The sequence below is a fragment of the Mixophyes fleayi genome, chromosome 4 (genome assembly GCF_038048845.1).
Source record: "Mixophyes fleayi isolate aMixFle1 chromosome 4, aMixFle1.hap1, whole genome shotgun sequence".
Lineage (NCBI taxonomy): Eukaryota > Metazoa > Chordata > Amphibia > Anura > Limnodynastidae > Mixophyes > Mixophyes fleayi.
Window position 1 is genome coordinate 222,684,390 of NC_134405.1, and position 72,089 is coordinate 222,756,478.

At 40.4% G+C, this 72,089-nt stretch overlaps 1 protein-coding gene across 1 annotated transcript; it reads left to right on the forward strand.

Annotated features, from left to right (window-relative positions):
- The first annotated feature begins 41,617 nt into the window (after positions 1-41,617).
- On the forward strand, positions 41,618-58,789 carry NTS (neurotensin). The gene is made up of 4 exons (XM_075205321.1): positions 41,618-41,845; positions 44,967-45,028; positions 49,435-49,659; positions 58,494-58,789. Exons 1-4 carry the CDS (start codon positions 41,773-41,775, stop codon positions 58,641-58,643), a joined length of 510 nt encoding a protein of 169 aa, XP_075061422.1. The 5' UTR covers positions 41,618-41,772; the 3' UTR covers positions 58,644-58,789.
- Positions 58,790-72,089: the final 13,300 nt, after the last annotated feature.

The following is a 72,089-nucleotide window of genomic DNA, read 5'->3' on the forward strand; positions in this document are numbered from 1 at the left end:
AGAGCAAAAACTTTTATTCATGCACTCATCATCTCCTGCATTGATTAATTGCAATACCATCCTTATTGGTCTTTCCCAAACCAGAATTTCAATACTACAATTTATTTTGCATGCAGTGGCTAGATTTATTTTCTTTGCAAATCATTGTTCTACTGCTGCTCCATTCTGTCAGTCTCTACATGCACGTCCATCAACAAAACTACCCGAACATTCATCTCTTCACTTATTTCAAAATATCTCCCAACTCAAAAACTCAGTTCTGCACAAGATCTGTGTCTCTTATCCACACCCATTACCTGCTCCCTGTCAGGCGCCGTATCCGCACTGACACTTGGTGCAGGAAATGGACGCCTGCACCTTCCAAGCAACCACGTCCTGTTGCCTAGCAGTGGGACGCTATCTCTGCTCACCTGTCTGCAGCCAGCATGTCTTACCGCCAAAATCTCCCTAACCCTATCAGGAGGCACCTTAGGGTATATAAGGCAGCCTCTGACACATGTCTAGTGCCAGAGTATTTGGTCTTCAGCCTTGCTCCAGCATTAGTTCCTGTGTTGCTGTTATTTGGATTCTGACCCCGGCTTGTTCCTGACTTCTCCTTTGGTTCCTGATTCTGGCTTAGAGTGATATTTGGCATTGACCTGGCTTTCTGACCATTCTCTTGCTTCTAATTTGGCTATATCCGTTCCTTTGGTTTTGACCCGGCTTGCTGACTACTCTTCCATCCTGCATCCTGGTGGGCTATCACCGCTGCCTCAATTGTTACCTCGCCAGCTGACTGATACTGAGGGCCGCGACCTGCACGTTCCTTGCAGCGAAGTCCATACCTCCTTGCAGAGGTTCCTGGTGAAAACCAGGGGCGTGTTAGACTCCGTGCATCAGTACTCAGTAGCGCCAACTGCTTGCAGGTATCATCAATTACACCTAGTGATTCTGACAGTATACTCTGGCCATGTCAAATGCCGAAGGCACCGGTGATCTCTCTGCTATTGACCTCCTGCAGCTCCTGGCTCGCCATGGTTATACACCAAGAGGTTAACCAGACTCAGCTCCTGCAATGCCTTCAGGGACTGACTACGCACATGGATACCCTCCAGAGAACCCTGACTCCTCCCGGAGTATCTGTTGCTCCTGCACCCCCCGTTGTCGGCTCTCCTGCTTCAGCTGCACCTAAATCTACTGAAGGGATTTGCATCCCACCTCCCGAAAAATTTGGTGGCGATCCGAGAAAGTGCAGAGGGTTTCTCAACCAATGTGCTATACAGTTCGAGCTATCACCAGGAAATTTTTCTTCAGAACGAGCCAAGGTGGCATATATTATTTCGTTACTCACGGATCAAGCGCTTGCCTGGGCCTCTCCTCTATGGGAGCATGATGACCCCCTGTTACAAAATCCATCCTCCTTCATACAAAGCTTAAGAAAAGTGTTCGATGAGCCTGGTCGAGTTGCCTCTGTGGCCTCCCGCATTTTGAAGCTACGTCAGGGAAGCCTTCCCGTGGGTCAGTACGCGATTCAGTTCAGAACTCTCGCCTCTGAACTGAACTGGAATAATGAGGCCCTTATAGCTACCATCTGGCAGGGGCTGACAGATCAGATCAAGGACGAGTTGGTCTCCCGGGATTTACCAGCTACCCTAGATGATCTGATCTCCTTATGCATCAAGGTCGATATCCGGTATTTGGAGCGTAATCAGGAACGAGAACAATTTTGCCGGGCTAGTCCACGTTTGGTCTCCACTTTTCAGAACATACCAAGTCTACCTGAGGAGCTGTTCTCGTCTAACTGTGGAGGAGTGGGAACGAAGGTTTAAAAACCATCTATGCCTCTACTGCGCTGACCCCTCTCACATTCTATCTCAGTGTCCCAAGAGACCGGGAAAATGCCAGATCCTAGTCGGTGCCGGGAAAGCCGGTCTAGGACTGAGTACATCTTCCCCTTATTCCCCAGACAAGACGGACTTTTTGATGCCCATCATCATCCATGCTTCCCAGGGTCCGGTCTCCCTTCGGGCCTTCGTGGATTCAGGGGCAGCCGGAAACTTTATTTCTGCATCCTTAGCAGCTAACCTTCATCTCCCACTGGAATCATTATTGTAACCCTTGGTTCTGACAGCGGTGGATGGTAACAGAGTGGCCAATGGATCTATATCTCAGGCCACCCGGCCGATCTGACTGAAAGTTGGTCTCCTCCATTTTGAATGGATCTCGTTTCTAGTCCTTCCACAGACTGTTAATCCGGTAATATTATGACTACCCTGGTTAAGGGACCAATCACCCCAATTTGATTGGCATCATGCTCAGGTTACTTCCTGGGGTCCGCTCTGCGCTGATAAATGCCTCAATAACCTACCTATTAGATGTCATGCTCTCAGACCCATTCTTGGGTTGCTATCTGAATACGCTGCCTTCGTGGATGTTTTCAGTAAGACTGCCACTGAGACTCTTCCACCCCACCGTCCTTGTGATTGTTCCATTGAACTTATTCCTGGAGAAAGGATTCCTCGTGGCAGAACGTACTCTCTGTCCCTCCCTGAGACTCGAGCCATGACCGAGTATGTATCTGAAAACCTCGAATTTATTAGAAAATCTTCCTCACCTGCCGGTGCAGGACTCTTTTTTGTAAAGAAGAAGCATGGTTCTCTAAGACCATGCATCGACTACAGACTACTCAATGCCATTACCATGAAGAACAGGTACCCCATACCCCTGGTTTCCGAGTTATTAGATCGGATCAAAGGTGCCACAATATTCACCAAACTAGACCTCAGGGCCGACTATAATTTGATTAGGATTTGTGAGGGCGATGAATGGAAGACCACTTTTAACACTCGGGATGGCCACTATGAATACCTGGTGATGCCTTTTGGCCTATGCAATGCCCCAGCGGTCTTCCAGGAGTTCATTAACGACATCTTCCGAGACCTACTCTATCACTCAGTCGTTGTCTATCTGGATGACATACTTATATTCTCCAGAGACTTTGAATCCCATAGAGGTCACGTCAAGGAGGTTCTCTCTCGACTATGTTCCAACCACCTTTACTGCAAGCTGGAGAAGTATTTCTTTGAAGCCTCTCAGGTCCACTTCCTGGGATATATTGTGTCCGGTGCTGGTCTTTCCATGGATCCTGGGAAAGTGGCTGCCACTCTCAATTGGCCACAACCATTGGGCCTTAAGGCGATCCAACGCTTTATTGGCTTCACCAATTATTATCGGCACTTTATCCAAGTCTTTTCAACACTCATTTCTCCCATTACTGCTCTCACCCGCAAGGGAGCAGCAAAATCATGGTCTGCCGAAGCCCTCAGTGCCTTCCAGTCATTAAAAAGAGCGTTCTCTTCCGCCCCTATTTTGCTACAACCTGACTTGTCTCGGCCTTTCTTTGTTGAAGTTGATGCATCCTCCATTGGCATAGGAGCCATTCTTTCACAGAAAGATTCCGATGGAAAGTTTCATCCCTGTGGTTTCTGTTCCAGAAGATTTTCCTCCAGCGAATTAAACTATGGTATCGGGGATACCATAGTTATAGTTATTGGCCATCAAAACAGCACTAGAGGAGTGGAGACATTTGCTAGAGGGGGCTGAGAATCCTGTTACTGTCTACACAGACCATAAGAACTTAGCATACTTGCAAACAGCTCAGTGTCTGAACCCTGGTCAGGCCCGCTGGTCCTTGTTTTTTGCCCGTTTTAATCTCATTTTGACCTCTCGACCTGGGGTTAAGAATATCAGGGTGGATGCTCTCTCCTGGTCATTTGATGATAAAGATCTTCAACCCGCCCCCACCCCCAGAACCATCTTGGATCCTACTACCATTGTGGCCCTCACCAGAACTTCAACCAAGGTTCCTCCTCCTGGTCGCTCCTTTCTCACTTCTAGGCTTCGGCCCAAGTCTCTCAAGTGGGCCCATGATTCTCTGTATGCCGGGCATGCGGGTGTCAAGAAGACCCTCTCGTTGATTTCTAGGTATTATTGGTGGCCCTCTATCCAGGCGGATGGTAAGGCCTATGTTGCCGCTTGTGGAATCTGTACCAGACAAAAGACACCTAGGCAGTCTCCTGTAGGACACTTGGTACCACTTCCTATTCCAGAGAGACCATGGACTAGTATTTCTATGGATTTCGTCACCGATTTACCAGCTAGCCATGGATTCAATACTATCTGGGTGGTAGTGGATAGATTTTCCAAGTTGGCACATTTCATACCTCTCAAGGGACTTCCTTCGGCTTCTATCCTTGCTAACCTCTTCATCAAGGAGATTTTCCGTCTTCACGGCTGTCCCCAGGATATTATCTCGGATAGAGGAGTACAGTTCGTGTCCAAGTTCTGGAGATCATTCTGCAAAGAGTTGGGGTCAATCTAAAGTTTTCCTCAGGGTACCACCCTTAAACCAACGGCCAAACGGAGAGGGTCAACCAAGACTTGGAACAATTTCTCAGGACCTACTCTTTGGGTAATCAGGCTGAATGGAGTCGTTTCTTGTGTTGGGTAGAATTTGCTCATAATAACCAGGTGCATGTATCTACTGGTTCGTCTCCATTTTTTCTTGCCTATGGGTTTCACCCTCTCCTTCCTGAACTTTCCCAACCTGGTTCAGTGCTTCCAGCCGTGCAGAGTCTCATTCAGGACTTTTCTCAAATATGGTCTCAGGCGAAGTCCAAATTATTGGAATCCTCCCGATGCTACAAAGCTAGCGCTGATCGTCGCCGTAGACCAGTCCCCAGACTTCGAGTTGGGGACAAAGTGTGGTTATCCACAAGGAATTTAAGACTTCGAGTTCCCACCATGAAGCTCGCACCCCGTTATATTGGGCCTTTTCAAATAACTCAAGTTATAAATCCCGTGACATTCAAACTCCTTCTTCCTCCATCACTCAAGATTCACAATGTGTTTCATATTGCTCTACTTAAGCCCCTCGTTCTCAACAGATTTGTCAAAAGAACCCCACCCCTGGTCCCAGTAAAGACTGATCATGGGGAGGAATATGAGATAAATCAGATTCTGGATCTCCGGATCTCCAGGGGTCATCACCAATATCTTGTTGACTGGAGGGGTTATGGCCCCGAGAAGAGATCTTGGATCGATGTACAAGAGATACATGCCCCTCGCTTATTGGCCAAATTCAAGAAGGAGAGAGAGGCGACCTTGCAAGCTCTGAAAAAGAAGAAAGGGGAGAGTACTGTCAGGCGCCGTCTCCGCACTGACACTTGGTGCAGGAAACGGATGCCTGCACCTTCCAAGCAACCACATCCTGTTGCTTAGCAGCGGGACGCTATCTCTGCTCACCTGTCTGCAGCCAGCATGTCTTACCGCCAAAATCTCCCTAACCCTATCAGGAGGCACCTTAGGGTATATAAGGCAACCTCTGACACATGTCTAGTGCCAGAGTATTTGGTCTTCAGCCTTGTTCCAGCATTTGTTCCTGTGTTGCTGTTATTTGGATTCTGACCCCGGCTTGATCCTAACTTCTCCTTTGGTTCCTGATTCTGGCTTAGAGGGATATTTGGTATTGACTCGGCTTCCTGACCATTCTCCTGCTTCTGATTTGGCTATATCTGTTCCTCTGGTTTTGACCCGGCTTGCTGACTACTCTTCCATCCTGCATCCTGGTGGGCTATCACCGCTGCCTCAATTGTTACCTCGCCAGCTGACTGATACTGAGGGCCACGACCTGCACGTCCCTTGTGGCGAAGTCCATACCTCCTTGCGGGGGTTCCTGGTGAAAACCAGGGGCGTGTTAGACTCCGCGCCTCAGTACTCAGTAGCGCCAACTGCTGGCAGGTATCATCAATTCCACCTAGTGATTCTGACACTCCTATTCCTGGTTACAGAACTTTTTGTCAGGCTGCACCCATTTTGTGGAATTCCCTTCCACACATAACAAGATGGTCCTTTAGTCTTCCAACCTTCAATTGTTCTCTGAAAACCCACCTTTTTAGGCATGCTTATCAAACTCCTCACCCATCCTCTTGACTTCCCTTGGGTACCCTACACCCCTGTAAGCCCCTTCAGCGTTGTGCCCTGGGCGGTCGCCCCTCTCGCACTGCATAGTTATGGTCCTGCCCCTTCCCAATTCCATTCACTCCACTACGTATTTTCTATCAGCTACTTTGACTGTTCACACTGTTTATTCTGACAAATAAACCTATATTCCCGCGCCCTGATGAATGAGAGACAGCTGCTCATTGGCTGCCCATTTATAAAGAAGGCAGGTTTACAGAACATTAACTTATTTCTCAAAGCAGTAGGTAGGTTTAGATGAGTTTGTTTTCTCCCAATGGATTATGGCAGATTAAGAAAATAAATTAGTAGGTAACTATTAGTTACCGTATACTACAGAAAAAGGGGACATTCATTTTTACAATAAAAAAGAGGCAAAAAGCAATGACTTATTTATAAAGGGGGCAGAAATAATTTAATTATTTATAAAAGAGTCATAAATCAATTATTTATTTATAAAGGGGACACAAATAATTATTTTTTTATAAATGATGCAGAAATCATTATTATCTTTATGACACATGACATGTCTCTGGTACCCACTGGCCATAGGTACAAGCAGAAGGGGCCCAAATGTTTGTTCAGCCCCGATCCCACAGGAGGACAGGGATGGATGCTAAGTAGCAAAGCCCATTAATGAAAGGAAGGGATTTTCTTTTTTAATTTCCCATGGTTGTTCCCCTAAACTTCGTGTGAAAATTTATGCAATGTGCAGTGGTTTAGAACCTGGAACAAAACTCACTTCTTAATAAATTTCCCTCATGGAATCTTCCAGAGGCTACTGAAAAAAATGAAAAGTGCTCTTTCCAAGTCCCCTGGACCGTGGGGACCAGGGTAATTAACAAGATTGGGACCCCTGTAGTTGCAACTTTTCCACCTCAAAAGTACCATTCTATTACACCAAAAGAGCAAACATAATGAAATACCATAAACAAGCACTTTTAAACTAAAATCTAATCAACTGCCAAAATCCTTGTTTACCATTTTATTTAATATAAAAATCTTTTTTTCATCTTTCTTGTTTCATCCTAGTTTTAATTGGAAATAAAACAAGTATTTTCTTCTTTGTTGATCTGATGTAGCCCAGAAGGGACTTTTTACTTACTCAAAATTAGATTACTATCTTTTTGGGTAGGAAACTCTTTACCATCGAATAGGACTTCACAAAGGGATAATTATTGATTATTTACAGGTTGAGTCAATAAACAGATTGTAAGGCTCTTGAGATAGCAAGTTGCACTTGAAGCATGGATAAAGTTGATTCTGGTAGGCATCAAAATAATATCTAGTTGCTATTGACACAATGAAACATAGTGGTTAGGTAGCAGTGATAAATTTCAACACTATCCAAACACAAAAAAAGTCTTAGTGCGAATCAATCTGCACATATTTGTTTACTTGGAACATTTGGAACTATGTCAGTAATTATGCAAAACTATATTAATTTACAATATAATTTTGACATGTCTTGAAAATTGCCTATCCTATTTTGCTATGTCTCTAGATACTCATTTTATCATAAAAAGTAAACAGATTTATAAACATGTTTTACTTGCTAATCATTCTTATGCTTGGTTGTTTAATTGATGTTTCATTGTAGAATAATAACAACCTTAAGGTAATTAATTTAGCTATGCAGAGCATAAGGGTAATCTTTAAGAATTCTGCATTTGTTCAGTTCATTTGCAATTTAATAGGCTCCCAAAACAACTCATTTAAAATTGTTTGGAAGTCTTAAGCACATAATGACAACTTGTGTACCTTTTTCCCAACAGTATCAGGTCAGTTAGGTTACTGCCATATGCTTGATATTAAATATTAATACTTTTTATGTGTGTAAGCAATATTCAGAATGAAGTGAGAACCAACCTCAGTCATTGAATTGCTTACAATGTTCATAGGTCTAAAGCTGGGTACACACTACACGGTTTTTGTCCAACAATCGGCTGAATCAGCCGACATACGATCGCTCGTTCAAAAGTCTGGTCAGTGTGTACAGTGACACGATGGTCAAAAGTCTGCCCAAATGGACGATTGTCACCTCATTTGGTTGGTTGTACCGTTTAATATATTCGTTCCAATCGCGTTTCCGTTGTACAGTGTGTATAAACTTCCGACCGATCCACGACAATCCTCCGATACTTCCTCGACCTGGGGGAGTGTGTATGTAAATTTTTTTATGTCTGTCCCAGTCCCACGTGGTGCGGATTCCGCACATCACTGACTTGTGTTTTGTATAGATGTATATTCCACCTGTCTGGCTGCAGACCATCATTACACTTGTATAAAGAACGTGTGTTATTACCCTTTGCATCTATGTCGGCAATGTATTCATATTTACTCTTTATAAACTTTAACTTTTATTACCTATTAAATTTATATTAATATTTATTAACTTATAATTGTGAAGTACCTAGAATAAACCACACAGTGTTCATGCAACATTTTTATTGCAGGAAAAAGGTACAAACATTTTTACACACACAGCTGTCTGTAAGATCCGCATGAGAAGTGAGCACGCCCAAACCAATCAGAGCACAGAGTACTGCAGAGTATTATTTTTAGTATTTAGTATTTTTAAAGGTGCTACTGGTTTATGGTAGAAGAGGTCTTGATGTCGCTTGGGTTTCTATTCCCTTTGATTTCTTTATCTACTATACAAGGAAATAAAAAAAAGTTTACCATTTAACTTCTATATCTGTAATTTATATTCAACGACATAAATACTCTCATTTTCTCACCTTGCACACTGCTCGAGATCAGTTTATATTTTTGTCCCTGTGGCGAAATCGCAATAATAGCGGGCTTAACCTCCATACATTCTGGAAAACAGGTGCCATTTTGGTTATTATAACGGTACAGGTATGTGCCAAAGCATTTAGCTGTCTATACATGTTCACTGAAATACCTTCGTGTAGAACTTCTTTACTATATTTTTCTTTTTCAATTTTTTCTTGTTTGCTAACAGGTGTAACATTAGTGGTATCAGTGGTATCTAAACTGGCCTTCTCACCGTTAATTCTTCGTTCTGACATAAAAAAATTAGATTACAAGTCAGGTGTTTACATTGCTTCGTGTGACACTAGAATGAAATAAAGTCCTTGTAGCAGGTACACTACATGTGCTACTGACCTTTTTCAATGTTGTTGTCGTCCTGGTCCAGTACTTTGACCATCATCTCCACCTCTCTTAGGCTCATTGGATTTGCTCTTTGCTCTTCTTGAGTATCTTTATCCCCCACCTTAACTTTTCCAACATTTTTTGGCCCTTCCAGCACCATCTCTGTCTCCGTCTCCGTCTCCATAGCTGCAACCCGCGCTGACACCTTCTCCTCACCCGCAACCCCCACTTCCACCTTCTCACTCGCCATCTTCTGGCGCTCCTAGGTGCCAAACAGGTGTCTCTGTCATTTTATACACTCAGACATGGCCATTCCTTTCTGCTGTGGACCAATCAGTGATGATGTACGCCGAGATTGGAGCATTCCATTTCATACAAAGGGATTTTATTATTAGGGAATATTCATTGCATTGCACTTTAGCAGTTAAATGTTTTTATAAATTTTATGTATGTTACTAAACTTCTATTTTATAGAAACGAATGAAGAGACAGTGTTGCCTTCACTTTTTATGCAGCTTTGGCTGTTAACTATAGCGAAAGCTCTACCCCTTTATGCTAATGTCTTTGGTATCTCATTACATTTCCTGCAAATGTCGCTGCAGTGTGTACGAAATTAAAATCATTGCCCACGACAACATGGCTGTAAAAAGTCGCTAAAGGGACGTCTGCTCTTCCCTTTATCGTCCTAAACAAGGCTAGTGTGTATGCAGTCCATGGACCGAGCGATCGGACCATCGATCGCATGTAAAATCGCTCGGCATAAAAAGTTGGTCGAAATTTCTGTAGTGTGTACCCAGCTTAACCCAATGTGAAGCTAGTTATTATATTAAAAATTTCACTACACAAAACAGCAAAATGGCCAACTGCAATACAAAGTACCAACAAAATCTGTGAAACTTGACTCTATATTAAATGAAGGCTACCTCAATTGAAATGAGATAGATTCAGTCTTATTATTATTATTATTACTATTATTATCATCCTTTATTTATAGGATGCCACAAATGGTTTGAAGTGCTGTAGAGAGGGCAAATATTAAAACAGTACATGCTAATCTCAATACAGTTAATAATAGCCTAAATGGGCAATGGGGTGCATGGGGTATATATTCAATGCAAGCTGAAAACTGTGCCTAAGAGCATGGACACGACCAACTATTTTGGGCCTCTCCCTCTATAGATGAGAAGGAAAAGGTCTGAGTGCCTCCACAGCTTTGAAGCATGGTCAACATGGAGTGTGGCTGCATCATCATTTTAAACATTACGTATTGGGGAAGATTTAATTAGAAAAAAATATGCATGATATGTCTCCGACACGAGTGTGGAGACAACTTACGCATATTTATTTAGTTAATCATCAGCTGCTTTTCCTTGTGCCTTATAGAGTTGTGAGCAAAAATTAGCTGATATTTTTACCGTACTACCAGTCTTCTCGGGAACATCTCAGCTAATTGAATCTTCCCCATTATGTATTAAAACAGTGTTGCTCTCACTTACCTGTTATTGCAGCTTTCACAACCTGGTACTGGATTCTTGTATGCATCCTGGAATGTTGGGACCTGTTTGGAAAATGTATAGGAACATGAAATATTGAAAACTGAGCAATAAGTGAACATATTACATAACACAGATCACACAGTATATAATACATACATTATAATAAACCATTACATTAATCACGCCATCCCCAGCCACATCATGCCACCCCCAGCCAAACCAGGCCACCTCTCAGACACATCATGCCAAACACCAGCAACATCATGCCACCCCCCAGCCACATCATGTTGCCCCCCAGCCACATCATACCAAACACCAGCAACATCACGCCACCCCCCAGGCACATGACTTTACCCACACAGGCCACATCATGCCAACCCGCCATACACATCATAACTCCTCCCAGACACATCATTAACCCCCCCAGGCACATCATTAGCCCCTGAAACACATGATTGACACTCTCCCATACTTACCTAAGCTGTGCTGGTCCTGCAGAGTCAGGGCAGCTGTAAATCTTGTGAGATTACCAAATCTGGCGAGAATTAGAGCTCCTCGGACAGTGTGTGACATCACACACTGTCCAGGGACTGGGAGCTCCCTTACTCCCCATAGACCCATACTACACTCCCCCATCCCCTCCCCCTGCGGGTGCTTGGGTGTGTCACTGGCGGACAGAAAAAAAAAGGATTTTTTAAAAAAAAGACCTAAAAGAAAACCTTGTTTGCCAGTGCAGGCCCGGTCCCCAGAAATCTGTAACCCACTCCCCTTTCGGCGCCCCTGGGCACGACTAACAACTGAAAAAGGTGCAACGACGGGGAAGGGTATTATGTCTTCAACCTGTAGTCAGTAAAATATTAAATATGAAAAAGAAACTTTTCTGAAAACTTTGCCCATAGAAAATAGATTATAATTATAACCTTCTTAAATCTGGGTTGAAACAGCTAACATTATACTTAATTTTGATGATCATGTCCATTAAAAATTTTCTGGTTTGAGACAGTAGCCACAATTTTACTAAATTTGGCATGGTTCAGCCTCCTGTCATGTGCATTATTTGCTGATCTCCCAACAGTCCCAAAATTTGCATTACAGTGCCTATTTTCAAAGGTGGAAATTGACACAAATAAGAAAATGCTCATGGTTTTCCTGGAAATGTGCTTGACAAGGATGAATTTTGGTATGGTTTAACCAGATTGTGACGTTGCCCAATATGTCCCAATTTTTCTATTTGGAATGTTTAGAGCTACTGTATGCATTTGCACATATGAAAGTAACACTGTAAATCCATTTACTTCCAAGTCCATTCTGGTAAAGTCATGTTACTGTTATATAATAATATGGGACTTTAATTAGCCGAGGCCCCAGCTTGAAAATACGTAAACATACCAAATTTTGCACTTCTGCAATGGCAGCAAAAGCCAATAATTATAACTTGTGAGCATTATTGATGCAGTGATTGGGACTTTCCACAGCCAATTTGGAGAACATTTTGTCTGGTAGAGCAGAACTTTATGTTGATGAATATCAATGTGTATGTAAAGTAGAGATGCTCAAAACAGTTTCAAAGGGGTTAAAAAATTTGTGATAAATTATCAAACTTTAGAAAGTATATAATAATTTGCCCGAATTTTAAACAAGGCAAACAGTTTCAATAGTTTTCGATTCAATATCAACATGTTCAAGTTTTTTGGAGCTTAATTGGCTATATATGGCTATGTACAATATTTTTATAATTTCTTCATGTGGATAGCAAAATGTGAACTTTGAACTTGAACACAGAAATGTAAACATTTTAAATTGAACTTTAAAAATAATATAAAATGTAGTAATCTAAGCTCAAACATGTTCAAACCAGCTCGACCATGTTCAAACTCAGGCAGTTATATTTTCTTTTAACTTTTTTTTAACTGCGAACATGAACATGAACATGAACTTCACATTTGAGGTAACAATTTAACAGCCATAAAATGCAAACCATGGTGGTCAAACCAAAAAATTAATTTCCATAATTTCAATCTTGATTCGATTAAGTACATTAAACTGCTCTGGTTCAAGTGAATTTCAAACTGCCTTGAATACTTGGAACATCTTTAATGTGAAGAGAGTGGCATCAGATTATATAACAGTAAAATACTAAATACATATGTTTTAAAGTGTGCATTGAAAAAGGATTTGAATAGAATATATTTATTAAATCATTCACAGTAGCCAAGTCTTTTTTTCTGAGATGTAGGTATTTTAATGGTATTCCAGCAAATGCTTACTGTCATACACATAGGCCCTGATGCAGAGTTGATCACAATTTGAGCGTTATATACTGCCCAAAAATGTGCAAACAAAGAGAACACATTTTTATTCAGCCCATATTCTGAGTAAAAGGCATCTCAATATGCATTCATCACTACATCTGTAACACATGCACCAGGTCTACAGCAAGGAGTAGTTATACTCATACACACATAACCAGGTCGTAAGCACAATAAAACTTTTAAACATTAGGCTTCAACAGCAGATATAACGTTCCTGCTCTTGTACTAATAGACTTAATATTAAAATATTTTAAATATAACCACAAAAACCTAATTATTATTATTATCCTTTATTTGTTAGGCGCCACAAGAGTTCCGCAGCGCCGTACACAGTACAAACAGTAGACTATACAGGGTGAGACATAACTGAACAGTAAACAATAAATACCAAAACTTCAGACGCTCCAGGCAAGCTGATTCAGTACAGACGGAGCAGAAGAACAGGTATGGAGACAGGAGGGAAGAGGGCCCTGCTCAAATGAGCTTACATCCTAAGGGAGGGTGAACAAAACTCAAGCACAAAGGGAGCCAGTTGACGTGTAAGGGGCAGAATAGGGGCGGGTAGGATGGGTTAGGTGGAAGATTGGTAGGCTTTAAGGAACAGGTGGATTTTGAGTGCCCGTTTGAAGGAGCTAAGATTGGGAGAGAGACGGATGGAGTGGGGGAGGTCGTTCCAGTGAAGGGGGGCTGCAAGGGAGAAGTCCTGGATTCTGGAGTGGGATGAGTTGACCAGGGTGGAGGAGAGGCGACGGTCATTTGCCGAGCGCAGGGGGCGGGCAGGAGTGTGAATGGAGAGGAAGTTAGAGATATAGGGGGCAGTAGACTGGGAGAGGGCCTTGTACGTGGTGGTCAGGAGTTTGAACAGGATTCTGAAGGGGATGGGGAGCCAGTGAAGGGCAAGGCAGAAAGGGGAAGTGGAGAAGGAGCGGCGAGAGAGGAAGATTAGTCTAGCCGCCGCATTGAGAATAGAGCGGAGGGGGGCAAGGTGGGAGAGAAGGAGGCCAGTAAGTAGGAGGTTGCAGTAGTCGAGGCGGGAGATAATGAGTGCGTGGATGATAGTTTTACTGGCATCTTGAGAGAGGAAGGATCGGATGCGGGCAATGTTGCGAAGTTGGAAGCGACAGGCTTGGGCAAGGGATTGAATGTGGGGGCAAAAGAGAGGGAGGAGTCGAAGGTAACGCCCAGGCAGCGAAGTTGGGTGACAGAGGAGATACTGGTGTTGTTGACAGTGATAGAGAGGTCAAAGTGGGAGGGGAGCCTGGTGGGAGGAAAGCCAATGAGTTCAGTTTTAGAGATGTTAATTTTGAGAAAGCGCGAAGACATCCAGGAGGAGATGGCAGAGAGGCAGTCGGATACACGAGAGAGGAGGGTGCAGGAAAGATCGGGCGAGGAGATGTACAGTTGGATGTCGTCAGCATAGAGGTGATACTGAAGACCGAAAGAGGAGATGAGCGCACCATGGGAGGAGGTGTAGAGTGAAAAGAGTAGAGGGCCGAGAACAGAGCCCTGAGGGACTCCAACAGGGAGAGGGGAGGGGTCAGAGGAAGAGCCAGACGTGGATACAGAGAAGGAGCGGTTCGCAAGGTAGGAGGTGAACCAGGCTAGGACAGACCCAGATAGGCCAAGAGAGAGAAGAGTTTGTAGCAGGAGGGGATGGTCAACGGTGTCAAAGGCTGCAGAGAGGTCAAGGAGGATGAGTAGGGAGAAGTGACCCTTGGATTTGGCTGTTAGAAGATCATTGGTGACTTTGGCCAGGGCAGTTTCAGTGGAGTGGAGGGGATGGAAACCTGATTGGAGAGGGTCGAGAAGGGAATGGTCCGAGAGGTGTCTGGTGAGGCGGCAGTAGACGATCCTCTCAAGTAGTTTGGAGGCAAAGGGGAGAAGTGAGATAGGGCGATAGTTAGCAGGGGAGGTGGGGTCAAAATTGTTTTTTTTTAGGATGGGGGAGATAAGAGCGTGTTTGTAAGAGGAGGGGACTACGCCAGAGGAGAGTGATAGGTTGAATAGGTGAGCGAGGTAAGAGCAGGCCGTGGGAGAGAGAGAGCGAAGGAGGCGAGAAGGGATAGGATCGAGAGGACAGGTAGAGGGTGGAAAGGATAGAATAAGTGAGCGAACTTCATCCCCCGATGTGGGGCAGAAGGAGCACCAGAGTTGGTTGCTGGGGGGAGGTGTAGAGGAAACGGAGGATGGAGAGGAATGGCTGGAGGAGATGTTGAGTCTGATGGCCTCAATTTTGTAAAAGAAAAAGGTGGCGAAGTCAGAAGCAGATAGGGAGTGCGGGATGGGAGGGGGCGGAGGAGAGAGGAGGGTGTTGAAGGTGGCAAAGAGGCGGCGGGGATTGGAGGAATGAGAAGAGATGAGGGACTTAAAGAAGGATTGTTTGGCAAGGGAGAGGGCGGAGCAGAATGAGGTGAGGATAAACTTAAAGTGAAGGAAGTGCTCATGCACCTAATACATGTGCATGAGCACTGAAGAAAGTATACAGCAGTTTCAGAGGTGGATTTGCAATTAACCAATCATAAGTGGTTAGCTAGTGCTGGCAATCATCATCATCATCATCAATGTTCATTTGCACAAGCCCCTAGGATGATGCAAAAATAATATGGCTTTATAAGGCATATTTGAGTCTATGTTGACGGACTGCATTGTCTCGCTATTCCGCGAACTCACTCTTAGGAGCAGATTCAGTTAGCCGCTAGATGCAGATGTCTGGCTTCTCACCTTACCAGCTAATATGGTAAAGAAATCTCCACTTGCATTACTATGGAATGTGAGGGAAAATAAGCAGAGATTTTAGTAATAACTCAGATGCTCAATTAACTACATACTTGCCTGCATGGCTGCAAATATTAAGAGGGTGAAGATGGTAGGGGTTTCAGTATTGACTTGCTCCTAGAAAGCAATCTAAATAGCCTATCCTTACTGATGTTATCCTTTTATCTGTGTCATGTAACTTTTGATGACAAGGCTTTTGTGTTTAATTAGGATCACATTCAGTATGTCACTTACAGTACAATTAGATTAATTGCATGGTGGAGAAAAGATTCCAGAGAAAACAAACTGAAAAAAATCACATTTAAATGAAAATTATGACACAACAATGTAATTAAGCAACAGCAGTCAGCTATTTACAGTAAATGCCCTTTGCAAATATGTTTTTAAACAATTCCTAAAGTTTATTTAGTTACAGCTGCAGGAATAAATCCACAGGAAAAATAATTGCTGTCTCCCGTAATTCACTTTTCAGAAGTATTTTAAATGAAAAAATGTAAGATTTTTAGGCAACTATTAAATTATTGGAGAAACAGAAAGGAAATACTTTAGAGGCATTTATAGAATCTTATATGAGTTAGGGATTTATTGGGTAAAATAAACATTTTGGATTTGTTTTTTAGCAGTACATGTTCTATTTAGACTTTGTTCCAAACAGCTGATGAATGCTTGGTCACTGTTATTAGAAATCATTGATGAATATATTTGGAATAGGAGATTTCTGATCATTCAATTTAATGATGTTGTCAGGTACAGTATATAGAGAGTGGGAGATGCCTAAAATTAAAAGTGCATCTAGGCTTGCAAGTAGGGAAAAAACCTTAAGTAATGCATTGTGCAATAGTCCACACGTCACATAAAAAGTCCAACCTCCCACTACTATAGATTTGAATTTAACTTTTACATTTTTTTCTAAAATACTACAGACTTCATCCAAATGTGTTGCTTAATTTAATCATGAGAGTGAATGGCATTGTGACTGTCATGTTACATGTGGCATTGTTGTGTATTTTAAGTTTTTTTTACTTCAAATTGGACACAGTACACCTACAAATGTACTTCTCCGCCAAAATGTAACTGGAAGGTTTTAAGTTTGTGACTTATATTTCAATACAAGTAACCATGACACAGTCGTTATTGCAATTACATTACAAATAAGATTACAAAGAAGATAGGTTCATACACCAACTATACATGGCGCAAAATAAGATCTGGTGTATCCCTCCGTCGACACACACAGGAACAACATACAAAATGCTCCTCCAAACATAGAAAATTGCAGACATAAGAAAATGTTAACAATAATATAATGTATATGTTACCCCAATGTTTAAATCCCAGAGCGACATGCTGCTCAACCGAAATAACACTAGGAGGTCCAGGGTCAGATGTTGTCACCAGGAGAACCTCAGGCTCAGGTGACTCCGTAACAGACTCACTCAGGAACAGTCCCCGTAGCAAACCCATATAGGTATACAGTATCCATATTTGTTTTCTCAGATGTGGTGGATTTCATCTCCATTACCACTAGCAATTTTGAATTAGCATTCACTGCAAAAGAAATAGACAATGCAAGAATGGCCCAGCAAAGTATGTACACACTGTCATGGAGATGATGGCCAATTCTATAGGTGTAATGGGGCTATGGGCGGTGACTTTTGAACTCTCTGATAACCTTCACATCCTTTTGTCAATGTTTTAATTTGGAGAGTGATTGCTGGCCACCACACATAGCAAGACTCTTCATTTTCAGTGTGCCCAGATGACCCTCATGCAAATTTTCCAGATCTATGTTTTGCAGTGTTGGTGATATTACCACTCTGGACCCACTTTGACAGACTGAAAGCTGATCTCTCCTGTCCAAAAATCCATAATATCGAGCATTGCCATGTTTAGGCCAAACTTTGAGAGTTAAATCCATTACTTTAAAAGGCACAGGGTCCTTAATGGTTTCACAATTGATAATGTAATTGGTAATAGGTAGCTAGTCTAGCAAAATGTTGTGATACACTTCCATTGTTTGTCTCACATTGGGGCAAGGGGGACCATGACAGACCAACAGCATTTCCTTGCGGCTTTATTCCTTTAAATTCAATATCTTATGTGTAAGCACCAAGGAACAATGACCAACATTGAAAAGAAGCAGCAGTCATGGCTCACACTCCATTTGTAGGGTAAAAAATTGATACCAATGGTTGATGATCGGTTGACAATGTAAATTTTGTCCACACAAACATTGATGACATTCCTTTACTCTCCATACTAGAATTAAGGCCTCTCTATCAATTTGAGCATCATTTCTCTCTGCTACTGTCAAGGACCCGGAAATGAGAAATGTGATTTTGCTTAGCTGACGCCATCTTGTTGCCTTATAGCCATTTTCTCCTTGTATAGTTTAAAGACAGCTTAAATGCAACTAGTTTGTAGAATTTATTCATATTTATCTTTATTGTTAACATGAAGCTGCATCCATGACCTTGAATATGGAAGACAGGAGATGAACCAACTCCCCCTTGGGGAATTCCTGTGAGAATGTAGCAAGATCTGTATGTGTAATGAAAGCATGCACAGTGAGTGGTTAAGACCCTTTGGGGCGTAGTTTGTTGCAATACGTGAATCAAAATAATGCTATAAAGATGTGAACTTGTAAACAAATAGATCAGAGCTTATTGAACACACAGAACTTGTAGTGTTTTTTATTCTCTCCAGCTATTGAGCTCATCATCTGGTAAACTGACACTTACAGGTGAACAGACTGCTTAGATCCGACAGAAGCAAACGCTATTCTTTCTTCAATCTCTCATTTGCTGTGCCAATACTGCTACAATGCCATATGGGGAGGGATTGCATGCCAGTCTGATGGGCAGTTTTTCATCAAAATAGGTGAGTACTTTATCAGATGTAATCAGTCTTTTTGTGTCTGATAATGCTGTATCACTTCCAATATGTGTTTTTCTGTAGTAGATCATTTCATGGCTGTAGTACTGTGGAGATTTTTGGCAAGAACTTGTGCTAATAATCACTAGGACCAAGTAAGTTCTCAGTTGTGACACAGACTAGGGCCAGGATGCTTGCAGTACTACCTCAATTTTATCAGTCAACTTGTGCAAGCCCTCTCAATCGATTACATGCCCACAATTGGAAATTCTTTCTTGGACAAAAATTCCTTTAGTTGGGCTAATGCTCTTTCCAAATTTTTCAGATGGTCTTCATCATTTTTGCCTGTCACTATTATATTGTCTAGGTAACATTGTATACCTAGTATTCCTTGTAGGTCTTGATCCATTGCTCTCTGCCATAGTGCTCTGGCAGAGGCTATAACGTAAGCCTTTGTGTGTATTGATCGTCAAGTATTTCTTAGACACTTCCTCTATTTTCATATGTAAGTACGCTTACGCTAGGTCCATTTTGGAGAAATGGTTTCCCCCTGAGAGAGCCACAAAAATGTCCTCTATTTTAGGCAAAGGATAATTTACAATGTGTAGAACTGGTTTTATTGTTGTTTTGAATACTTCTCACTCTGTCCTTCTTTACCAAAGGGACTATAGGCATCGCCCATTTACTCCATTCTACAGGGGAGAGTATACAAGAGTTTTCCACTTTTCACCACCCCTGGTCAGCAGTGCCGCTGAGAGAAGGGGGGCTGGATACTAATTACCTGGCCCGGGCATGTCAGGGGGCCTGGCCAGGGCTCTCACTGCCCATGTTTTGTTTTTTGTATTTTTTAATCTTAATTTTTTTTTCTTTACAGCTTTTTTTTTTTTGCGAGGGGGAGGGGGACCTCCACTCCTTCGCTGGTGGGGAGAGCAGGGTCGTAAAAAAAATAAAAACAAATACATATACTCACGTGATCGCTGTGCTGACGTCCCTCCTCTTTCCTCTCTGCTCTGTTCACACTGAATGGAGCGGTGCAAAGAGAACCAAGAAAGCAAGAAGAGAGACGAAAGAAGAAAAGAAAAGAGAAATGATGAAAGAAGCTAATACAAAGGTAAGTAAAAGAAGGAGGCAAAGGGAGAAAAGCAGAAAGGCACAGTGTGATGAAAAATGGGGGGAGAGAGGCACACTAGGAGGAAAAAGGGGGGAGAGAGGAACAGTATGAGGAAAAAGGGGGGAGAGAGGCACAGTATGAGGAAAAAGGGTGGGAGAGAGGCACAGTATGAGGAAAAAGGGGGGAGAGAGGCTCAGTATGATGAAAAAGGGGGGAAGAGAGGTACAGTATGATGAAAAAGGAGGAAGGGAGAGGTACAGTATGATGAAAAAGGGTGGGAGAGAAAGGCACAGTATGAGGTAAAAGGGGGGGAGAGAAACACAGTATGAGGAAAAAGGGGGAGAGAGGCACAGTATGAGGAACAAGGGGGGAGAGAGGCACAGTATGAGGGAAAAAGATGGGAGAGAGGCACAGTATGAGAAAAAATGGGGGGAGAGAGGCACAGTATGAGGAAAAATGGTGGGAAAGAGGCACAGTATGAGGATAAAGGGGGGAGGCACAGTATAATGAAAAACGGGGGAAGAGAGGCACAGTATGATGAAAAAGGGGGGAAGAGAGGCACAGTAGGATGAAAAAGGGGAGAAGAGAGACAAAGTATGAGGAAAAAAGGGGTAGAGAGGCACAGTATGAGGAAAAAGGGGGGGAAAGTGGCACAGTATGAGGAAAAAGGGGGGGAAAGAGGCACAGTATGATGAAAAGGGGGGAGAGAAAGGCACAGTATGATGAAAGGGGGGGGGAGAGAAAGGCACAGTATGAGGAAAAAGGGGGGAAAAGAGGCACAGTATGATGAAAAGGGGGGAGAGAAAGGCACAGTATGATGAAAAGGGGGGAGAGAAAGGCACAGTATGAGGAAAAAAGGGGGGCAGCAGAAAGGCACCAAGTGATGAAGGAGGGGGTGTCAGCAGGGCACAGTGATGGAGAGGGGGGCAGGATGGAACAGTGATGGGAAGGGGGCAGCATGACACAGTGATGAAGGAGAGGGGGGAGCAGCATGGCACAGTGTGATGAAGGAGAGGGAGGAGCAGCATTACACAGTGTGATGACAAGGGGCCAGGTAAAGGGGGAAAAAGCAGCATGGAGGGTGCAGTGTGATCATAAGGGGACACAACGTGGTGATGAAGGGGTTACAGTAATGTGTGTGTTATGGCACAGGGGGCTTGTGGCAGTGTGTGTGTGTGTGTGATAGCACAGGGGGCTTGTGGCAATGTAGTGTGAGGAAGGTGGTAGCTAATTAATGGGTGCATTTTTGTTTGTGGGATGATGGTGGGGCAATTGAATAGTGGGGACTATTAATTTAAGATTTGGTGGTTTGGGTGCTATTGAATGTGGGTGAGTTTGGGGAGAATGTGTTGTCTTTATTAAATGTGTCTATGAATTATTTAATGGCAGTGATGGTTGCAGGAAATAGGTATATTTCTGAAATGTAAATACTATTAATTTATTGCTTGGGCTGTTTGGAGGGAGGGAAATAGGTCTATTTATTAAATGTGAATACCATTATTTTAATGTTGGGGCTGGAGGAAGGCCTAATTATTAATCATGAGTGCTATTGATTTAAGTCTGGGGCTGTCTGTAATTTTCTAAATGTACCCATTGTTTTTTCCAAATAGGGCACCCAACATTTCAGGATCCAGACAAGCCGCAACTAAAGAAACCTGCAGCCACAGGTGGTGAAAGTGACAAGAACAGGTAGGAGAGAGCAGGAGAGTCTGTGAAATTTTGTGATTCTAGTGGGCCAATCCCAATTTTTGTTGCCTGATCAATGGTGTACACAACAATTATTTTTTTTTTTCTGTAGGGTGGCCTAGCACTTCTTACCTGGTAGCCATGCCCAATGATGCATAGCCAAACCCCAATTGTATGAACATACCCACGCAGCGGCAGCGCAATTTTTTTTTACATTCTCAACTATAAGGGGGGCCCCAAGAATTTGTTGTACCGGGGCCCTGAATTCCTCTTGGTATCCCTGCTGGTCAGACAGCATATGATACCATATGGGCTTTATGAAATTTTGGAACACAATTTGGGTCCAACTCTATTCTGGACTTAATGTCCTTTAACGTGCCTATCCCTTTTTTGAAAATGGTTTGTATAGCAGCTAGAAGCTTCAAAAGTCCTTTAATAGCTTTTGTCATTTTTGGATCCATTAGATGTGATAGGCCTAAAATTAGTGACAGAGTAACGGCAAAAATACATGGCAGTTTACTAAGAGATACTGGGACTGATTCATTAAGGAAAGTAAAGCAAAAAAAAATTAGTAACTTTGAACTTTGGCAAAACCATGTTGCATTGGAGGGGGAGGAAAATTTAAAATGTGAGGACAGATTTATAATTGGGAAGAGCATGTCCTAGATCAACTTTTTAATGACAGTGTAAAATAAAGCTATTAAGTATGGAAAAAAAAGCTAGTATTTTCCTTATTTGCAAAATAATAAACTAATTTGTACCCCTTGCACTGCAACATGGTTTTGCCAAGATTCAAACTTCTTTGTAGTTAACTGACTTCTTATGCAGTCCCAGTTTGTCTTCAGTTGCAGCTAATGATTAATCAAAAGATGAATCATTGCAAAATATATGAGGCAATGGCTCTCTTGTATTCTTTATGAGGCACTTCAATCAGTATGCATTCCACCATGGAACACATAAACCGGAAGTGCCAAAATCAGAAGTACATAAACAGTTTTTCACTATAACAACCAAACACAGCCATTCTTAGGCGAGTCACTGGGACACCTGCCTTGCAGGTGTGCATTCCCCATGAGTATCTAAGACATGTACCAAGGAGGTGCAATAATGCACCTCCACTATCAAATTCATACTCTGGGTGCTCTCCAGCTTGGAACGCATTAACTGGAAGTGCAATGGCACACTTTCTGTATAACAAGCATTTTGATTCCATACTTTCCTGGAAATAACGTTTGCCTCGTTTACAGATCCAATTTAAGCACGAGGAATCGAGTATAGGCTTGTATCTTCTTGGAACCCCAAATCTTGGATCTGTCGGATTTCTTCGACTCTAACCCACTCATTTTGTCAGGATTCGTACCCAGGGCTTCTGCCTCTGTGGACTGCTGCTCTACTTACTGAGCTATTCTGGCTGCTGGACAGTTCTAGTGATCTCCTGATGTCCCAGCATGCCTTAGTTCCACCCTTTGACTTCCTATAAAAGCCTGGCCAGTTCCTGTCTCCAGTGCCTGATTATTGTACTCCTTGCCTGTGATCTAGCTCCTGTTCCTGTTGCTTTTCTTACCTGCAGACATCTTCTACTCGTGTACCGACCTCGCCTTGCCCTCGAATTTGCTTCTTCCCTAATCACTGGACCTCATTGCCTCTCTGTGTACGGCACCCGGATATGTCTGACTATTCTTATATTCTAATCTCCTATTGGCCAGCCTTCCTCCCTGCCACTGGGCTCCTATCCAGTCTCCGGACCATGACACATTTCTACCTAATAGTAATACACCATGAGAAATGAGTGGGCTCCAGCAACACTCATATATAAGTGAAAACACTTATCTATTCATCAGCAACTGACCCTTACTGAGATGAGACATAACAAAAAAACAATTCTTACCTTCCCTTCTTCCCATGCTTATGAATACAATTCTTACCTTCCTCTCTCCCCCCTGTGAGCTATGTGCTTCCATACAGACATTCAACAGCCCAGAGTAACAGTAACTACAAAGAGCCCCCTCTCACAGGGAGGAAGAAGACATGGATATCTTTCAACCTCCCTATCTTAGACTTATTGCCATCGGCAATCCCACTGCCTTACAGTGGAAGGACCTGTGGACCGGTGATAATCGTATTAACGATTACCACCTCTCCGATCCCCACTTGCCCTACAAAAAAAAGACGAAAGTGTTAAAAAACTATGTGACTATTGATAGACTTACCTTTACAGCGACTCCTAAGCGATGCACCACAATGCTGACCGCAAGTCATTTCTAATGAACAGGTGTCCGGCAATACAGTTTCTTGTCATCGCGACTTGGACCGCCCCCGCCGAGCCCACCACCCGTTGATGAATGCGGTGCCGTCCGCATATACAGAACCTACCCAGCTCACAGGCAGCCACATCAGATGACACTCAATGTGGCCACGTCATTTGAATGACGTGGCCGCATCGAGTGGGATACACCAATTGAGGATGCCACTTTGGAATTTGAACAGGATAAGGGGGATATTTGTGTAGCCGATAAGGGCGCTAATGTGGATGTTGATAAGGATGATGTTGTTTGTCTAAGTCCTGCACCATTGGAAGCAGTTCTAGCACGTGATAAGAAGAAGGCCATTGTCATGCCTGGACAAAAGACTAAAAAAGCCACTTCATATGTGTGGAATTATTTCTACCCAAATCCTGACAACAGTTATCTAGCCATTTGTAGTGTATGTAAAGCCACAGTCAGTCGAGGGAGGGACCTTAACCATCTAGGAACCTCATCCATGTTACATCATTTGACACAAGTTTATGCAAGGTGTTAGGAAAATCAGAAAGTTATGGTAAAAAAAATAACAACAAGCAGTCCATCTTAAGCTAGGACCCTTCCCTCACCTACATCTACACCCACAACACCGTCCTCCTCAATATCCGTAGGGATCGGAGTTAGTCCTGCATCCAAGTTCCTAAGGCTAGATGATTCCTGCGCTATCCTTGATTCCTTTGAAGAATTCTTGAGCATTAGTCCCACTGCTGCTGTTGTTGCTGCTGCTGGGGATGGATCTTCATCCCAGAAGCAGACCAAGAAGAAGACTACTAGTAGTTTACAACAATTGACTGTTAAACAATCCTTTGCAAGAGGAAGCAAGTATGAAAGCTGTCACCCAGTCGCAAAGCAGATCACAGACGTCATGGCGACTATACTCATATTAGATCTGCATCCAATATCCACTATTAATGCAGCTAGTTTTAGACAGTTGCTTGAGGTATTGTGTCCCCGTTACCAAATTCCATCACGACACCATAACCAGAAGGTTCGTAAAAATTTTATTATTTGGCTGCAAAATGCCATTCTACCCACTGTACACTTAACCACAGATATTTGGGCAAACTAAAGGTTATATAACTGTGACAGCCCACTGTGTATGTGATTCGCCTTCACCAGCATGAACAGGAGCAGTATGTTCCCAAGTACATCACATTTGTCAGAGGCAGGCTGCACTGTGTATCACCGGCTTCACTAAGAGTCATACACCTGACAACTAAGGGATGTCATTGCAACATGGCTTATCCCGTTTGGAATCTTCTCAGGATATGTCATTTTTGATAAATGCCACCAATATTGTCAGAGCATTACAGCTGGGTAAATTCCATCACATTCCCTGTATTGCTCACACAATAAACCTGGTAGTGCAGAGCTTTTTAAACAATGACAGGAACGTGCAGGGAATGCTGTCTGTGGCCTGTAAAATATCTGGACATTTCTGGCATTCGGGAACAGCATGTAGGAGATTGCAGCAGCTACAAGAGCAATTTAATTTGCCCTGCCACCAACTGAAGCAAGAGGTGGTGACAAAGTGGAATTCCACCCTGTATATACTTCTGTGGATGGAGAAACAACGAAAAAAAGCTATGACATTGGGAAAGGAGGGGGATGTATTTTAGTCAAGCACATTGGAGAATACTTTCCGTGTTGTGCAAGGTGCTGAAACCATTTCAAGTAGTCACCTGTGAATTGAGTTCAGCCACTGCGAGCTTGAGTCAAGTTATTCCCTTAATTAGACTTTTGGAAAAGCAGCTTGAGAAACTGAAGGGGGACATTAAACAAACCAATTCTGCTAAGTATGTCGGACTTGTAGATCAAGTACTTTATTCACGTCGCCAGGATGCCAGAGTTATCAAAATCTTGAAATCAGATCACTATATTTTGGCGACTGTGCTTGATCCTCGGTTTAAGACCTATGTCTTCTCTGTTTCTAACTGACCCAGATATGAAGAGATGCAACGAGCTCCTGGTGAGCAAGATGACAGCCTAAGTGTTACGTGACAGGACTGCGTCTCCTCCAGTTTCTCACTCAACTGCTGCTAGGAAAAAACTTTGCTTTCCCAAGAGACCCAGGGATTATGCAGATGACTCTGCACCAAATTTTTACATCAGGTCTGGTCTAAAAGAATTGACCAAAAAATGTGACACATCTGCCGTAACTCCACCTGATCCTACTATCAGCCTCCTCATGGAGGATTATTTTCATGACAGCATATAAATATACACATCAGACAGTCCCTTTACACTCTGGGTGGAAAAAAATAAATTTGGAGACCCATGTACCAACTGCCTTTGCACTGCCTAAGCTGCCCTCCCTCCAGTGTGTACTCGGAAAGAATTTTCAGCACAGCCGGAAACCTTGTCAGCGATCGGCATAGGAGGCTACTTCCTCAAAATGTGGAAAACATGATGTTCATAAAACTGAACTTCAATTTCTATGAGGAAGGCGTTTCCCACCAATTACTTCAAAATACTGAGACTTCTATAACGGTGGATTCCAGCGGTGATGAATTAATAATGTGTGAGGAGGATGTACATACTGATGATGGTGAGGATGTGGCTGAGGATGATGACAACAGGTCGCTGCAGTATTTGTCGAAAAGTGTATGAAAATAATAATGTGACCTGTCAAAATTGACTGCAAATGACTTTAAATTAGTGTTAGTGAGGTTAATAATAATCTAGGATCAAAAAAGAGCAAACATGTGATTTTTAGCATATTTTAGCAATTTAAAAAAATAAATAAATACAGATCCAAAAACCAAAACAAAACACACAAGGGTGGTTTTGCCAAAACCAAAGCCAAAACACGAAGCTAATCCAGATCCAAAACCTAAACCACTTAACAGGGGTCAGTGAGCATCTCTAATATATATATATATATATATATATATATATATATATATATATTAGAGACACCTCCACAAATATGTGTGTGGCAACCAAACTTCAAAGGTTAATCCAGATAAATTAAAGGAAACAGATAAAGAATGATGGCGCCTTCAGGTGTATAACAGAATATAGATAACAATGCAATAGAAATGCAATCAGTGAAATTAGCAATGCAATATAAATGTAATCAGTGAGAACAAAACAGTCCAGAGGGTATATTTCTAAACAGTGCCTATACAGGACACCACATATAGTTCATAAACTGTAGACTGCTGATTCCCTCAGCTTTACGCCATACATTAATAATGTTAATCTTAACACTCTAAAACTTAACTACAATAAAGACACGACAACTTTGTAGTGGCAAATAAAATAATCTTTTTATTTATTTTATCTATTTATTCTTACCTATAAAGGGTGGCGGCGAGAGCGATTCAATCAGCTAACAACTATTATCGAAAACCGAACAGTGTATGGCCCACAGGCACTAACCACTGGTCCCAGACACCACAGTCCTTTACGATCGGCCAGTGCTAAATCTGGGCTCCCCAAGATGTACGGGCACAGTGCAGGTCAAGGGGTCCTCGCACAAAGGTACGAAGAGCCAGGGTGCTTCGAAAGGAGCAGTGACGTGCGGCCAATCAGCGGTAGCACCGTATGAATTAGTCGCTGATTGAAAAAGCTCTCCTGCCACACTGGAGTCCTTTAACGGACCGCCACCCATAGACCTCACTAACTGACCTACTGTACAAAAAAGCTGCTCTACAAAAATCCAATTACCTTCCTCCGACAGGTGAACCCCATCATCTCTATACAGGTTACTCAAATCAAATCTTATTAAGGGGTGATCTACCACAATCCCTCCTTATTGCAGAATTATTTTCCATGTTGCTCTATTCAACTCTGCCACCATGTTCTTTATCTTGCGGAAAGCTATCTCCACTCGCCAGTTAATTTGTGGGATAATATTGGACCAGCAAACCATAACTGAATGCCAAAGCCTCTTAATAATTCTCAGGTCCTCTCTGATAGCGATAATTAGATCCAACGACTTACCTATGCCCACATCATTACCCCCCAAATGTATCATCAACACATCTTAAGGGCCTGCTTTAATAATTTCAGCAGACAGAAGTGGCATCAAACCTTGCCATCTCAGACCTCTGGATCCAACGAATATCAACTGGCCTTACAAAGGCATCTCTATTGTTCGCAAAATTATATCTGGCCGCCCAGAACACAAACGAATGCCCAACAATCCATATGCTTATCCTCTGAGTAGAGCAACCTGTAACACAGATAATAGGATCCGTCACCACCAGGTTGAACTCATCCACCATAAACCGATAGACTCGGCACCATCAATTGAACTTTATAGCACAACTCCTGGCAGCATGGGAAAATTATGTGACTTTTAAGTGACTTTAACAAGACTTTACAGGATAATTAAGTTAGGGGAAAAAGTGTTAACCAAAATGAAGGTAAAAACCATAACCCCGGAGGCACACCACTAATCAGGCCCCCGTATAAAAACAACGGCGAGCTGAGGAGCCCAAGGTTAACACTGGACGGGGAGTATACTATTGCGTATCAATTACCTATTTGGTGTAATATACCTTTTGTACGCATCTGACTTCCAACGCCCTAAGGCTTTAATGACGCTAACGGAAGAACCACCTTCAGCAGCAACCGTAGCCGCACCAATCCTGAAGGAGTGAGTGCCAAATAGTGACGGGTCTAAACCCTCCTGCTTCAGTGTGCTCTTTAATATGGTCGTGAACTGAAATTTCAACAAAGGGGATCCGTCAGCATGAATTAACCAGAATTATGTGGTCTAATCTCTTTGAAATTCATTGCACAGTGCCAAGGGACAGATATCACAATCCCTTTGTGCAGAAATGGAAATCCATTGACCACGACCCACTTGATCTGTTTTGGATCTAAGGATTTGACAAGAAAGCATGTTAACATCCAAAAACATATGCTTCGCTGACAAGGCGTTTCCCAAATTATGCCTAGACTGCACCACTAAATCACTCACCCTGAATGCACCAAAGAAAGCGAGCGAAAAAGCTGAGCGAAAGAGCAACGACTCATAAGCACTATCTGTAATGAACGCCAGCGCAGACATAAGTTTCCTCAAGATATTCTTGTCAACCGGCCTTTTCATATCCTCCTTTCCTGGTTGCATTGGCGACCAACCTTTAAAGGCCTTAGTGACCAAAAACCCCTTAGTAAAATCAGTCCACCCATGAAGTTTGGCCATAAATGAAATTCCTGCCAGCATAGCCACCATTAAAATTTTAGAAATGCCCTGCTGATACTTAAACCACATAAAATCAAGCATGTCCGTGCTTTGACCTGAGTCACACCAATCGCGCGACTGTAAGTACTATCCCCATTGACTCCATGCAGCACGATATGCTCTCCTGGTGGAAGGAGCCAACGACACTTCCGCCAGTCCTACAATACCTGCTCGACTACCTGCCAAACAAAAGGGTGACATGGCGTACCCGTAATGTCTGCCTGCGGAGCCAATTCCCTAAAATGTGTCCACTGTCCTCGGGATAACGTGTCCGCCACCTCATTCTCCGCACCAGGAACATGTCTTGCTCTGAATGTAATGTCATCCTCAAGGCAGCGCAGCACAAGATGCCTCAAAAATTCGATTGCAGGAATGGATGATGCGCTCTGTTTATTAATGCACTGCACTACGTCCAGATTATCGCACCAGAATACCACCTCCTGCCCTCTTAACATTCACGCCCATAGTTCCACCGCAACTACAATGGGAAACAACTCCAGTACCAGTAGGTTGCCTAGCAACCCTTTGGCACGCCATGCCTCTGGCCACTGATCCGCACACCATCTACCTTTAAAGTAAGCTCCAAAACCAACCGACTCAGAGGCGTCTGTTACTAACTCAAGGTGCTTATTAAAGACTGGTGCAGCCGGGCAAATACGAATGCCGTTAAAGTTCTCTAAGAACCTTAACCACATCCGCAAATCCTCTTTAACCTCCTTAGTTAGTGTAACCCACGCGTGTGGACGTGACATTCCCGCTGTAGCCAGCTGCATCTTTCTACAGAAAACTTTTCCCATAGGAATAATTCTGCAGGAAAAATGAAAGGAACCTAACAATGATTGGGCCTGGCGTAAGGAAACAGACCTTGAAGCCAACGTAAGTTCAATTGACCTTACCAGCTTCTTCACCTTCTCCTGGGGCAACCTACAACAACCCTCCAATGTGTCAATCTCGATTCCCAAGAATGACAAACAAGGTAAGGGACCCTCTGTCTTGTTGTGTGCAACTGGCACTCCCAAGACAGAAAATAAAGCCTTAGCCGCAAACAGTATGTCTGCGCACTCTGATGAACCAGCCGTTCCTATAAGCAAGAAATCGTCCAAGTAGTGAGCTACTCCCACATGACCTGTTCCTGCCTGTATACACCAGTGCAACCCATTGGTAGACATTTGTCTACATAGCACCTATCTGGCAGACGGAAACCCATAAATCTAAATGACTCTGGATGTAGGGGAAGCAGGCGAAAAGCAGATTCAATATCTAGTTTCGCCAACAAAGCCCTTGACCCAAAGGATCTAACTAGATCTAAGGCTTCCTCAAACGACTGGTAACTCACTAAGCTATCTTCCACGGCTATGGCATCATTAAATGATTATCCGTGAGGATGAGAAAGGTGCTGTATAAGCCTAAATTTCCCTATCGCTTTCTTAGGCACCACTCCCACTGGGGAGATGACCAAATCTGATATAGGAGTAGATGGAAAGGGGCCAGCCATGCGGCCTAAGTCTACCTCTTTCCGCACCTTCTCCTCCAAAATCTCTGGGAACACATAGGCTGAGCGCAAATTCTTTTTTGCCTTAGCCGTAACATTACCTACTATGGGAAGGGGAAAACCTCTCTTAAAACCTGCACCTAAAAATTCCGCCTGCTTCCTATCCGGAAACAAGCGAAGCCACCTGTCCAGCTGCACCGTCTGGACGGGCGAACCTTCTTTACTGAACAGGCCCTGAATCCCCCTTGCCTCTTCCTGCCCCAGGCCCGCCTTTAGTGCAATCACGGGCTGGATGGGGTCCTTTGCATTTGGCACAAACATGCTTGTACCTACATGCATTTCCCCTAGTGCACATGCCGCTGATAAAGGCAAAGCACCTGTTTTTGGTCTGCGTTGGGGGAGAACAACGTCTCCCCTGCATGCGAAACCTTTGCGCCCTAAAATCTTGCCCCTCACTTTCTTTCGGACGCATCATCTCCATCCACGTCTCCACATCCTTACAATCAAATGGAATGATGCGTTTCCCCTTAACCTTCTCCCGGAAGCTCTCATCATATCTCCGCCAAATGGAGCCTTCATCTCTTCTATAGATCCCTGTAATTAGGTGCAAATATCGCCAGACATCCACCGCCGCCTCAGGCCTAGTTTCCAAATACACCGAAGCAAAGACGCTAAAAGCCGTCACCCAATTGTGGAATGACTTATAGGCCTCTTCTCCTATTCCCCCTTTCTCCTTTGCTTTTTCCAACTCTTTCTTGCCCATTTTTGTTATAATGAAAATATCTACATACGCTCATTTCCTGATCCTCTCTCACGAACTCTTCCTAATTCCCGATGTCAGTTGATTTCACACAAGATTCAGGAATTGTAGATCAAGCAACAGTTGTCATTAGGTATATGAAAAAAGAATCAATTCAAGAACGACTCATTTCTGTTCTCCCGGTTACTGATGCATCAGGTCGAGGATTCAATGAACTATTGATGGCTAATTTTGAAGTGCTTGGGCTTGACTACCATAAAATTGCTAGTGAGTCATTTGATGGTGCAGCAAACATGAGGAGTTCATATGTTGGCTTACGAGCATAGATTGCTAAAGTAGTGCCTGATTCCATTTACATTTGGTGCTATAGCCACATCCTCAATCTATGCATTTCTGATTGTTTGGGAAGTTCTTGAAGCAAAACATTTCTTTGGTCTGTTAAATCGCATGGCATCTTTTATTGGAGACTCCCACAAATGTATAAACATATAGGCCGAACAACCTCATAAAAGAGAAGGACATGAAAAGATTTTAGCATTGCAGAAAATTGGCGAGACAAGATGGTGGGCAAAGGAGCCTTAATTGGGTATTTGGAGAGAGGCAGTGCCTCTATTGAAGTTTTATTTTCAATCTCACAGTTGGAAAATTGTGATTCAAGGGCCACTTCTGAAGTTTATATAAAAAACTGTGTGAGTTCAAGACCATTTTAACAGCAAATATATTCCTTGCCATTTTTGATGTGATTGGACCAGTTTCAAAATACTTACAAACCAGTGGTCTTGACTTCCTTCTGGCATGGAAAATGGTTAAGAATGCCATTAACCAGCTAAAGAAAATGGATTTTGATAATATTACAGAAAAGGCTACACATTTTGCATAAAAAATGAATGACCTTATAGCCAATTGTGAAATAATCTCTTTCCTTGAGATTGAAACTGAGATCCCAGTGAGAAGGGTTGGCAGAAAGAAACGAATGGCAGATGAGATCTCAGTTGATGAACGTCCAACGGATGAACTGAAACATTTTTGTGTGGAAGTGTACAGAGCAATTTGTGACCAAATTTTAGCAAGTCTTACAGAAAGATTTTCTGAAAATAAACAGTTGGTGCTGGACACCCAGAATTTGGATCCTAGATTTTTTTTAGATATTCGAAATGATAAAACAATTCTTGAAGAGGGCACTCTAAAAAGGATTTCTGAATTGGCAAAAATGAATGAAGAGTCTCTTATTAGTGAACTTATAAGTTTTGCTAACCTATTTCCTAAGCTGACAGGACACTTGGATGAAATAAGAAGACAAGAGGTAATTCCAAAAGAAGGTGGAGGGGATGAAGATGAATAGGGTATATCTGGTGCTATAGAGGATGGCAAAACAAAGTGCAAATCGTGTAAAAATTGCTTCCTCTGCTGTCACAGATTACTTCTAAAGTAAAGAATCTCTCTGTGGCTTATGAGTACCTGTTGACTCTGTCTTTCACACAAGTGGCACGTGAAAGAGCATCCAGCAAACTGAAAACCATAAAAACAAGACTGCGAGTTACAATGAGACAAGACCTGCTTGAAGCATTTATGATCATGTCTGTAGAGCGAGACCTTTTGGAACTAGTTCAATTTCAAGATGTGCTGGAAATTGTCAGTGAAAGTTCACCACTGATGAGATCTTTGTTAACTGTGTGAGCAATCTTCATTGTTTTAAGACATTTAATTTGGCAGCATTTTTGTCTCTTTTCTAGTGCTAATATGTTTGATTTCTGCATATGTTTGCATATGTTGTATGTGTATATAACATTTTTCATTATGCGCATTTTTGTAAAGGTTCTTTATGCATATATATGTTTTTTGCTACATTATTTATTTTCATTGTTTATAATTTATAATAATAAAGTACAGCTGATTAAGTAACACTAAAATAGCCTTTTTTTTATCTTATGAAATATATATTGTACCGAAAAAAAACCTTTAAGGCTGGGCCGCTACTTATGGGCCACTGCTGTGTGCTTGCACCCCGGGCTAAAGTCTGCCGGCCCTCCCCTGGTAATAGCCCTTTATCCCCAATCTACTAATGCACCACATATTCTACTTATGCGCCACATACATATGCAAAAATGTAGCATGTTTCAATCCAACCATTTTCTTTGCCCTCTATTCCCCTTTATTATTTGTTTTATTATTCTTACTACTATTCTTCATCTTTTTCTTCTTCTTCTTATAATTATTATTATGTGCAAAAAATGGCTTGAAGCGTGTACAGTAATTATTCTATATATTACAGTGAGCAGATAGCTTTACAAAGTGCAAATACACATTTTATAACATTTTATTGGAAAGTGTACATTTGTTAGCAAATTTTCTAATTCTTGAAAAGTGTGACCAACAGATTCATTTTTCACAGTATTACATATAATATTATATCTGTTGTGCTCCTGCAACCTACATATAAAAAAATACATAAACAGAATAATGTAATTTCACATACACTGAGATATACTTACCAATCGTATCAAATAAAAAAATTGGAATTCTGATGAGCACAGTTGAACTGGACAAACTAAATTATAAAAGTCTCACTGGTATAAGATTATATTGAGAATTTATCCATCGAACTTTCAGTGAAGAACATTTGGTCTCTGGCCAAATTAATTAAAGAGTGCATTCTGAAAAAATGTATTAATATTATTATTATTATTATTATTATTATTATTATTATCATACTTTACATATTTATAAAGTGTCAACATATTTCTTAGCGCATATTAACTGGAAATGGGAACATGGGAAACATAAATAACATTTAATGACATGAAACAGGAGATAAGGCTCTGTTCAAATGAGCTTACAGTCCAAGCGGTGTGGGAAACACCTGGTTTTGCAAGTGGACAGATATAAATGTGTGCAGTTTATCTGACATATTTACCTTTCTGTTTCCTCAACGAAACATAACATTTTTACATATATGAAATTATTAAAATAATTAAAAGGATATGTACACTTTTTCCCCCTCAAATTTTTATATGTATACCAAACAAGAATGTTGCCCTAAAGTAGTGTAAATAGACCATCCACGCAGAAAAAAAACTGTTAATGCTAAAAGTACACTTAATATATTACCTCTCCCAAAATTTATTTTAACCACTTCTATTTTACACAAAGCTTCCTTCACCCCAACAAATATATACTTTGTAAACCTCCTGCCGAATGTCTATAACAGAATTATTATTATGGGTCCACGGCTCTATAACTATGAGACAATGTTTTTTTAAAGTCACCGCTTGATGGCAGCTGCATGCTCCTGCGATTGTTATACTCATGCTGTAACTGACAGCCAAACAGTCCAGTGAAGGGCAAGGAACCAAGTGATTTGGCCCCTGTCCTTATATTTGTTAGCACACTGTATTTAAAATGAAAGCACTGTGCTGGATCCAAAGTGTGAAGAAATGCCACATTCAGTGGCTGACACATCTCTGTGGGGAGTCCAATACTTTCTTCATTACTGGAAATTACATTTCCCAACATGGCTGAGAACCAAGAAGTGACATCAAAGCCTGCTAATTGCAGAGAGTTTCAGCCAGGGAATGTCAGGTAGTGCTGTGGGGGACTCACCTGTACGGCAATTCCCCGTGGGCTGTCGCCGTCCTCGGGGCAGCTGCAGTCTTCTCCGTTTGTCCGGGGTGGTGAGCCAATCGGGGCTCACCTCCCGGCCGTTTGAATCTGTGGCACGGCGGCGGGTCAATACGGACTTGCTGCATCATCACGTAGCGTCGCTGCTATTTAAGCCGGCGCGCCGCCATGTTCAGTTCGTCAGCAGAGCTTGAAGAGAGAAGATGTGGATTGGAGCTCGTCGCGATCAACATTAGAAGAAAAGAAGGCAGCGGAGAGCACCAGTGGCGGCAGAGAGCCCTTGTCAGGGCTAAGAGAGCCTCTGCCACTGGAACATCGCTGGGATCAAGAGAAGAAGACTGCGGCTTCGCCTGGAAGCGGCAGCAGTGGGGAAAAGGCCAGGAGAAGATCCCCGTAAACCTGGGAAGCAGGTAAGGCCCTTCTGGGCACCACCTCTACCGGCCCCTACCTACACCACATTGTCTCCCATAAGGGCACAAGGCCCTGGGCACTGTCGGGCACTGGACCCGTGGCAACAGTTAGGGGCACAAGGCCCAGTGTAATTGGGCACAAGGCCCATCTAGGTAGTTAGGGGCTTTAAGCCCATTAACAGTAAAGTGCACAAGGCCCTAGTTAGCTGGGCTACAGCCTCTAGCCAGGTAAGGCCACAAGGCCTAGTCAGGGGCATAGAGCCCATAGTGTACCAGGGCACAAGGCCTTAGTTAGTGGGCTCAGAGCCCAAGGCAGAGGGGAAAAAAGGCCCATAGTCAAGGCACAAGGCCCTGTAGTCAGCTGGGCAGAGAGCCCATGGTGTAGGGTATGAGGCTCTTGGTAAAGAGGGCACCAGGCCCTGTAGGTAGCGGGTGTGAGAGCCCTGAGCTAGAGTAGGGTGCAGTCCCAGTGTTGTGTTAGTGCTATACTAAACCATCTGGTTACATAGCGAAGTTGTATATTACGTGTCAGCCTTCCAGATACAGAAGCAGGATCTTATTCCGTCTGTGTGGCGAATACTGTATTGTGCATGGTTTTTTGGCCGTGCTGTGTGTGTTTCTTTACAGGTGCAAGACATCAGACCCCCATCAAAGGTAGGCTCTTGTTCCTTACTGTTTTCCTGCAATAACCTTGTGTCTGTGGGGACAAGTGGTAGTTAGGAGCACACACACAGTTAGGGAAGAACACACAGTAGTCTTCCAGTCCCGTAGGTCTCTGGGATTACGCTGGTTTCCAGAGGCAGTGATTGGGTACCTCACTGGTAGTGCAGCGCAGCCCAATTGAATTCCATTACTCAGTCTCGTGGTTCCAATTGGGTGTTCCAGTCCTAAGTGCCGCAGGTTCCCTGGCTGTTCTGGACTGAGACTATGTTCTGCTTGAGTGAAGGCAGCCATTTTGAGTTCCGGTAGTAACAACTGACGGTTCCGTGGGGCAGTTGACACTCCGGTGGTGCACTTCTCCAGTGAGCCTCTTTCGCGCCACGTGCGACTGGTCCTTAGGATTCCATGAATGACCCCATAGTGAGAAGATAGTCTTCTCGGTACGACCTGGGTGAGGGTTTAGGAACAGCCCTCCGGAGTAGACCGTGAACACCGGCTGGTGTTCCCCATAAAGTGGAGGGAGGATGTTTAGGCAGTACACCCAGTTTATAGTCAAGTAGCATTCCTGACCATTAGTTAGTTGTTAGGGTCGGGCCGCCTGTTGTTAGCTGGTGTTAGTTGTGTGGGTTGTACATATTAGCCTCACTCGTAGAGTAGAGGGAGGCTGTGTGTTCTCTGTCTTCCCCAGGTAACGGAGAGTAGCAGGAGAGCAGAGACCGGAGTGTCCCAGGTGAGTATAGATTGGTATTCCCACTTTTGGTTAGGCCCTCACTGAAAGGTGGAGTATTCAGGACGGGACTGTTCCTGGTCCCGAATACTCAAAGTCCTGTGCCTTTGGCAACAACAAAACGAGGTGGCGGCAAGGGGATTGATTTGAGTGTCTCTGCTCCTTGCCGTGTTCTCGGACATCCCATTCCTGATAGGCACAGGTTTAATTCTCTGTTTTTTTCCCCAGGGGCAAGGCCAGTGAGTTGACAGAGATTTCCTCTTTGGGACAGGGGTGGAGGGCATTTCAAGGTCGTCCACCCGAATTGTGGTAAGTTCCTGCAGCATTAGGAGTTTGTCGCCTGTGTGGCACTTCTCCACACGGGGTCTTTACAGCGCGGCCCAAGAGACGGGTGGTGCTGGGTTTGCTGCCATATTAAGCAGATCCATCTTTGCAGCTGTCCACTGAGCATGCAAGGGAACATAAGAGTTGCTGGATGGGTGAGTACTGTGGCGAAAGGAGCTGGAGAGAATGTAAGAGAAGACAACACCATTACTGGAATTCTGAAGAGTATGAGGAAGGTTGTAAACCCTTTAGAAAGTGTTGCCAGTCTAGCAGAAAAAGCTGCCACTGTTGCTGAAGAGCTACCAATCTATCAGGGAGGTTACTACAGAGTATATACTACAGAAAGAGTTTTCACGGCACTAGCTATCACTTCACTTTTGCTATTATTACCCAGTTTACATATCTGAATAACATTGCTCATCGGGTGGTGCACCCAGAACAATAAAGATACTCATGCAAAAAAATTCCAAGGAGGAAAAAGAATGTTCTATATGGGGCACTCAGTGATCTGAATTAATATCAATAAAACTTAATTCTTTATTTATATTATTAAAAGATGTATTCCACTTTGTCCAGATTTGAAGCTTGTAGAAATATATAAAAACCAAAAAGTAGTGAAAAGGAAGAAAAAATTGCTATAAAATGGTAGATGCACTACAAGGCCTCACCAAATGATCCTAAAACATATATGATGTTTATTATATGCCATAACTAATTTGCAATAAACTACATAGAACCACCTATATTTTTTTTCAGTGATTTTCGTGAATACTGAGCAATGAAAGGATTCTATGATTATTGTGATCAATATTTAACTGCAGCATGAGAATATTCTCTAGTATATATAACACAGTCAATTTTAGCCAATCAATAATTATGGCCATGAAAAAATGTCTTATCAAAATAAAGATAATCTGCTGCCTATAGTAGTATACTGTACACATTTTAAGAAAGCAGACTAGTCTCATTCAGTATAGAAATAGTGATTCTGATCCACTCATCACTCAACATCTATCAGTAATATTTTAATCTAGGTTACTAGAGAGGACTGCCAGAATCACAGTGGGAGCTGCCATTTCAAGAGGTGAGTCTGCCATTACCAGAGAGTAAGCTATAAGATGTCCAGCACTGTTCCAGAGGTCAAGAGGGAGTTCAGGTCCAATCTTAACTTATTCCAGGTGTTCTAAATGCCTGCCTTTGCAACTGCGTCTATCTTATGGTCTATAGTGGAGAGCCACTGGGGATCCATCCAATTTTTGATCCATATTTCAAAAGCCCATCAGGTTTCCAGAACTTGTCAGTGTCCAGGCAATGTGCGTAACCCACTGCATATTGCATAAATGCACTGAACATCAGTACAACACCCCACTTGTGCTAGAGGTCTGACCATGAAGTGCCAAACACTGCTAGGACCACTCTTCTCCTCATCTTCTACACACAATAGTATTAATTATTGTTATTGGTACTACTACCCACATAAATATATTATTATTATTATTATTATTATTATTATTATTATTATTAATAAGCACTATTGTTGGGGCTATAATTCCCACCATCTTCTTCTTCAAGACATGGTCAAGTTTCTTAATTTTTTTTATTATGAAGGTACTCATCATAACACTCCATCATTGTCTTCACAGTATAATAATTGTAGTGATTCTAGAAAGGGTTCATTCCCAGAGTTTAATTCTTATGATGTTGATGTTTTTCCATTTCGTCATGTCTTAAAGATACTTTAGATGCCAATTTATGCTGTCTATATGCTGTGCCTGTTTTTCCAAATGTGAATACTGCTTGCCTTACGTCCATGCCCAAGTTTGAGGGGTTATATCCGATGCGTGAGACATCTAACATGGTACTAAAAACAGTTAAATGGTGACGTGTTATAATTAATTATCATTGTTAATTACATACATTATTGACAAACACATATTGTTACATACAAGCAACTTAGTAAATAAATGTTTATGAATGTATTTTTAGTGCTTAATACACCAGTCTATTAAATGCAAAGACAACTAGTGCAAGGTGAACATCTTACAGGTTTTTGACAGGGGTAGATATACAGTATGGTGTTCATATATACTTCTATATATTTTAGAATATTTTCTTAAAATATAAACTTTATATGTTATGATACCTGGAGATATTGCTTAGATATCACTGGAAAATATAATGAAAACAGAGAACAGCCCTAACTAAACTTTTGCCTTGAGGCCTAGAATAGAAGTTTCTAACTATGCCCTGGAGGACATCTGTGGCAGTTGGTGATCCCTTCTACCTTTGACCTTATTGAGAAAGGGCAGCAGTAATATGTCAAGAACCGTGCATATATTTTTAATGCATAGAGCATGCAACAGAACTAAACTGTTCCCCTACTGCTCTGCATTCTTGTTGTCTTTCTCTCTTTGGTTGGGAGCAGTAAGGTAAATCTCGCTGAACACTCAATTGTTTAGTACAATATTTGTCTAAAAAAGGTATACACCGGTAAATGTATATAAACAGTACACAAACTAGTCAGAGTAGCTGTTCTGTTCAGTTCAGCCAACTCAGTGTTAACAGGCATTCTGAAATATTATATTTTATTCTGATGTATTTTGTTTCTTACTTTTTTACTGATTAGATTACAACATACACATCACCATTGCAAATATCTAATATGCTTTGACATACTCTATTTGAATAGCTCAATTATATCATTTTCCAGCTGCAGTATGTCTTATTTGCTTTCATACTGCATCGTGCATTTTTTATAACACTCAAGTTAATCAATTAAACATACATTTTCTATGATTTATTGATTTAATTATTATATATATACCTCACAAAAGAGGTACAAAAAATACATCAAAATGCATACAGATATCCATTATTACTATTATTAATATTTTTACAGTTTCTGTTTATGTAATTTACAATATACCACGAACATATTAAGCACTGACAGTGTAAGTTTCATTGAGATATTTATTTTCTTACTGCCCTCTAGTGGTCACATTTAATTTAGCACTTTCTGGAAATTAACTTTTCATGTAATGCACCAAATTAATGCTATTAAACTTCCAAAAGCTGAATATATGACATTTTTAATATTTTACATTATACTAGTCATTTAACAAAGTGTTGTTTGCAGATTCATTTTAATTCCATTTTATCCTGGGCAAGCATACGCAAAATTATACAAATGTAATAACCTTTGTTGGTCAACTATTCAAATCACTTTATTCAGTGAAATATTGTGCTGGATGTGAAAGTACAATAAGTAGTAGGTGAGAATAAATGAAAGGCTATTACTGAACTAATTTAAATGGAAAACAGAAGAGTAGGGCATCCACGTGACATGAGGTTTGCACAATCTTTAAACTTTTCCAAATGCTTCATGTTTTGTTTTTTTTATCAAATGCAGTTAACTTAAACTAATTTTGATCGTTTAAGTGTATAATGACTCCAAGTTAAAGACTTGGGGGTATATTTACTAAACTGTGGGTTTGAAAAGAGATGTTGCCTATAGCAACCAATCAGATTCTAGCTGTCATTTATTTAGTACACTCAACAAAATGACAGCTAGAATGTGATTGGTTGCTGTAGGCAACATCATCACTTTTTCAAACCCGCAGTTTAGTAAATATAGCCCCTGAAGTTATAAGAGCTAGGGCTCTTCTAGAAAAACATAGAAACATGAGAGCCATATGTAAGTTATGATATGGTGTATGATAGACCACAGAGTGTTACATTTAAATCCATTGAAATTCCGTGTCTTTGGAAATTTTGTTTTTGGGGAAGATCATCTGATACTGTATTTAGTAGCACTGGAAAAACAAACAGAACATACTAAAGAGCATCAGTATCCATTGTATTGTTAATTGTTCTGCTTCTTATGGATAAGGCTAACATGTGTCCAGGTTGTCTTATAACAGTCACAATATCTGTGTATATGTCGAATGTTTGTTTTCAGTAAATCTTGACTCCTGGTGGACAAAGATTAACATAAATAGAAAATAGATGGTTATCATAATGCATGTGGTGCTTAAAAATATAAAATGTATGAATTGTAAAAGCTCTGCACAGTGCTTGAGAAATACTCTTGTTCTCTTCCTCAGGAAGAGTTACCTGGTCTAGCCGACCACAATCAAATGAGATTGCTGAGACAAGTAGTCAGAAATAGCCATTAAAACTGTGCTACCACCTACTATATTGCTGTGAGACATTTTTCATTGCTTATTTTCTCTTCACGCTTAACCTTTAATATGTCTGATTGTGCAGAGAAAAGAGACCAAATGACTGAGTTTTCATTATTCCTCACACAAGGAATATTGTTGTTTAATATCAGTCAGAGCTCAAGTGAGGGGTTGTCTTATAGCAACGTGTGAGAGAACAGCTTTCATGAATATCACCAACTTTTTGGCATTGCAAATGCAGTTCATCAGAGTAAGCAGTGCCATTTAACTGTTTATACAGTGCAATGGGAATGAGCTCTATATTTCATTGACAAGGTAGCAAAGTGAATAATGTACTTGTCAAATCAATGCCTCATCAAAACTGCAACATAAATAAAAAATGTAGGGAGATTCTTTTTCATTACTTCTGACTTAATTGAGAAAACCCAGAACGTCATTGTGTTACATCCACAGCAAGAAACCACTATTATTACCAATGTGCGTCATGTTGTTCGCAATTAGGGGATGCTATATAGAACAGCAATAGCTGAGAGGGGAGGGTTGGGGATATCTTCACTATGCTCTCCTGTAGACTTGTGACATCATCCCACTGCTTATATACTTAGGGAGGGCCAGCACTACTATGGTACAGAGACACAGAGCAGACTAGTCAGCAGAGGAGAGAGAGAAGGTACAAAAGTCTCAGTTGCATTTTTGTTTTTTTTGCATGGACTTAAGTTCCTGAATAAATCAATGATGTCTGGACTGAGAATTCATATGGTGTGTCTGATGCTGTTCGCTTTCAGCTGCTGCGGGATGTGCACAGGTAATGTACTGCCTCACTATCCAGACTTGTCACTAAGTAAATGTGATACTGAGCATCCTTAACTGTGCTGTGCTGTCCTGTTACATTATGTATTTATGCAGCAAGGAGCTTGGACTTTAATCTAAACAAAACTGGAAGATTGCTAAGTAATTCCTTTGTTGCTGCTTTTTGTTTCATAAGTATTGTGTATGATGATAAATATGTTTTATTTTTAATCTGTGGAAACTTGTCTTATAACATAATAAGCAGTGAATTACTCCTAATTTTATTGTTGGCTGCTTTACAGAATCACTGGAAAAATATGACATGTAGAGTGACAGCTTGGATTAAAAAGTGTTATGCAAATATTATGCTGGGTATATATATATATTATCATAGAATCTTTCTTTCTTTCTTTCTTTCTTTCTTTCTCTCTCTCTTTCATTACATAGAAAAGCTGAGCAGTAGGTAAAACTGTCTTGCTTGTTGTTTTGTATGCGGACATACACACAGCACTTTGAAATATACTGCCAAGGGGGTCATGGGTTGAGAAATTGCAGGTCACATTCATATATTCACCACCTAATTGTATTCTGAAATGGATTAAGTTAGTGAACTATTACCACCTAGCAACTCAGATATACACAGCAAAAAATGTACATTTTTTTATACTGACCTGTAAAATAATAGACATTGTTTCTCTGGTGCTAGGGTCACATTTGGAATGCTGCCGTTTTCTGACAGGAGATAGTGGGTTTTTAATGCGATGGTATACTCAGCATACCATTAAAGAGAATGTTCCCCTGTCATACCAGAGCGGTTCCACAATCAAAGCTCTGGTCATAAAATCGTTGTGCTCTAAATAAACCTCTGTGATACATGACTCACTTATTGTGAGTCCTACTTATGTAGCATTGACTTCACACAGAGATATGAGAAGTTTTCCAAATGTTGAAACTGCTGGTGCTTGCCTCACTTGGTATTCTTAGTATAGTTTGATTTTATATGACTGCTGCCAGTGGGACTGCAGCACATAATCCTTTGGTACAAAGAGGGTTAATATCTCTTACTAAGAGCATTTTCACACGTGCATAAAAACGTTTTGTTTTTAAAATATGCACATTGTAAACCATGAGCATTTGCTGTAACGGGTAAACATTCACACTTTATGGTAAATGAACATCTGACAATGCAATGTATGTGCATATTTATTATTATTATTTATGTAGTGTCAATCATATTATGCAGAGCTGTACAGAGAATATTTAAAGCTATGCGCACATCTTATTTGTACCTTAATGCTAAACGTTGAAAACTTCCTTTCATTAGGTTGCATGCAAAAGTAGGGTTTCAAGATTTGTCATTCTGGATTTAAAAAATGCTGAATAGCTTTAAATATGTGTGTTAACCCATTCACACATCCTTCTTGTTTATGTATAGCTGTGGAATTTTGGCTACATACACGTTTTTATTGTATGTTGAAAGTCTGGATATAGTGATGTATACTTAACTGTGGAATCAATCATATTTTTTGTTTCATAGTGTATATATTTCTGCAAAGACATTTTGAGGTTTGGGATGTGGTAGGAAAAGAAAATGGGTTCATTTTCACCTCAACACTGTAAATTTACTATATATATATATATATATATATATATATATATATATATATATATAAACAACCCGGGTTCTCTTGTGTGAATAGACGTATATAGTGATAGAGGTGTATTGAGTAAAGATTATTCTGATTTAGATTTCTAGGTACAAATGGCCTTATTGCAGCCTATTTAGAAGAATCATTGAGAAAATGAGTGATGTTTAAGATTATTTATATGACTTTTTGCCATACATAGTTATCTCACGCACATTCATTATTGAACTGCTATGTGTTATGCAAATGAAATATACCATTTATATATAAATATATATATATATATATATATATATATATATATATATATATATACACATATATATACATATATATATACACATATATATACATACATATATATATATATATATATATATATATATATATGTATGTATATATGTATGTATGTATATGTATGTATATATATATACATATATATATATATATATATATATATATCTATATCATATAACAGTGTAGGTCTTCTAACAATCAGTGTCATTTTAGTCAACATCATTAGTAGATAATCATTTCTATAAATTTGTTTTAGTGTACAGCATTAAAATATATACAACAGTACATAACTAACAACCTGCTGCTTAGCAACAGTTTTATATCATATTTATCCTTGTTTCTACTATTTTATTCTGTGGTGATTCTGTTGATATAGTGTAAGCCTTGTTCTTTGTGTTCTTTAACTAGACAGCCATACGTAATTTGCTCACAGATTATAAATGTTACTTAATATATTATAGGCATTTTCACTTACGTTTTATCTGCCTTCCTTATATACTATTTCACAATGTGCTATATTATCAAGCACAGTTTCTATTTTACTGGCCAGTATGTCGTAAAATAGGCACTATTATAGTAAATGATATTGATACCACCCATATCATATACATTTTTACCCATGCATAACATTTATTTGACTTTTAATTAAAGTAATCAGAGGATTGTAAGCATGTATTATGGTAGTACATTCATCACTTATACAGTACTAATGCATGTCTTAGCATAACAGGCTGACTCAAATGTCCATTGAAACAGACTAACTGTGCAAAGTATGAGTAATGACAGATACAACAGGTTGAAAAATGCTAATTTACTTTTATTGATTTTTAAGTAACATTTAGTATATATTGTAATTGTCACTTATATATACAGTAGCATAGTGTGTTATTTCCGTTGGTTTATCCCGTATATTTAAGATTTTTGTAATACCTTAATATGCAGGATTACAGTAAACATAACTGTTTATCTAATTACTTATTTAACCTTAAAAGACTTTATTGTATTGACTGCTATTCATTTTTATGCTATGGTGATTTGTAATGTAATGTAAATTATTAGTGTGATGTCTCAATAATGCCTAAACATTAATGGTCATGGGATTATACTAGTCAACAACTACAGATCATGTAACATTTCTTGATTTTTATTTTTCTTATTTTTATTTTAATTGTATTTTTATGTCGCTTGTGACAGATTCTGAAGAGGAGCTGAACACATTAGAAGCAGATGTGCTTAGCAATATGTACTCATCAAAGGTGTGTATTTGCACTTATTCAAGAGTATATTTTGTTTGTCATGAGTTCAAATGAAAAGTATATTTTTTCTAATATCAGATATTGGTTGACAACAAATTAGAGAACAAAACCACTCTAGGAGGTTGAATCTGGGAACTATGTGAGGCTTTCATCAGTACTTCAACTTTAAGTCATGAGAAACAGCATTCCTTTAATCTCACACAATACACTTACTGTAGCCACATACTATATGCCAGAAAATAGCTTGAACAGCACTTCTTTGTAATCATCCCTATTGACAAGACTCAATAACTAGAGTTTCAGTGCATTAAGTGCATGCTGGGAGTTATGTTCCTACATTTGCTGATACTCTACATTATGCAGGCTTCACTGAAAAAGTCATAGTCCAATTAGTTATAAATACAATCATTTATTTTAAATATGACTTTGTGCAAGCACACAACGTACACAAACTGTATCTTCTATCTTCGGATATCATAGAATCAATATTTCTGTAATGTCCTCCTTACTTCTTTGAATCATCGTTATGAGTGTGGAAGATATCCAATTAAAAAATATATTGTCATTCCCTTCCTTATTTGATAGGTAAGCATCAAAGTGCAATATAATCTACAGTTACTCAAATCTTTTAAAACTGTTTATTGAAATATTTTATTTTTTAATGTAATCTATGTTTTTGAAAAAGACAGCCATAGGCGAGCTGCTTCCCACATGATTGAGTCTGTCTGCCCACAATCGCGCCGGTTCGCATATGGTAGAACTTATTTCAACACGTTTGCATTTAAATGTATACATTTTAATGCTTATCTACTGAAAACTGTGAACCTGAAATGTGAAAGATAAACTTTGAACATAGCAATGTTTGCTGCTCAAATGAAATGCAATAAAAAGGACCCAATTAAGATCAAAATACAACATTTTAAAGTTATTTCAGTTTTGTAACATGAATTATGAACAGCAAACCTCGAATACGAACATAGGAACCTGAAATTTAGACTTTGAATGCAAGCATCAGTTTCCGAACCTCAAAGTCAAATTATACATTGGAGATTGTACCGTGAACATGTTTGAGAATCTTGAACCAGTGAAATTAATATTTTTTAACATCTCTAATGCTTACAATACTTTAATGCATAAAAAAATCAGTTATCGCATTATGTGCTCAATTGAGCAATCAACCATACAGGCTTCAGTTTCTTGTATCTGAGTAAGTGGTAAGGGAATGATATTGTAAAGTAAATTAGTGTTAATTCTCTCTTTATCTACTATGATTACATATCATGTTAAGCTACTTGATGTATGATACTTGTCAGTAAATTTCCCTTTTCAAGTCTCTAGATATAAAATGATTATATAAAATTGGTGAATATATCCATGACAGTTAATATAATGACATTGCTTAATGATTGTGAATAAATGACTGTAAAGCATATAAAAGCTTTAGAAAATGTAATGCATGCAGCAAATTTAATGTGCTTTGCCTTGAACTTGTTAAAATTAAACAAATTTTTATATTATAACCAAGATGTTTTTGTCATTATGCAACCTGAGAACTAGAGGACATGTAGGGGTATATTCATAGCAACCAATCAGATTCTAGTTATTATTTATTTAGCACATTCTACACAATGACAGCTAGAATCTGATTAGTTGCTATAGGCAACATCTCCGCTTTTTCAAACCTGCCGTTTAGTAAATATACCCCCTTAGTATTAATAAGAGTGCTCAAATTATTTGAATAAAGTATTTGTAGCTGACCAGAAAACCATTAGTTGTGGCTAGATCAATAGTCTCAGTATATTTATGACAATGATTGGATTATTGATAATTATTCTATAAATGATACTTAATGTGACCCTAAATCATGTACAGTATAGTAGCTTTATCTTCTAAACATATTTGCTAGATGTCCATATATATTCATGGAAACTTTTTAGCCACCTTACCTAACACCTATACTTCACTTTTACAAAAATGTCAACCAAAACAATTATATTTTAATTTTGCAACAAGAGTTTTTAAAACAAACCTATCTCTCTGCAATGAATTACTAAATTTCCATAATGCTTTGAACGCTTTGGGAAGACAAGTCATATAGAACAGACTGCTCAAGGTAAAAGAAAAACAATGGACCAATCATACACAATACATTTAAATATACACTAATATAGTACATTAGTATTTGTTTATTTCCTGACAATTTGTATAATTTTGCTGAGAGAAACCATATTAGGAAATGCATATGTATAATATTATTTAATCAAACAAAACTTCCCTAGAAGTGGATAATTCCACTACCAAACTCAGGAAGCAATAAATATTTAACTTCAGGAAAATACAGTTGAACATATTGGAAATTCAATAAATATATATTAAACAATGTTGCAGGTTTATGAATGTTGTAAAGTGTTCTTTCACACTTTATCAACTTATAATTACCCTTGCTTGAGGCATGAGTCCTCAAGAAACACATCGTGAATTGTAGAAAATGTGGAATTGGGAATACTTCAAAGTTGAGGTAGAGAAGCTTATGGTGTTGGAGGGATTCCCTCTTCATTCTTCTGTCTTCCTAGACAGATCAATTAGAGAGAGGTAAAGATAAACAGACTTACAGTGAGGAAAGCAGAAACAATTGCCATAGATCACACTAACTGTGGAGAAATCTATATATACACAAAACCAAGCAGTATTACCAGCCATTTCGTAAACTTCCAGGAAATGGATTTTGATTTCTGCAAATCCTAGATTTCTTGTACCTTTTCACTCACAAAGGCAACTGTCTCCCTGCATTTTGCAGGCTTACCAAAGATTCATGGATCTGATACACCCAGTGGGATTCAACTCTGAACCACTAATAGCCTTCTCAGTCCTGGTTTGTCAAAAGAGAAACCACACCCACCTAGACTCTTTTAACCGTTCTTACTTATTATGCCCCCCAGGTGATACCCCATTCTCTTGTCCATGGAAACCCTAGTCCTTATTGGAATGGCTTATAGAGGTGCACTTGGCCCCAGTTTCTGGATTGTATGGGGATGGTGATTTTGAAACAATAGGCTGATTGGATATATATAACTTAATGTATCAATTAAAGGATCATTTTGAATGTTTTAAATGTTTAATATAATAACAGGGAAACCTTTTTCAGTATGTTAAAAATGGATCTTGTTTATTTAGGGAGGGGAGCACATGTGGCAAATTTGGTTGACTGGACAAGTGCCAAGTTAGCATTAGATTACATGGCCAAGTACCCCTATTTCACCACATGTGCATTTTTTAATTAAGAAAATAGCACCTAAAAATTTTGATCTCTTGCTCGTCAATGTGTGCCCAGCTTTGAAGTGGGTGAGGATAGAACAATCTGTAGCCAATCAGATCATCAGACTGCTTATAGCAGCACAGACTTTTTCTGGAGGTAATATTGCTAAATTTGGGGGAGGCAGTGATATACCAACTTATGTGATTGAGAAAGTTAGAGCAATCTCTTTATGTGAGGGGGGATGGGGGGAATGAAGGAAAGAGGGATACACCAAATTCCCTTCCATGTAAAACAAAAGTCATGCTTTCAACTTGTAATGCCCAGGAGTATCAATGGAAGAGGAGAAGAGTAACATGGTGGTACAGTTGAGAATATGTATCTTGTTCTCCTTGTTTAAGAAATGTGGTAGCTACTTCTGATTTCAGTTACAGAGTGAATTGGCATTGCTCATAACTGCTTTGCTCAACACTATTTTTCAGTTTTTCATTTTTGACAGCGAAAATTTTTTATACAATTCTTCACCTGCTCTGACTGCCCAGAGTACATTTAAGTTGGCAGAATGCTCCATGTCTTTAACCCAATATATTTACTGCAGCTGTTCGCAGACCAGGAGTCTCCTAAAAGGATAGGAACAGATTGATTCAGTTTCTGCACCTTCAATCACAAGCACAGTGAGTTTAAAGCAAATGCAGTGTGCTGACTAGCATTCAAGTCTTATGTCTGGCAACTTAAAGATATCATGATATCATCATCAGAAATTCCCCTTGACCCTTAACTAGCTAAAATATACCTTTTGCACATTAATAGTATATGTTAAAAGTATATTGTTATGGTGGAACAATGGTATACAGTTTTAAAATATACTTTTGATTAATTAAATTTTCAGTACATTGTGATCATTAAGTAAATTCTGTGTACTTGAAATATATAGACAGAGCATGTCCATAAGCTTTACTGCTAATGTGTACTAATAATAAAACATCTTACATAGGCACTTTGAGTTTCTTAGTGTTTGGTGTTTCAAAAAAATACTTTACATATGATTATTAAATCGGGACGCAAAAAATTGCTTTATGAGACAAACTTAGTTAATCCTAGAGAAAATAATCAGAATTATTGGCCATTAATGTGTTCAAACATTTCCTCTTAGGTGAATAAAGCAAGACTTCCATACTGGAAAATGACTCTTCTCAATGTATGCAATCTTATAAACAATTTCAACACCCAAGCTGAAGAAACAGGGGAGACTGGGGAAAATGATCTAACAATCAGAAAACAATATCCTACATCTGTGGATGGGTTTAACCTGGAAGCAATGTTGACAGCTTTTCAGCTTCAGAAAATTTGCCAAAGCAGAACCTTTCAACATTGGGAGGTATGGTATTATATATTGTGTAAATGTATTTATTTATGTTTGCTGATTTGCAAAACTTACACTACTAATTATGACAGGAGAATGCTAGCAGGAGATGTGGAAATTGTCCTCTTGGCGTTTCGTGTTGTTAGAAATGAAGGAGCAGCTGGACTTGTTTAAGTGCTATAACTAGGGCACAAAGCTGGGGGAAGTCACTGTAATAACGTCTATTTGGCACTTTACTTCATCTTCTACTTCATTAGTGTTTTACTTGGTCTTACTCTTCTATAACAAAAGCCACATTTTCCTCAAGGTGAAAAAATAGGAATAATGTTAATTATATTGCAGTAAGACATAACTGCTGGATGATCGTGAGTTGCTGACTGTAATTCTTCCCATAACAGCCTTCTCTCATCTTCCTAGTTTATGAATCAGATATATCTGTATTGTATTTAAATGTATTAACTTTTTTTAAAAAAAGTATCATGCAGAGTAGGTGAATGTATGTTGGATACTTAGTGTTAGTGTTTACGTAGATAATGGTATCGAACATGCTGATCATCATCATTATTTTGTAGCTCTTTACAATTGGGAACAAACACACTAATAAAACAATACTGGGTAATACATACAGACAGAGAGGTAAGAGTGCCCTACTCACAAGCTTACAATCTATTTATGCTGATAAATATTTTGCATAAAATGTAATAAAAATCTATAAATGTAAAAAATACTTCCTGGCATTTTGCTGGACAACCTCAAGAGGTAGCCATTTTATACAATGGACATGTGCAAATGGACAAATCCCTATTAAAATTATTCAAATTAGGTACAGAATAATAGATTTGAAAGTGGTGAGGTGTGGTGAGAGATGCAGGGTGTCTGTCTCCCCATGGTCTCACGTTCTCCAGGGGCGGGAGGGCCGCTCAGTCCAACCGCTGTTATGGCCGGCCACACCCCCCCTCCCCCCCGGATGCAATATTACATATTTATTACCTTCGGCTGCATCACATGACACGCGATGCGGCCGCGTCATCAATGACACGGCCGCATCGCGTGTCATGTGATGCGGCCGCCTGCGCGCCCCCCGGGCTTAAACTTGCCAGCCCGCGCCTGACGTTGTCCCCCTTTCCTTGTGACAGCCTGGTGGTATGGAAGCCTAAGATGTCCAAAATTGCATCCATTACAAGTAAATTCGGCTACAACTAATGTTTGTACCCCGGTTTCTCCCTTTTACAAAACCAATTAAAGTGCAGGTCATCAATTTCCATTTATTAACTTATTTAGTCCCCTAAATTGAGGGTTGTCAGAAGAAAGTTAATTCGAGTTCACAGACTTTAAATTATTGTAATTCCATGTAAAATGACCATTATTATTACTAGAAATCCTTTTATTATTTAATATGGACATTGTTCACACTTTGGTAGAGAGGAACAGCACTGTGGCGCCGTGGTTTTCATTGCGGACGCACATTGTTGGGCCTATGGGTTCAATTCTGACTAGGGCTCTATATCGGTTCTCCCTTTGTTTGCGTGAGTTTCTTGCCAGAGTCCAAAAACATACTGGTAGAATAATTGGCTGCTAAAAAAATGGACCCTAATGTGTTTGCGTGACAGAGAATTTTGACTGTAAGCTCCAACAGTGCAGGGACTGATGTGAATGATTAAATATTCTCTGCACAGCATTGATACTATGGTGGTGCTATATAGTTACACTGTAATAGTAATAATAATAATAATAATAATAATAATAATAACATAAAATAAATATTATCCATTCTAATTATTTTATATTTATGCTCCATTTTAAGAATTATTATGTTAGTGTGTATTTTTTACATTTAGCTAAGAGGTTAAACAAGAATGACAGACATCTGAATATTGCAAATAACAGGTAGAAAAAGTTAGTTAAATGATAAACAGCTATATGAGTTAGTAACATTGGAGAATTTGATAAGGATTTTGTTATAGAGTAATACAATATCTGATTGCCGCTGAGCTTCAACGTCTCAGTCAATACTTGTTATTCTATAAGTATGGTATAAAGCTGGAAAGTTAGTTAACCTCTTGGGGTAAATTTACTGCCAATTTTAAACATTCTAATTATCAGGCTAGGTACATCATAGGACAGAAAAGATGGAAATCGGGCTGGAAATATTTTGCAGGAATTGGGGGTAGAGGTTGAGTCAGGGGATCTGTAATTGACTAACTTCAAGTGTAAGGATCCAATAGAGACAAATGTATAAAATCCAAAAGAGTTAAAAAAAGAGGGAAGGGAAGAGTAAGAGTGACAACACTGTTAGTGTCAAGAACATAACCTAGTCTATGTTAGACCATTACACAGACCGTTATGTGAGAGTGATATAATGGAATCACTGTCTAATTGAGACATTTTAATTAAACAATTGTTGCTATATAACAGTTGTCTAACTCCACCAATATATGGAAATTTAAAGCAGCAACCTCACATACAAGTTTGTTTTTTTTTAAAAATAGCAAGATGAGTACCTTTTAAACATGCATTTTATCATTTTCCTTAGCTGTCCTCCTAAAGATCAATATTTATTTCTCAAAATCACTTCTCCTGAGGAGAGCAGACAAATATGGCATATGGCTGCCACCACACAGCATCACAACTCTCAGCACGTCATGTAACGGCAGAGGGGGGAGAAGGAAAATGTGTTTAACAGTGTACAGAGCAGACAGAGCTCAGAGGAGCATTCCAAAGCATCTCTGCAAAATGCATCATGTGTCATGTGAGTGTCATTGCCACGGTAGTTACAAGTCAATGTGAAATTATAAATTATTAATATCAGCCTGAAGAAAAAAACAAGGAAAAATTGATAATTACCAAGATTCTTCTTATAGCCTGCTACAGTGATTTATTTCAAAAATTCGCTCACTATTTTTTCATGGGAATGCTGCTTTAAACATAAACAGGAAAATATACAGCATGAGAGCAAAAAAAAAAACCATATTAATTTGATCTTCCTTACTTGTGCTAAATACATACTTTCATTATTCGTTTTTGTTTTTTATGAATCCCCACCTCAATAGATATTTAATAGCTTTTGACTACTACTTCTCATGGAAGCATATGCCAGACTCACGACTATTTTGTAAAGCAGTGACTCCTAATATTAGTCCTGATCTCCCAAATCCATGTTTGGAGTTGAATGTGGTGACAGGGAGGAAAAAAAGGGACCATGATTATTATTATTATTATTATTAATTTTTATTTATAGGGCGCCACTAGGTATCCGTAGCGCCGTACAGGGACAGACAGAAACACAATACGGGGTGAGACAGCACAGTACAGTTAACAGAAATCACAGTAACTCAGAAGCTCAATGAACAGCTAGATTAGAGGTGAGAGCCCCCAGCGGGGTAGAGACAGGGGCCGGAGGACCTCACGGAGGAGACAAGGAGCTGGAGAGCAGAGTTAAGGTGGTGGAGAACAGAAGGAGAGGAGGCCCTGCTCGGAGGAGCGTACAATCTAAGGGGAGGGTAGGACGGACAGAGACACATTGGTAGGAGGAGGGAATGGGGATAACGGAGGCAGGGACGGAGGGGGGGGGGAGAATAAAAAGGAGGGAAGTAGGAGGGGGACAGGAGAGGGAGGGGGGTAGGGGGAGACTGGGCGGAGGTCAATGGGTGGGGGACTGAAGGGCTTTAAGGAAGAGGTGGGTTTTTAAGGCCCGTTTGAAGCTGGACAAGTTGGGGGAAGTTCTGATGGAGCGGGGGAGCTGGTTCCAGTGGAGGTGGGTAGCGCGGGAGAAGTCTTGGATGCGAGCATGGGAGGAGGAACCAGGGGGGAAGAGAGGCGGCGGTCGTTAGCTGAACAAAGAGGGCGGGGTGGAGCGTGAGTGGAGATGAGGTTGGAGATGTAGGGAGCAGTGGAGTTGGAGAGGGCCTTAAAAGTAAGAGTGAGGAGCTTGAACACGATTCTGTAGGGGATGGGGAGCCAGTGGAGGGATTGGTAGAGGGGGGAGACAGAAGAGGAGCGGCGAGAAAGGAAAATGAGCCGAGCGGCTGCATTGAGTACGGAGCGAAGGGGAGCGAGATGAGAGCGGGGGAGGCCAGTAAGGAGGAGGTTACAGTAGTCCAAGCGGGAGATAATAAGAGAGTGGACAAGGGCTTTGGTGGCATCTTGGGAGAGGAAGGGCCGAATGCGTGCGATGTTGCGCAGCTGGAAGCGGCAGGATTTGGCGAGAGAGAGGATGTGAGGGACAAAGGAGAGAGAGGAGTCCAGGGTGACGCCGAGGCAGCGAAGTTGAGAAACAGGGGAAATAGAGGATTTGAGAGCTGTGATAGAAAGGTCGGAAGGGCAGGGGGAGTCAGTGGGGGGAAAGACAATAAGTTCGGTTTTTGTGAGATTGAGTTTGAGGAATCTAGAGGACATCCAGGAGGTGATGGCGGAGAGGCAGGCGGACACCCTGGAGAGGAGGGAGGGAGAGAGATCGGGAGAGGAAAGGTAGAGTTGGGTGTCATCCGCATAGAGGTGGTACTTGAGACCAAAGGAGCTGATAAGTTCACCGAGGGAAGAGGTGTAAAGGGAGAACAGTAAGGGTCCGAGAACAGAGCCTTGGGGAGCCCCTGCTGGAAGGGAGGAGGGGGGAGATAGATCCGGAGGTGGAGACGGAGAAGGTACGGCCAGCAAGGTAAGAGGTGAACCAGGACAGGGCGGAGCCGGAGAGGCCAAAGGATTGGAGGGTGTGGAGCAAGAGCGGGTGGTCAACGGTGTCGAAGGCCGCTGAGAGATCCAAGAGAATTAGAAGGGAGAAGTGGCCCCTAGCTTTGGCAGAGAGGAGATCGTTGGTGACTATGGCCAGGGCAGTTTCGGTGGAGTGGAGGGGGCGGAAGCCAGATTGGAGAGGATCGAGAAGGGAGTGATCAGAAAGGTAGGTGGAGAGGCGGCTGCAGACGAGCCTCTCAAGTATTTTGGAGGCAAAAGGGAGAAGAGAGATGGGGCGATAGTTGGAGAGAGAGGTGGGGTCAAGATGAGGTTTCTTAAGAATGGGGGATACAAGAGCGTGTTTGAAGGAGGAGGGGAAGATGCCGGTGGAGAGGGAGAGGTTGAAGAGGTGGGCGAGGTGGTAGCAGGTGGCGGGGGAAAGGGAGCGAAGGAGGTGGGAGGGGATGGGGTCCAGGGGACAGGAAGACGGAGGAGAGGATGAGATGAGAGAGTGGACTTCTTCTCCCGTAGTGGGGTGGAAGGAGAAGAGGTAGTGGTGGCGAGAGGGAGAGGGAGAGGGAGGGAGGGTGGGGGCGGGCGGGTGAGGGGAGGAGGAGATTTTGAGATGAATGGCCTCGATTTTAGAGGAGAAGAAGGAGGCAAAGTCAGTGGCGGTCAGAGAGGAGGGGAGAGGAGGGGCGGAGGGGGAGAGGAGGGTGCGGAAGGTGGCGAAGAGGCGGCGGGGATTGGAGGACTGGGAGGAGATAAGGGATTTAAAGAAAGATTGTTTGGCGAGAGAGAGAGCGGAGCTATAGGAAGAGAGGATGAACTTGAAGTGGAGAAAATCAGCCAGGGAGCGGGATTTTCTCCAGTGTCGTTCAGCCGTACGGGAGCATTTTTGGAGGAAGCGAGTGACTTTGGAGTGCCAAGGCTGGGGTTGGGAGCGACGGGGTTTGACAGAGTGGGCCGGGGCGATGGCGTCAAGAGCAGAGGTGAGGGTGTGGTTGTAGAAGGAGACCGCCAGGTTGGGGCAAGCCTGGGAGGAGAGGGGAGAAAGGAGAGTGTCAAGAGTAGAGGACAGAGTAGCAGGATCGAGGGTGTCAAGGTTGCGCCTGGAGTGAGTAGGAGTGGGCATGGGGAGGGGAGTGGGAGAGGAGGAGAGAGAGAAAGAGAGGAGGTGGTGGTCAGATAGAGGGAAGGGAGAGATGGAGAAGTCAGAGAGATTACAGAGGTAGGAGAAGACTAGATCGAGGGAGTGACCGAGGCAGTGGGTGGAGGAGGAGGTCCATTGTGTGAGGCCAAGGGAGGAGGAGAGGGTGAGCAGTTTAATGGAGGCAGGGTCAGTGGGGTTGTCGATAGGGAAGTTGAAGTCACCGAGGATGATGGAGGGGAGGTCAGAGGAGAGGTGGTGAGGAAGCCAGGCGGCGAAGTTGTCGATGAAGAGGGAGGTGGGACCAGGGGGCGGTAGATGACGGTGACACGGAGGTGGATGGGATAAAAGAGACGGATAGAGTGTGCTTCAAAAGAGGAGAAGGAAAGGGAGGGTTCGGGGGGGATGAACCGAAAAGAACAGGCGGGGGAGAGGAGGAAGCCCACACCACCGCCTGGACGGGCTCCGGGTCTGGCGGAGTGGGTGAAGGAGAGGCCACCATAGGAGAGGGCGGCGGGGGAGGCAGTGTCAGAGTCGGAGAGCCAGGTTTCCGTAATGGCAAGAAGGTTAAAAGAGTTGGACAAGAAGAGATCATGCATGGCGGTGAGTTTGTTGTGGACGGATCTGGCATTCCACAGGGCACAGGAGAAAGGGAGGGAGGGAAGAGGAGAGATAGGGATGAGGTTGGCAAGGTGGGCAGACTGCTGGGGAGAGCGGGGGCAAGAGGGTGAGGTGTAGCCCCGGGAGAGGATAGGAATGACGCGTGGACAGGGGGGCATAGTGTGAGGAGGGAGAGACGCAGGGAGGAGCGAGGGAGTGAAACAGTGAACAATGGAAAGGGTAACAGAGAATAATGGAGACAAAGAATGGAGTGAATTACGGTGGATAGTGGATAGTGGAGACAAAAACAGTCAGTAATGAGGCTAAAAGTGGAAGGGAAAAAGGAGTCATAGTTTAGATGAATAATTTAAAAATTGGATGGAGCCAAGGCTGCCTACAAAGCAATATGTGGTAGGATGGGCAATGAAGAACTTAATTATAATCTTAATTGTAAGTTATTTAGAATATTTTTTACAGTGTTCACAGGAAAACTGTCCAGTGACAGCACAATCATAAGCATAAGGTTAGAAAGTGTGCACCCAATATTACCAGTATACACCAATTATTTAAGTCAGGTTACAGATGTGAATACTTTAATCCACTCTAAATGTACTGTGGGTATCCTTTTGAGGTTAAGAATAAAAACTATACATAATTTAAGTAGGTTAGATATTCATCAATAAAATAGATGCAGCATAATAATTACAAACAGGATATTAGTGTCCCAGTAATGTATACCAACTTCTCTAATATTAAAAAGCTCATACAAATTATTAACTAGTTGCCATTACTCTCTCTCCCTGGTAGTATTAATTGAATACTCAGAACTTACATGGGAAGAAAATAAAAATCCAAATAATTAACATATTAAATAATTGATAATTCAACAGTAAAATGCACAATAGAAACATGCTACACTAAACTTAAGTTTTATGGAAAAGTATAAAGTGAAACTACACTCTTATAGGGTATATTTGATCCATTGATGTATGAAACTTAGGGATTCATATTTCAAGCCCTCAGACTCACGCAGCTGTTAACCAGCTTTCAAACAGTAAGCTTTCTGTTATTTGTTAGACAATTGCATAGACTGTAGCAATCCAAAAGGAGGTAATAATTCCAGATATAAAAAGCTAAAGACTGTGAGTTCTTTCATGCAACTACCGGTAAATTGTTATGTAGTTTTGATATTTTATTGAATCAAAGTGAATATTTTGGTGATAAACCAAAGGTGGAGTTATATAAATGGTGGACACTAAAAAGAAATGCCTCAGGAAAGGAAAGACACTCAATTAGTAAGTAAAGCCAGTATTTATCATGAGATAGGAGTTAGGCATTTAGAGTACAGTCTGCAAACAGAGTTACAGATTTGTACAGTAACACAACTAGGTTAAAGTGATACAGGTGGAGGACACATGTGTGACAAAATAATAGTAAAGAGTGTGATTTAACTTGCATAATTTGAAGCAATTTAGCGGTATCCTTTTTCATAGATAGCAGCAGCTGACTAGGTGTGTCTGCACTGAGGCTCATCAAGCAGGGCACCTGAAGATAACCCCTCTGTAACGGCCAAGTGGGAGTGTCACCTGTCCATCAAGTTAGGGCTGTGAGAGGGGTGTAAAATATAAAAACCTGAGTTATTTAATATCTGGTTTGACATATGCCGAATAAGTTGGCTGGTGTCTAGGGAGCTAGTCTCTATTAATTTAGCATTAGAATCACATGAAAGTTTGTGAAATTTTATGTTATGATTTATAACCTGGAGTGATTATAACTAAATATGCCCACAATGCTCTCTTTCACTCCTAAGACAGCTGGTTGGCATGTTAGGAAGTAGATGCTTTCTAGATAAACAGGCAAAGTTTGAGTGCCAGTTTTGCAAAGTTGCTGTGTAGAAATTTCCTGTGTGGTTTCGTGCATTTAATAAACTTATGCAGGACCAGTGATGTCACAGTACCTAAGATGAGTGACTAAGCCTTCTTAACTTTTTGACCTGTATGAAATCTTGCCTTAAAGATGTGGAAGGAGCCATAGCTGTCTCTAGTTAATCGTGAAGGTCACACCTTTTTCTCAGACCTGCAGTGGAATAACAGCTTAACAACAACAATGAATTTTACTTTTGTGGGTCAAAGCAGAAATGTTCAATTTTGTTGTTTTGTCGTCATTTATAGCTCAGAATTCTATATAGCCAAGTCTTCTAGTCTTAGATTCCCTTGAGTTTTAACTAATGGGGTGTAGCTGTTCCTGCTTGCTACAACTGAATTGCTCATGTACAGTATGTTGTCTAGTAAAATATATTATAATATTGCTGAATTTTGATATTATTCTATAATTTTATCAAACAACAAGCTGCTAAGAATTATTATGGGTAAACAAACCTTTAAATGAATTAAACCCTTGGACCTAACCTAACCTTTTTTTTCGGTTTCAGCTACTTCAGCAAGATTATGTGGACCCCAGCAGTTCAAAAAATGAAAATGAAGATGTAGTAAAGAGGAAAACCCCTTATATTTTTAAAAGACAGTCACATGTAAGCAAAGCCAGAAGACCCTACATACTTAAAAGAGGCTCTTATTACTAACACATTCCATAAGATGCAGTAATGCCTGTTTAATTTATAAGTTAATGTGATTTATGGATATTTTACTTACAATTAAAGTTATATTTGTGTTAAAAATATATTTAAAAATGATTGCCATTAATATACAGTAAATGTGTTTTTATTCACGTTGTTTCTTAAATGTTATTTTTTATAAACATAAACATTATTTGGACTTTTACATTTTAAAAATAAATACAATGTGTCTGCAAGATGGTTCCTAAAATCAGTTAGAAGCAAAGTGTGTTCTGAATGGTTACAGTAATGGACTAGTAGGAAACAGCAGTATTCTGGGTGAAACACTTAAAAAATTGCTACTGGAAATGATCTCCAATATTTATTTTTCAGTTCTATAACTGAATAGTTGACAAAAGTGATCCTGGCAAGTAAACAAAAATATATATAAATGAAAGATGTGCCAATATAGTTGTATAAACACGTGTAACACAACAACGCATCCATAGTCAACCAGCACTAATATAGTGACATTTGGTTATACTCTTTACATTCACAGTCAGTCTCAATTTCTCTTTCTTATTTTTCTCTTTTTAAAAATAGTATAGTCATTTGTTGGCCATGACACCATGTCCAGAAGAATAGGTAAAGATACATGCTTATTTTCTATGCCTGTAACTGAAGTTCTTCACTGAAAGAAACTCATAGCTTCTAATGTGCTTTATTTTAGAATAACTTTCAAGATGAATAAGGCATTTTAGGAGCATATTAAAAGTATATCTGAAACACCAAATTGCTTCAAGTACGGTCCAATAAAGGTCCGTCAGTATCTTGAGGATAATGAAGTATACTTTTAAGTCAATAACCAATAGGTGAAAATATATTTGATAAAGTATTTGCTTTGTGTGGAAATGCAAGCTGCAATGTTGTAAACAGAAAGACTGAGATATTTTTGTAATTTGTATATTTATTTAAGATTAAAAGTGAGTTTAAAAAGGTTTTGAATTATCAATGCAATAGAACTTTCCATTAGAGTTGAGGGAAATTGCTGAACATTTTTTGCTTGAATCATGTGTCATGGCAAAACAGGCCATTTTGCTAAGGTACTATGTTCCGACAATACAACGTCTGCTATTGGCAGGGCCGGATTAAGGGAATGGAGGCCCCTGGGCTAAGAGGGCCTCCATTCCCCCGTGAGGGCCCCCCCTCTATTCCGAAGCAGCATTGATCTTGCCGGGGGCGCCCCCCGCCCCTGACTGATCAATACTGCTGCTGAGCACTTTCAAGGGCCTCCTGGATGCCTGAGTCCCCTGGGCTGTAGCCCAGTTAGCCCTAGGGTTAATCCGGCCCTGGCTATTGGTTTACTATTCCATAAAATGTCACGTATTAGTGATTTAGCATTTTGCAGAACTTAAAGTCTATGAAGAGAACTTTGGTGACGTCCATTTATTCTGCTGTGTGATGTGGCTTGGGTAGGACTAGAAACACTTAAGACCAAATTCCACCAGCTAAACGTGCACAATTTCTTGACCAAATGACGAATGAGGCATATATTTAAAAGGAACAATTTAAAAATTGTGCCCTTCTCTATCTTTTTAAAAATGAATATATGTATTAAGATGTGTTAGCTCGGAATGTAAATGGATTGGTGCCTCGGAAAATTAATGTGAGTATAATGTATTGATAACATCAGTTAGATTATTACAGATTCTTTTGTAAATGTAAAAATATTTTAGACATATATTTACATTACTTACACTACTTTTAAATGTGTTACCAAGAAAAATAACATGTTACACTATAAAATCAAGTCAAATTTATTAGTGCAATCTAAGCCAACGTTTCATATGTATCCTTTTGGAATAACTGCCATGAATGCAAAATAAACATAACTTATTATGCTAATTTCATTTTCACCTTAAATCAAGTCACATGGGGAACCTAAATATTATTATTATTATTATTATTATTATTATTATTATTATTATTGTTAACAGTAGCAATGAAATCATACATAGAAACAAAATATTGTTCTTACAATAATAATGACCAAGGTCTCTTTAAGACATTAGCATACCAGCTATTATTTCACTTATAAACATTATTAGTATAGAGCACATGCTGTTAGAATAATTCCAAGCACATTGGCTAGGTATTATGTATGTATATAAATCCTATGTTTTCTGTTAAATACATTTATGATATTGACAATAGGTTCCAATATAATTTTAGTATTTGTTAATTAGTGTAACAAATATGTAAAAAACTATGTATCCTTACAAACTACTCAGAGAGTAAAATGATTTTAACATATGTGAAACCTAGTTCTTGATGGTATTAATGATGTCCAGTGAAGAAGTTTAAGTGTATATTACTAAACGAGACAGAAGACGAATGTGTACGCACCAGATGAAGTGTTACACTGAGTTGTCTTGATTTTACAGCCTGCTACTCAATTACTAAGCATAATATATGATGCTGGTCGATTATCATGAATATTGAATATTAGGACTATTGGGCATATTGCAAGTTACTGGCAAGTTACCGGTAAATTCACTATCTGCTGGACAATTACTGGCAAAATTGCATCACACAAACAATTACTAGATATATTAAATACTTCTGGTCAATTAGTGAGCAATGTACACAAGGGATGACTTGAAGACAAGATGAGGATTGCGGTCCATTTCTTAATAGACACAGAGAGGGTGCAGTAATTAAAAAGAAAATGTATTGGACATATTTCAGTAGAATTTAGTTTATGGTAGGCATGTGCAGGCAGATGGGAGGGAGGCAGAGGAGAAATTGAGAGAGGATACGGTTAAGACGACAGGTAGAAGGGGAAATAATGACAAAAAAGCAAGAGCCTCATAACCAAAGATGTTGAAATAACAGATGGTAGAATGGGTAGAGGTGGATGCAAGGAAAGAGGGTGAGGCCTGGCAGGGGAAGATTTTGTGACTAATGGTATTAATTCTTTAAGTAATGTTCGTGGCAAAATCAAGGGCTGTATGGAGAAGAGGAGCGGAGGGTGAAATGGAGAGAGAATGGAATTTAAGGGGGCAAAGAGGTGACTTGAGTTGGAAGATTGGGTGGATATTACAATCTTAACACATTGCTAGACATGAGGCACCTATGGTGGGTGAAAGGTGGGGGAAGTAGGGGAAGTGGAGAGATGGGAGGGGACTTGTAAGGAAGTAACTTCTGTGAGAAGAGAAAATGTAGGCAAAGTGAGTAGAGGCAGAAAGTCAATATGAACAAGGAGGGGGAGTAGAAGTGGAAGGGAGACTGCTCAAACAGCTAAGCAGTGTATAGACAAGGTACACCGAAGGATCTGTCTGTACCCAGACTGGGTTGAGTCTCTGGAGCTGGCCTGGTGACTACATAGACAAAGCTGGGTGGCCTGGCTGGATGTCCCTCTGCATATAGTGAATGGACTGGTGCAGATGGTGATTACACTAGCAGGGGGGAGCAAATAGGAACTGAATTGCTGGACCGGACTGAAACCGGAATTCTAGACCGGACTGTAAACGGAATGCTGTAACCGGAGTGCTGAAAGAATATTGCTGTAACTGAAATGCTGGAAGAGAATTGCTGTAACGGGAATGAAACTGGAATGTTGTAACCGGAATGCTGTAGCCAGAATGCTGGAAGAGGATTGCTGAAACCAGAATGGAACCGGAATGCTGTGACCAGAATGCTGGAACTGGAATGCTGGAAGAGGATTGCTGTAACCAAAATGGAACCAGAGTGCTGTGACCGGAATGCTGGAAGCAACCAGAGTGGATGGAACCAGAGTGCTGGAATCGGATTGGAGCCAGAATGCTGACTGCACTGTCAGAGCTGGGTAAGTAGCAAGACTGTAGCAAGACAGTGAGAATGTAAATTGCTGGGAAATAGGTTGGCGTCTGGAATACAATATTGCACTGGCAACAGGAAAGGGCTCCAGGAAATCCTTTTAAAGTTGTTGTTGATTGCTGATTGCAGACTGCAATCAGCTGGGCAGAAGCAGCACTCTGAGTTGCAGATATGGATCAGGTGACTATATCCAAGATGGCAGCACCCATGGACTGGTTTTGGAGGGAATCTGAAATGGAGGCTCTTATCACCTGATTGGCTGAGAGGAATCATGTGGCCGAATCCAAAATGGCCACACCCATACTCTGATTCTGGAGGGATCTCTGGAGTGAAGACAGACTGGACAGCATCTTACAGAGAGGTCTGAAACGAGCAGAGCATGAGGAACGCACGGACAACTTGGAAGGCAGTGAAGAGGTCAGTGGCAGAACCTAAGAGCCTGGTGTGTGACAACGGAAAGTTGTGGGGCAGAAAGAGTGAATGAGACGTAAAGAGTGGTAGCAATGAGATCAGGCAAGTTAGGGCTAAGAGTTGCTACGTATAGTGATAAAGAACATCAAGACAATGGAGCAGAGCAGAAGCTAGGGATGGTAGGGTAAGAGAGCAATGAGTAGGTGAATAGCGAGACATGGCAGTGGTAGAGCAAAGAGGGGAGGAAGAAGACTTGATTATGGGTGTGAGGTATTATTATGATTATGCGCAGTAAGGTCAGTGAGTAAGGTGGATGCAGGGAACAACTCATGACTGCAGGAAACAAGAAGTAGCAAGGAGAAAGAATGATATAAGAGGGAGAAACATAATTTTGGAGAGAGTAGAAGTTCGTATAGAAGTTAGTTAAGAGTGCATAGGAGAAATGGAAAAGGGAGGCAGGTGACAGTCATATTAAGACAGAGAAGTGATTTAAGCGCTGTTGGTCCCTCTAACCATTACCAAGTGAACAAATAGGCATAAAGACAAAATAATTATACTTAATTTTCTTTTTTAGCCTTTTTATCTTGAAGAATCTGTAACCTCTTGTTCTCCAAATAAATCATGCAAATAAAATAAACATCAAAATAGTGTGATACCATTTATACAAACAATATTCACTCAAACTGTGTGCTTCAAAAATATATTGATGGTTCAATTATGTGATTATGTGACTGTAATAGTGCTCCACTTTATGCTTCAAATATATGATCATCCCATCTGCTGCCCCTAATGGTCATTAACTCACCAGAGTTATACTTAGGTAATATAGAGCTTTAATACATGGGGTATCAGAATCAAGTTCATGATGGTGTTATAAGGGAAATGTAAAAGAGTGTAGATAAGAGGGGTGAAAACAGATAGTGTGAGAATGAGTAGTTGGTTCAGATGTAGCATGGTAGCAGGGTAAATTAGGAGGTGCAACTGCCATGCAACAAGAACAACCTAGTTCCCACAAAAAGGCTAAATCCGGCCCTCACAGGAGGATGAGATGTCTTGTATATAGGCCAATCAATAATAGATAGAATATCTCTTGAAAATAGCCTAATAATATCACTGATGGCTAATTTCCACTGCAGCTAATTCAGGTCCTATTACAGAACCCTACTTGTAGAAAGTGCTGGTGTCCTAGGATGAGACGGGTCAGCAAACACTTTATAAGCGCAAGCTCCTGAATTTATTCCTGCACAAATAGGAACCAATGAAGTGGATTAACCTTTCATGCTAACCTGTTTCCGGACAGACCAAAGTGAAGGTAACACTCAGTGTGGCTGTCAGAGCAAGTGATTGATTACTACACAAGCAGCAGGACCTGCAGCGGTCTATCTAACTTAGCGCTTTTCAAATCCTTCCGGAGGGTATGAACATCGGTTCCATACCTGTAAGACAAACTTTCTTTACTGTTTAGAGAAAAAAGGATTGTGGTATATGACCACCTACTGAGGTGAGAAATCTATTGCAAGACTTGAAATATCTGTTTGAGAACTTTATTATACAATATATTAACAAATTATTCTCAGAAAAAAATCAGGATCAGAACTCCTATATATTATCGTCATTCTGGGAACAATGTTTCTCTAATTATGTTTATGGAGGATTCTAACTGAAAATTTTGCTGAATTTCTAAGTGCATAGATGATCTATATTTAGATTTATATTTCTAATCAGAGCAGGGGACAAATATAAAAAGGAGCCTTGGTCACAGGACCTATATAATATGTTTATGTGTTATTATGTTTTTTCTTTTATATTTATTATATTTTTTATGCATGGTGAGGTATATTAAATATGTTTTTATTTTAAGAACCAATCATTTTATTTTTTTATTTGGGAGAGTGACTGTCAGAACACCTCTCTATATATTTATATATATCTATGACTATTCATACAGTGCTGTTCGACTTGTGTGCCATACAGCAAGAACAAGATAAGCATAAAGTAAAATTGCCTGTTCCCAATTTCATAAATAAAAGCCTTACATTATCTAAACTGCCAGTCATTATTGCAAGCCAAAAACAGTATTATGTAAATTATTTTACAATCACGTGGATGACACGGCAATGGTCAAGTACTTAGTATGTGCCTAATGGGTCAGTCAAGGGCAACAAGGAACAAAATTTGGAACATTGGGCCTTGATCTATCATATTTATACACATTATAGTCTCATTTGGGAGAAAGATGCAAATCCTGAAAAACCAGATGCCAGTTCCAAAAACACAACTGAACATGTTAATTTACATCAAGACTATTTGTGTATAATAATTCTACAGTAAAATTCCAAATCAGAGATACACTATATGGACAAAAGTATTTGGCCACACCTGCTAATTTTTGAATCGAGGTATTAATCAGACCCATTGTCTGAGGTGTATAAATTAAAGCACCAGGCCATGCAGTCACCATTTGTAAACATTTGTGATACAAAATGGGTCGTTCTGAAGAGCTATTCCACAGTTAACTGTAAGTGATATTATTAGAAAGTGGAAGCGTTTATGAACAACAGCAACTCAGCCACAAAGCGGACGACCTCATAAAATCACAGAGCGGGGTCAATTACTACTAAGTCATCAACACTATGCTGATACCATAGCTGAAAAGTTACGAACTTCCACTGGCATTAATGTAAGAACAAAAGCTGTGCAGTGGGAGCATTATGGAATGAGTTTCCATGGCTGAGCAGCTGCATGCAAGCCTCACATCACCAAGACAATGTCAAGCATCGGATGGAGTAGTGAATAGTACACCGACACTGAACTCTGGAGCCTTGGAAACATGTTCTGTGGAGTGACAAATCACGCTTCTCTATTTGACGTTCAAATAGGCGAGTCTGGGTTTGGCAGATGCTGGCAGAACGTTACCTTGCATTATGCCAACTGTGAAGTTTGGTGGAGGAGGGATAATGGTATAAGGCTGTTTTTCAGGGTTTGGGCTAGGCCCCTTATCTCCAGTGAAGGACAATCTTAATGATTCAGCATACCAAGTCATTTTTGACAATGCTATGCTTTCCCCAACAGTTTGGGGAAGGCCTTTTTCTATTCCGACATGACTGTGCCCCAGTGCACAAAGCAAGGACTACAAAGACATGGTTTGATGAATTTGATGTGAAAGAACTTGACTGGCCTGCACAGAGCCCTGACCTCAACCCCATCGAACACCTTTGGGATGAACTGGAATGTAGACTGCGAGCCAGGACTTCTCGTCCAACATCTGTGCCTGACCTCATAATGGCTCTACAGAATGAATTGGTACAAATTCCCACAGAAACACTCCAACATCTTGTGGAAAGCCTTCCAAGAAGAGTGGAAGCTGTTATCACTGCAAAAGGGGGACCAACTCCAAATTAAACTATATGTATTTGAATACAATGTCATTATAGTCTCTGTTGGTGTAATGGTTAAGCGTCCGTATACTTTTGTCCATATAGTGTTGCCCCCAACTAGCACTGCTTAAATTATTAGCCAGGGGAAAAAAGTACAGCAGAACAATACTTCAGCACACTTCCTAAACACGTGCTTAGCGAAAATGATAGCTTTAGAAATACCACATCTGCATTTTTTCAGGAAGTTCTTACTTGAGCAGATTGCTATTTTTTTAAGTTTGTACAGGTTTATGCCGACCCCTACACTTGAACATGTAAGCCTCCTCCCTATCTTTCATGTGCTGTGTTCTGCTGCTGGCTAATGCCACAGAGATTGTATGTAATTTACAGGAAAAATTGAAATTCAGTTCTAGAATATCAGAACAAATTGAAGCAATTTGCAAGGTGATTTTGGCTAAAAAAAAAATAATAATTTTGCTGCGATATTTACATGCAATTTGGCTGAATCGTTTTGAACAAAATTTCTGGTGCTTCATAGCATCCCAGCAGTCAACACTTAATATTCAAAGGACAAATCTCCATCCAGTAGCACACCTTGGGGTATATTTACTAAACTGCGAGTTTGAAAAAGTGTAGATGTTGTCTGTAGCAACCAATCAGATTCTAGCTATCATTTATTTAGTACATACTACAAAATAATAACTAGAATCTGATTGACTGCTGTAGACAACATCACCACTATTTCAAACCTGTAGTTTAGTAAATTAAACCCTCCTTGATTGTAACACATGGTCTGAGATCTGTACATTTATAACCTATGTTTTATAGCAAATCTATGGCCTTCCTGCATCTTAATATCATATTGTTTATTAGAAAACATAAAAATGAAATACATTTATTTCGCAATGATAAGAAACCACTATCATTATGAAAAATCACTATAAAAATGGCGCAGTTAGAGAGGTTTTTTTTAAGGTATTGTCTTAAAATTGGAAAGTTCATTGAAAGTTGTAAAGTTATTATTATTATTATTATTATTATTATTATTATTATTATCCTTTATTTGTTAGGCATCACAAGATTTCCGCAGCGCTGTACACCATACAAACAGTACACTATATAGGGTGAAACAGTACAAAACAATAAACAGAGATACCAATACTTCAGGAGCTCCAGGCAGGTTAAAGCAATAAACACGGAGCAGAAGAACAGGTGAGGAGACAGGAGGAAAGAGGGCCCTGCTCAAGTGAGCTTACATCCTAAGGGAGGGAAAACAGAACAGGCACATGGGGAGCCAGATGAGGCAAGGGAGAGAGCGAGTGGAGGAGATGAAGGGGTTATGCGGATGGTTGGTAGGCTTTAAGGAAGAGGTGGGTTTTCAGTGCACGTTTGAAGGAGCACAGAGTAGGAGAGAGGCGGATGGAACGAGGGAGGTCATTCCAGTGAAGGGGGGCAGCACGGGAAAAATCTTGCATTCTGGAGTGGGAAGAGGTGATAGGAGTGGAGGAGAGGCGTCGATCATTGGCTGAGCGCAGGGAGCGGGCAGGAGTGTGAATGGAGAGGAGGTTAAAGTTCATGTCAGATTGGTGGCATGACTGTGCCAAGTCATAAAAGCAGAAAGTGAGAATTTCAACCAATATTTAGAAAAGAGGAAGTAGTAGTTGGTTTATATTAAATAACAGGGACATTTCCAAAGACAAACATTTACAGGATACATTTTACAATGACATTATGCTAGCCTTCTTATTCCACTTTCAACCAGTCTTATTTTCTTTTGGCAAGCCCTGCAGAGGGCTACACCTACATCTGATGCAATTCAGCATATAATAAACAAAGCCGAAGCCAATATATTTATATGAAAATAATGTAACATACTCGTGTATAGATAACTAAAAACACAGATGTGTCAAATATATTAAACAAGACTTAAAATATGTTAAATAATGAAATATATATTATGGAAATCCTCTTCCAAAACCAATTTAGAGACTAAAATGGATTTCATTTAAATAAAAGAGAAGTACTGTATATATTTATTAATAAATTGTATAATTTGATACAGCTTGCGTTTAATATAATTTAATGGTTAAATGCTTCCATCTACTGGCAATTTAGATGCATTACAACTACATGTTATTTTTAATCAATGCAGCTTTACAGATAAGACATGCACATCCATAGAAAACAAGGAAGCACATATACTTATTTTGCTTATAGATACTGAAAGATTAGCCTATTAAAATATAACATACTTAGTTTAATTACTATTTTGCAGCGTTAGCTATAGTTTTGATGCTATGGTATCATAGTACAGTAGCAAAGTTACATGTTTTTTCATCTCACTTGAGAGTAGCAAATTTCCCACCCCAAACCAATTGTGTAAGCCCCTAAGAGGATAAATATTTAAAACATATTCAGAATTGTCTGTAATATTGAAAATGTAAAGAATAATAATTTGTCCTTTAGAGTTATGCTAAAGTTTTCTAAACATGAAATGTTTATTTTTTTATTTTCTTCTAAACACTGCATGAGAGCATTTAACATAAAAATAGTAACACAGCGCCAATGAATGCAGTTGCTGCGCAGGAGCAAACATAGTAATCTGCAGTGCATTTATTCTACTCCATTATGAACTGGAGCACCAAGAGAGTGGTGAGGTAGGTATAAAAACCCAGGCTTCTCTTGGAGGCCCGGCGATGGCAGATTGTGGTGGAAAGAGCTCTCGCTGCAACCCCAGTTTAGCCAAAATAAAGACTGGGCAAGGTGACTGTACAGACCAATTGCTCCATGCAGTCACACCACTCTTAAATAGCATGTGTGCACAGTAACGGAGGTTTTATGTAGTCACATACCCTTAAGGGCTGCAGCAGGGGCCGGCTGGGCTGGGGAGGCATAGCCCCCCGGGCCAGTCCTATAATGTGCTACCATAGTCTAGGTGGCTAGGCCACCTGCATGTTTTTTCCTTTAAAATGTTCCTAATAGGATGCTGATCCGAGTCTAAAATTTGCCAGTCCTTCCCTAGGCTGCAGGAGCAGTTTGGGGGTGCAGCCCAAGAAGTGCCAGTACCAGGCCTTAGTTTACTCCTGAATATGACCTGGTCTTAGTGGAAGATTAAGATGATCTAGGCCTGTGGTCTGTATTTACCTCACTAGACCCTACCCTAAATATCTCAACTACATGCGACAACATGCGCCTTCTTAACCTTTGAATGCACAATAGAGAAAGAGGGTGCTGAAGTACTTGATGTATTGGAGTGACCTTTGCGCATATAGGAGTTTTTTTGGATCAAAAGAGTATCTGATATAAGCACTCAAGTTATTTATCTGACATGCATCTTTCCAAATTTGTGCAAGTAGTGTTTGTAGGAAAATACTACACTATCTGACATCCTCTTTTTAATTTTATGTACATTATTGGAGTGACCTGCTCTTTCCTTTGTATATATATATATATATATATATATATATATATATATAAAACAGATAAAAGAAACGGTGCGCTCAGCTATATTACTAAGAATTAGAGATGCTCACTGAACCCCGTGAAATGGTTTTGGTTTTGGATCTGGATTAGCTTCTTCTTTTGGTTTTGGTTTTGGTTTTGGCAAAACCACTCTCGTGTGTTTTGGTTTTGGTTTTGGATCTGTATTTTTTTAGAAAAATTGCTAAAATATCCTAAAATCACATAATTTTGCTCTTTTTTTGTTCCTACATTATTATTAACCTCACTAACACTAATTTCAAATCACTTGCAGTCAATTTTGACCACCTCACAGGTCACATTATTATTTTCATACACTTTTGGACAAATACTGCAGCAACCTGGCTGGATGCTAAGTGACAGAGCAATGACTCAAACACACAGTAGTTCCTAGCACATCTAGGACACAATGGCACGCAGCGGCTATATGAAATCAAATGATCACATACCTCTGGGAATAGCATCAGTTCCGTAATTAGGATCAGCTCATGACGAGTGCCTGTCAGCAATAGCAGAGGTAAGAGCACCTTACCAAGGAGCGGGTCCAGATAAAAAACAGCAGTTCCTTTAGTGCGCACCATAAATCCGGGTCCGGACACACAGCATACGTGTGAATAGTTGGTCCCACTGATGATAAAGTTTCAGGCTCGATAGTAGCATTCAGATTACTCGGGCACTCAGAATGTGACAGGCAACATAAAACAAGGCGACGCGTTTCGTCTGGTAGACAGAATTTTTCAAGCAGTATCAACCCATCTCGATAGTTGCCCTTTTTAAAGGGAGTATTCCTTCATCTATGTGTGTATATATAGCCCAAATCAGGTACATATGCAACTAACATACACGCAAATGCAATAAAATAATAAGTTATCAAAATGGAAATGGAAATAAAAATAAATATAAAAATAAATATAAATAAAAAAAAAAAAAAATAGAAATAAAAGTGAAAATAATAATAACGATAAAATAAATATAAAAAAGAAAAAAAGGGAGTTGAAAACAATAATGAATAATAAATATAAATAAAAGCATAAATTTAAATCTAGGAATCCCAATCATTAAATTCCAAGGTTTCATTCAAACCTTCTGGGCATAAGGTTTGTAATTTGAAAATCCATGACACCTCACTTTTGCATAATTTCTTATAACGGTCCCCCCCTCTGTCTGTGGGATCAAATCTTTCTATTCCAGTTATCTTCAAACTCTTCAGATTAGTACCATGTACTTCCGAGAAATGTCTAGATACACTGTGTTTCATATAGCCCTTCATAACATTTTGCCTATGCTCTCTGAAACAGATTTTCAGAGAGGGAGTGGTGCGGTCCACGTACTGGAGTCCACAGGGGCACTCCAGTACGTAGATGACAAAAGTTGTCTCACAATTAATATATTGTGAGATAGGAAAAACCAATTTGTTCACTGTGGACCTAATGTTGGTAACTGCTTTCTGAATAAAATCACATGTTAAGCAAACATTCTTATTACAACCATAACACCCTGGTTTTTTAGATGGTAACCAGGATTGAGCAGTCGTCTTTCGGTTTTTTATTTGATCATTTTTATTAGATCTTAAAACACTTGGTGCTAATAATTTTTTTAAGTTATTATTTTTCTTATACACTACTGTTGGAGTCTCGTCCAAAATATTACTCAAAATATTATCCTGATGTAGAATTTTATAATTGTTGGTTATGATACGCTTAATCAGTTAAGATTTATTGTTATATTTTGAGATATAAATGAGAGAGTTATCAAAACCTTTTTGTTTAGTGGAATTATCAGATTGAGTTTTATTTTTTGAGACTAATAAATCGCTTCGTTTTAGTTTGGATGCATACTCTTTAGCTTCTTCTAATAGATCTGGCAGATATCCTCTCTCAGAAAACTCCAATTGCATTTTATTAGCTTGTACTTCATAATCATTCTTAAGAGTACAGTTCCTTCTGATCCTACATAATTGTCCCTTGGGGATATTTCTGATCCACGGTTTGTAATGGCCGCTTTTAAAATGTAAATACGTATTGGAGTCTACAGGTTTGTTATAATTATTGGAAATAATTCTATTATTAGTTTACTCTATCGTCAAGGTAATATCTAGGAAATTTACAGTAGAGCAACTGAACTGGTGAGTGAAAAATAAATTATAAGTGTTAGTGTAAAGAAAAGAAACAAATTCTGAGGCCAATTGAGCACCTCCATCCCAAATGATAAATAAATCATCTATGTAACGGCTATAGAGCACCAGGTTCGCCCATACGGGCCACCCCAAATGAGGTTGTCCTCCAACGCCCCCATATAGATGTTGGCGAAGCTAGGGGCAAACCAGGTGCCCATGGTCGTCCCAAGT

Excerpts from the sequence above, each read along its gene's own strand:
- NTS (XM_075205321.1), top strand. The coding sequence starts at position 41,773 with ATGATGTCTGGACTGAGAATTCATATGGTGTGTCTGATGCTGTTCGCT. Across the intron at positions 41,846-44,966 it reads CTGCTGCGGGATGTGCACAG|ATTCTGAAGAGGAGCTGAAC; the intron begins GTAATGTACTGC and ends CGCTTGTGACAG. Across the intron at positions 49,660-58,493 it reads GAACCTTTCAACATTGGGAG|CTACTTCAGCAAGATTATGT; the intron begins GTATGGTATTAT and ends TTTCGGTTTCAG.